Consider the following 72,089-nt stretch of genomic DNA (forward strand, 5'->3'; position numbering starts at 1 on the left):
TGCCCGAGTCCCACAATGGTCTCCAAGGCTCAGGGGACATGCAGCACCCCTGCCCCCAACACCGTTCCTCCCCGGGGCAGGCGCCAACTGTGGGCCCCAGGGCACTTGTGGCCAGGCTTCTGTTAGATGCGGCAGGTATTTTGTGCCTCCAGGTCGCAGGGACCATCCTCAGCACACCGGAGGTCCGTCGCAGTAGTATGTCCCCTCCGATGGTCCGGGGGTCCCGGCTCGACACTCCGTGTATCCTTGCGTGTGGGGCCCGCCCTTTACCCTGCCATCCCCCCCGGCACCTCGAAGCCTGGTGCTGCCGTGGGGAGGTTTTGCCATTGCGCCGGGGGAATTGACTCTGGGTGGGTAGGATCAGCACCCTACCCCGATGTGATCCGCATGGTGCCCCCTGCAGTGCTGCGTGGTGTGGTCCGGTGGTCGTTGCCGAGCTCTGCGAGGCTGTCTCCCGCCCGGGAGGGCCTCACCTCACCCCAGGAATACGGTTATGTGGGGGTCTGCAAGCTGCCTCTGCGATGCTCTCACCTGCCTTCTGTCGGTCCAGTTCCTTGCTCGGATGGTTGCTGGGTCCCCCATAGTAATCACTGACAGGATCTGAGGACTGCTGCAGGTGGGCCACTTCTCCGACTGTAGCCCGGTCCCCGGAGCCTTTGGGCCTCCCCGGGCGCCGCAATTTTGGGATCCGGGTTGCCGATTGCGCCTTGAGCTCCTACAGCCTCATCCATGCCTCTCGGCCTCTCCGACGGGGTGGGCAGACACCCCACGTCATCGTCTGGACTGTGCTGGGGTTTGGCTCATTGTTTGGCAAGCTTAGGGCATATTTATGGCTGGGAGACTCGGGCTGCCTTGCGGAGCACTAGAGAAATTCTGCCACCATCCGGCCCTGCTTGGCCACGCCCCCTTGTACTAGTTTCTCTTGGCCTACATCTTTTTTTTTTTAGAAATGCTGAATATATGTTTATAACACACAACAAATATTTGAGTAATGATGTAGGTTTTGTGCTTTGTAAAAGTGGCAATTGTTTGCATTTTTAGAAAATTACTGATGCATGAGCACACTGAGTAACAGAGCAATGCATTAAAAATAATCCAGCCCCATTCATACTCATTTCAGATGCTCCTTCTCTCTCTCTCTCTCTCTCTCTCTCTCTTTCTTTCTCTTTCTCTCTCTTTCTCTCTCTCTCTCTCTCTCCCTCTTCCCAGGCAATTTCTATGCACTTTTTTTAGATGTTACAACATTGATGTTGTCCCACAAGAGTACTTTTCAGAGGTGCCTCTATATAGAGTTTTATCATATAGTGTACATCACACACACTTTGCTACTGCTTTTGATGCTCCTGATGGGATTGTAAAAAGTCCCAGGCAGTGCTGGATTTCTTTTGAGGAGCCACCTCCTCTTTAGATTCTCCTGACGCAATCTCCTGAACTTCCTGATCCTCCTGCTGGACCACTTCTTCTCCGTTTCCAGGATGAGTTGCCATTTTTTCCTTAAAACACAGCAACAAATGACTCTCCTGAATGCAGCCATGAGCTCTTGATCAAATGTGCTGATACTAAAAAAATTATCCAAGACTACCTAAAAAGTTAACAAACTTATATCTGCTATTTCTAGAACCAAATTTCTAAGGACAATTTAGGACAACAAAATGTGGTTTTGTGTTGACATGTATAGTCTCTGTGTTTCTGATACATTATTCAGCCTATTAAGGGTATTGTCTACAAGCAAGCTCTTAGAAATTAAAGAGTATTTTTAACTGCGGGAAAGGAATTTATAAAACATTACATAACTACATTCTGTTATTGTACTATCATAACAGCAGCCTTAAGTTGCATCTGAGAATTTTCTACACCACTGAAAACATGACCCTTTTTGTTTCTGCTACAGCAACTTCTACTTACTACTGTGTGTTACATTGTTTTTTCCCCACTGTTTCATGATGATTCTTCATACAGATTACTGTTGAAAGCATAGACGTATGAAAGCTGAAAACAGTTAAAACATTGTATTAAAGTTTTGGAGAAACAATATTTTTGCATGTTGTGGTTGCATAATGTTGAAAATGAAATCCTAATAAATTTTTCTCTGTTTATGTATTTCCACAGTGTTTGCAGGTCTGGATATATTACATGTGTCAGATTACCAATCTAGTGATGTAATTCAAGTCACTACTCATGTACTCATCCCATCACCCAGAAACTACTCACGCAATGAACCAAGTAGTACCCATATACTCATCCAATCACGCACATGCTACCAATGCATTTATCCAAACATCCAGGTACTACTGATGCACTCATACAATCACCTAGCCCTACCCATACACTCACCCAAACATCCAGATACTACTCATGCACTTGTACAATCATCCAGGCACTACACTTGCACTCATGAATTCTCCCAGGCACTACACTTGCACTCATCCACTCACCCATGCACTGTACTTACACACATCCACTCACCCAGATACCACACTTGCAGTCAGGCACTCATCTATTCATCCAGGCATTGCACTTGAACTCATCCATTCACCCAGGCACTATACTTGCACTTATCCATTCACCCAGGCACTGCACTGGAACTCATTCATTCATCCAGGCACTGCACTTGCACTCATCCATTTACTCAGGCATTGCACTTAAACTCATGCACTCACCCAGGCTCTGCACTTTCAATCATTCCTTCATCTAGGCAATAAATTTGCACTCATTCAATCACCCGGACAGTACCCACGCAGTCATGCAATCACCCAAGCACTGCACTTGCACTCATCCATTTCCCAGGTACTACATTTTCACTCATCCATTATTCGAGACACTACACTTGCAGTCATCCAGTCACCCAGGCGGTACCCATGGAGTCATCCATTCACTCAGGTACTACCCATGCAGTCATGCAATCACCCAGGCACTACAGTTACTTTCATGCCTTCATCTAGGTACTACACGTGTACTCATCTACTCACCCAGGCACTGCAATTGTACTCATGAATTCACCAAGGCACTAAACTTGCAGTCATCCAATCACTCAGGCAGTACCCATGGAGTCATCCATTCACCCATGCACTACACTTCTACTCATTCAATCATTCAGGCACTGCACTTGCACTCATACAATCACCCAGGCACTACCCATGCACTTATCCATTCACTCAGACAATACCCATATAGTCATGCAATCACCAGGCACTGCCCTTGCACTCATTCAGTCATTCATTCAGACACTGCACTTGTACTCGTCCATTCACCCAGGATCTACACTTGCAGTCATCCAATCACCCAGGCGGTGTCCATGGAGTCATACATTCACTCAACCACTACCCATGCATTCATGCAATCACCCAGGCACTGCACTTGCACTCATTTTTTCATCCAGGCACATGACTTGCACTCATCTAATCACACAGGCACTACACTTGCACATTCACCCATGCACTGACCTTGCTCTCATCCAATCATTCAGGCATTGAAAGTGCAGTCAAATGATCTTCCAGCCACTACCCATGCACTCATTCATTCACACAGGCACTGTCCATGCAGCCATTCAATCACCCAGCCACTGCACATGCATTCATCCATTCACCCAGGTACTATGCTTGCTCTTATCCATTCACCCAGGCACTAAACTTGTATTCATCCATACACCCAGGCACTGCACTTCCACTAATCCCATCTCGGAGACACTACACTTGCACTCATCAAGTCACCCAGGAACTATCTAGGCAATCAGCCAATCACTGAGGCAGGACCGATGAATGCCTCCAACAACATTCGGCATTAGTGATGCAATCCCACAGGCATAAACTCATAAATGAATTTTTTTTCTTTTTTTAACTGTGAAATTTGGTTCCAACACGAACTATTTTTTCTTTTATTTGAGTGTTAAATGTTTATATATTTTTTTAAATATTTGGATGCTGAGTAAAAGAACAACTTGGAGGGGGAAACCTTGAAAAATGCGCACTCATGAAAGGTGCAAAAACAAGACTGTTTATTAAAAAAAATTGCAATTATGATTTTTATCAGCATTTGGAAGTGCTGTGATAGACTGCTCTCCCACTCTCAATACTGTTCTACAGTCTATGCAGTAGGTTGCAACATGTTTCAATTCGGGAGCCATATCTTCAGCAGCAGTGGTGTAATTAGAAGGAACTTGCTGGGCTGGTCGTTTTGGTGGACATGATGCAGAAGATGCTCCTCTTCTCTCTCTCTTAGTGCTCTCTTCAGGTGATTTCCAAGGCAAGTTTTTAGATGGTACAACATTGATGCTGTCCCGCAAGAGTACTTTTTATTGGCGCCTCTACAAAGACTTTTCTCACATAGTGTGCATTGCACACACTTTGTTACTGTTTTTGATTCTCCTGATGTGATTCTAAAAAAATCCCACAATGCTAGATTTCTTTTGAGGAGCTTCCTCATCTTCATATTCCCCTGAAGCAATGTCCTGAACTTCCTGCTCCTCCTGCTGGACTTCCTCTTCTCAGTCTCCAGGCTGGGTTGTCATTTTTTCCTTAAAACATACAAAAAAATTACTCTTCTTAATGCAGCCACAAGCTCTCTATGAAATGCGCTGAGAGAAAAATCAGGAAACGTGAATGTGTGTGTGCTTCCTGTCCTCATACATGAAAAGTGCAGTACCTAATCATAATCCTTTGTGATGTGGTCACATGCTATTTGCGACATCTGATGTCATCGTGAATACCAGAAATTATAAAGAAAAAAGTGTTCCTGTATAATTAGTGCACAAAAATAAGTGTATTGATATAGCAGTAAACCTCTGCTCCTCAAAACTTAATATAAAATGTCTAAATATGTATTAAACACTTTCTCAAAAACATGCTGTAGTGGCGACTACCGAATGCTATGCGGCATCGCAGACACCACAAATTCTGGAAAATAGATTAAACAGCATTTTGAAATTAAAAGTAATGTAAAACATAATCATTCTAGAAAACCTCTAGGATACATCAAAGTATAGGGTATTTTAATATGTGCAAATCATACATATTGAAAATGGCACAAGCGTCACAGATGACAATATCACTGCAATGGCAGGCGAAACCACAGAGGAAACCTGTTTAGAAGTTCGCTTTGTTTTGTGACATTGCCACAAAACTCTCAACAGCGTCCCAAATTTAAAAAAAAATAAGAACAGTTAGGGGAAAAAAACCTAGAGTCATATAAAAGAAATAAAATAGGGTCATTTAGAAATTTTAGAATATGAAAATATAAAAAATAAAAAAAATTGGAAGCATGCACATGTACACCCTCCAAGATCTAGTCACAGGTAGACCCTGTTGCCAATAATCTGCTACGAATAAAGAAAAAATGTGTACAGTAATCAAATATTATAATGAACAATACAGGTAAATAAATATATATATATATATTTTTTAATTCACTTGCTAAAAAAAAGGTACACGGACATTAAAGTTAGGAGATACAAGTTAAAAAAACTTAGAAATTCACTGAAAAACCCAAAGGGTACAAGGATGTCATAATTTGGTTTTAGAATTTAAAAAACTTTAGCAATTCACCAAAAAACAAAGGTTACAGGGATGTTATAGTTAGAATTTTGCATTTAGAAAAACATAGAAGTTCACTGAAAAAAAACATAGAAGTTCACAAAGGTGAAGTTAGACGAAAGTCTAAGTTTATGACTTTTGGTATTCACAAAAGGCTTTTTCCTTCTCATAAATGCCCTTTGTGAATACTGAAAGTCATAAAGTTCGACTCCCTGTTCCTAGCTGGCTTACCTCTAAAACTAAGAGAGGTTAGAGGGGCTAGTCCAAAATTAGGAGGTAATCATATATCCTGCTTATTATTTGCAGATAACCTGGTGATTATGGACCAGACGGAGATAGGTCTCCAGAGAAAATTAAACATGTTTAATGAATACTGCTTAAATAAAAAATTAGTAGTGAACATGGAGAAGACCAAAAAGTTATGTTTCGGGAGGAGCAAAACTAAGTTCCCTTGGTATCTGGGTACAGAATTACTCGAGGGTAGCAGAATACAGATATCTGGGAATGTGGTTCAGTGTAACCTGAAATGGCATACCCGTCTGGAAGCCTTAAAAATGAGGGCATCGGCTTCTGTGAAGGGACTAAAAAGATTCAACAGTGTATATGAAGAAATGTCAGATAGGCCGGTTATAAAGGCCTACCTAGCAATGGTCCCTCCACAATTCCTGTATGGGGCAGAGGCACTTTACTTAAGTGGGAAAAAATGTTGGGATAAAGAGGAGTGAAATATCCTAAAAAGCTTGTTCTCGCTGCCAAAATCATCTGTGGTACAAGCAGCGGGACTAGAGCTGGGAATTACCTCTTAGGCTGTACCTGCTTGCATGGCCCTTTTACGCTTCTGGCAGCGCCTAGGGTCAGGTGAGCCCCCAAATATTTCCCAGTGGTAAAAAGGTGAAATTGCCATTAGTGAGCTGTCCTGGGTGAAAGAAACAAGAGCCTCATTAAGCGAAGCATATGGAGTGCTCGGATTAAAGCTATGCCTGCAACTAGGACACTCAATAATAGGCAAGAAAGAACTACGGTCATTGGGATCTGGGACGTCCCGCTTATATGATCGAGAGTATCTCTCGCGAAAAACATCGGGGTCCCATATGACCCTGGCTTGGCAACCGACCAGCAGAATCCCTATTTAGATAGGCTACCGAGCTACCGTTTAAGACGTGAGGTACTAAAAGTGCGTATTGGGATAAACCCCTGAAATGCGAATAATGGGGTTTAAAATTCTATGATAAATAGTAATGGTAACTGCACTTGCATGTTAGGTACCCCCTGCGATATCGTACTTTTTTTATTAGATTGCATGAAGATTTTAGATATACGAAAGGAGATTTTATGCCTGATATTACAAAATATAGGATTATGAATAGGACCCAAGCGGCTAACCTCCTAGTGGGAATGAGAAACCTAGATATAGCCTGTGCTATGGGGAAATTCATGAGTAAAGTCAAGGTGTTCCTCAAGTGTACAGAGTAACTATTGCATGTTGTTCTCTTAGGATAATAAGAGATTGTGCTTTTAAAGGTTAACGGTACAAAAGGGGGTGGTGATGGACGGAGCATCTGAATCAATCAAACACTCACACCAAGTCAAAAGATCTGGGTTTAATCCATCACCGTTCTTTAGCCCACTCTGCCACCCCAGTTTAGACATGGCTATATACAAATCAGTCTGACCCTGTGCCTCATGGGAACAGTACAGCCAGAACTGCCAGTGTCTAACCCAGGGTGGTGTGGAGTGCAAAAAAATGATGGGTTTAGGCCCAGATCCTTGTACTGAGGTGAATGTATGACATTATTCTACATTCTGTCCATCAACTGTGTTTTTTTAAAGGTGAACAGTACTGTACGTCATTTATGGGAAGGATTTGATGCATATGTGTAAATTACTTGATTTAATCAATTGTAGGCGGATATTTGATTCTTATTTTGAAGGAAATGTGTTATTTTATGCGTAATGTATTTATGCTACCTTTTCTATGATATTGTCTTGCTTTTGTTTTTATTAGATTGACAAAATGTAAAGTGTACACTTTTATGGTTGTAACAAACCAAATACAGGTTTTATAGACTGAAAAAAAAAAGTTTGACTTTCGGTATTCACAAAAGGCATTTACGTGTAGTAAATGCCCTTTTTGAATAACGAAAGTCATACAGTGAGACTGTTATAGTTAGGAATTTGCATTTAAAAAAACCTTACATATTCACTGAAAAAATGAAAGGTTACCAGGACGTTATAGTTAGGAAATGGAATTAAAAACACCTTAGCAATTCACTACAAAAGAAAAAGGTTACAGGTACATTATAGTTCGGCTCAGTGATGTCCTTTGAGATGTCATGAGTGATGTCATCAGCGATGTCACTGATGATGTCATGAGCCATGTAATATGTGAGGTTGTAAGCAGTGCATTGCATTTGAGCAAGTTATAGTTAGCACACTAACTATAATGCCCGAATTTCACTGGTTTTGGTATGAGTAAATTCTGAGTCTAACTATGATGTCCCAGTAACCTTTGTATTTTTCAGGGAATATATTAATAACTTGGGTCTATGGGATTGAATGACTGTTTACAATGCACTTAACTAAACTGTGTCATACTTATTCCTTCATTTCCTTACACAACAGATTGATGATGAAGTGCTCCTTATAACCCTGATTAATGTTGTTGTTGTGTAGTGTAGTGTTTGTCTTTGTCACACCTTTCCCCAAATCCCCTTTCCAATTCCATTATCAAACCCCTAATCCTTATCCATCAGTCTGTGCCCTTTATGGTTTGTGTAACTTAATTACACTACAAATTGATCACACAGTTGGTGGGGCGGATGTGGTAAAAGCGACACCATCTCACTGCGGAATCTTCTATTACCTGGGCAATATCCCACGCCGGCCCCATTTACCCACCCCCACATAAAAGTGATCCATATTTTAGATATGGAAGAACGTCATTAATTAACATCATCATTCAGGTCTTGTGTTGTGTTGCGTAAACATTTAACCTTGTCCACTCCTAACTCCGAGTCCACTTCTACTGACTTGAGGATTCTGAAAGTTTAGTTTTATTTAAATTCTATCTTCCCTTTGCGTAGAAGAAGTTTTTTTTATAATATCAGGTCTTTCTTTGATGTGTGTCTCATGGTGGTAGTTGGGTTTCAATCTTTCTAAAGTTATGATATAAATACTATAACCCAAGAAGTTTTTGTTATAATATCAGGTCTTTCTTTGATGTGTGTCCCACTAACCCACTAACTCTCATTTTTCTACATAGTTGCTTGAAATGGATAATCCTTTGATCAATCCTACAGTTGGAGTACACCTAGGTGGGCGTGGGATCTCACTTGTGAGTCCTTCCCTGTTAGTGTGCTAGTCTGCTACTACTACCACCACCATAAGATGGCACCTTGGGAAGCCCTGCAGTAAGAAGACTAAGAGAGGTAGCAGCCCTCGCTTCATCTATTCAGGTAAGAGAACTATGGAGTGAAGTGAACTAGTTTAGTTACTAACTAACTTTTAGTGAATATGTTGTTGATCTATATTGTTGTAGGCAATATAGGCAATGGGAATCCCCCCTAGTGGTTAATATAGTTATAGAGGGTAGTAGGACAAGGGTACAACTTACTGGCATACACTTTTTAATCAGATTTTCAAAAAACAGTGTGTGCTAAAAAGCAGCAGTACAAAGTAACCCCCTCAAAAAAAGTTTTGAGACATAAATAAAGTTAAATAATTATTTACCTTTATTATTTTATAACAAACAACCCACCCTTTCCACACAAACAGGCCCACCCCTGACCCCCAAACAAATCCCCCTGTTCCCAACTAATGCCCGAAGAAAACTTGACTGTCCAAAGTACAAACCGAGGTCCCAACTCCCTTTCCCACCCTCTCCATCCATAACAAACGTCCCTCCTGCAAAACAATAAATTTAAAAAGGGCTTAGCGGAGGGCGTCCTCTACGCGGATACAGCAGCGGTTCAGGTTCTACTCGATCTGGGCCATTGGGTCTCCTCCTCCACCTACCTCCATGTCTTCAAAAAGTGCACTGACCCCAGCACTAGTGGTCCGTGCAGCTAGAAAAAACATGACATACATTTAGAAGCCAGAAAGGCCTTCCCTTATTATTATTTTTAACAAAATACAACTGCAGTACATTGCTACAGTATGGTTAGCAGTATCTTCTATCAAAAATATCACTTTGGGCATTTTGTTGATCGACAATTTTAGAAAAATCAGGTAGTTAAGCCAACCAAACCCTTTTTGTAATGGAGGGGCAGAGCTATGATGACTCTGCAACATTAAAGCACAATGAAAGGGTGGAATAATTGTCAATGGAGAACACATGGTGTTGTGTAGTGGGACCTCATACTTTCCTGCCATGCAGTACTGTCATGGAAACTACTGGCATACTGTATAAATGAATGATAGCACACCATCGGGGGTCCACAATGAACATTGCCACTCTCTCGTTTTAACCATTTGAGCATGAGCAGAAAAAAGAAAGCCTTCTCAAAAAACATGCATGTTGAGTACTAGCTTAATTGGGCCTGCAGTCTTCTCAGTAGAAAGCAGAGTACCAAATATCTGTTCTCTTAGACTTACAGTATCACAAGATATGTAGTGGAGAAGGAAACCTTACTAACAATGCAGAAGAAAAGTGCAGACTATTTCAGACAGGAGAAAGTCAGTTACAAAAACAAGAAATGTAGAATAAAAGGATAATGCAGGGATAATAAGAATTTAACAAACATTCAATTGAGGTGTTGAAAAGAAGGAGATAGTATAAAAAAATAAGCAAGACAAAATTAAAATATTCTAAGAGTGGGCAGAGGTACAAGTTGGGAAATAATAATAATAATAATAATAATAATAATAATAATAATAATAATAATAATAATAATAATAATAATAATAATGATAATGATAATAATAATAACTGGGCTTACTGGGATCAGCAGAACCATTTACCCCTGCACTGGTGGTGGCATACCCAGTTCCCTGACCTGCCTCAGAAGAGCCTCAGAAGAGCTATCCCTCTTCTTGCCCTTGGTGCCAATGTAAGAAATAAAGAAGATAAACAAATAGATTAGTGGTAGTACAGTTAATTTCCCCCAAAATGTTTTCACAGGCAAATGCAGTAACACCATACTTACTAAATCAGAACGCCTATAGTATTAGTATCGAGTATCGAGTTGAACATCTTTTAGCCCTATTCCAATTCTCCTAAAACTAAACTGCATTTGGAACTAATGCATTGTACCAAATGATCTTTGATTCTCATTCTCATTTCTCAACCCTCTTGATGGGCCAATTCAGTCTCCCTTTTTTCAGTGCATAGATGCATACTACACATCACTGTGGGATATCTTAGGACTGAATGAGCTACATAAAGAAAGTTACAGAAAATGCTAACTCACTGATATCACTATGTTAGTGAAGTGACAAAGGAGTCTGCATGGCTTCTTGAATAATCAGTCAAATCGAGCGCCGACGAGTACGATTAGGTAGCGCCAAGCACCTGCCTAGCTGAAACTGGATCACATAATATTTGTAATGGAAACTTAACTGACCTCTGAGTGTGAGCAACATGCTATTTGAAAAAGAATATATTTGCATTGTAGCACACAAACACAACAAATAATTACTCACAAGCCCTGCAATCTCCATCCCTAGCAGGTCTAGCAGTTCCTGCTCGCAATCAGAAATGTCAGCCAAGCAGTGCGTCAACTGCTGTTAGATTCACTAGACTTGAGTGTTGTGGAGCACACACCGACACACCCTTCCCAAAAGCAGTCAATGCTTCTGCAGTGCCTGCTGCCAGCATGGAGGGAGGTGGCGCTGCAGATAAAAAGAAAGTGCTGCCACCTCTGCCTCAGACAAAATGGCAATGGAATGTAACACTTTGTAACGCTGATAACCTCAAGGTATGTGATTAGCAGCTGCACTAGCACCAACATTCCCTCTCTTGCTCATCTCGCCATGCTCTGTCATGGTGCTGGGTCGGGGAAAAAGAGAAGAAGTAGGAAAAGAAAAGAAGAAAGGAAAAACTAAGGAAGTAAAGAGAAAACCCCAAAAAGTACAAACAATTCTAAAAAGTCACAAAAACCTCAAAAAAGGACAAAAACGAAAAATACCCAAAGATATACACTGAAACAATAAAGGAAAATGAGGGGTGGATAAGTTGAATAGGGGGGGATTGAAAATATTGCGGGGAACTGAAAACATGCCCAGTAGTACAATGCACAAAATGGAAAACAAAAAGGCTGCACCGGTGCAAACCATGTGGTGCTGTCTGTGCACAGTTTCTACCACAGAAGTGTGCCTTGCGTTACTGGAATGTACAAATGTAGTGCAAACTGGTTTTGCTGAGCAACTACACCTAGAATTGGACTTCATCAGAATCTAGTGGAGCTTTTGGGCCGCTCCACGGAATTCCGCAAGCTGTGTCGAGGCCTACTGTCTACCTGATTAGTCATGTGCGCTCAAGAAAAATACATCCCATAAGGTGTGATCATTAGTGGGGGCTGTGTGCTTTCAGATAAATGGTCATTGAGATTGATAAATTAAATAAGATGGCAAAGATTAGGCTAGGTCAGTGTTACAGGGGATGGGTTTGAAAGAAGGCGAGATTGTGATCTATCAACTGAGGTGCGAGACATTTGCAGAATTACTATAGGAGAGATTAAGGTAGACAGGCATGAGACTAAGAGAAGGCTACCCTCAGAAAAAGAATACATGCAGAGGGTGGAAGGTGAGGAGAGTGCCACTCTGTAGAAAGAAAGACAAAAATAATTTTAGGACTATAGTGAAAAAGGCTTTCTGAGATAGCTAGCAATCTGAGGATGTAACCTGTATAAAGGAACAACATTATATGTAGTGCTCCATGTCTGGGCCAGTCTTCTTAAAGAAGCCAGTCCAAGTATACAAATCTTTAAAACATTGAGAGCCTGAACCTGCACTAAGAAAATAGCACTAAATACTACAGGACAAGAACAGCAATAGCCAAAAGCCGCTCACGCTCTCTTAGTTCATTGTTTCTGTACTTGTGTGGTATGATTTTTGCTCCAAACTACTCCTAAGTAATCAATCAGAAGTAATTGTGTAATTTCTGTAATTATGCATCACAGCAAAATTAAGTTTTCTCCCAGGCCCACTTTTAAACATAGTCTAGTGTACTCCAAGCTTGATATACGGTATGTACATTGCACAGGCAGTTGGCAAAGATGCCTTCTTTAGGAAAAGTCTCAAATATGGGCACCCCAGTTGTATCTAGAGTGTGTCTCAAATATGGAAACCCCAGTTGTATCTCCAGTGTTTCAGAATCCATATAAGGTAATCCTAGGTTCTGATCTATGTTCCCTGTAAGGTGCACACTTGCACACTTGCGGGCCTGTGCATTCTACTGTTTGCAGGTGTTCAGAGCCGATGATGGAGCGCGCATCAAGAGAAAGACTTCCCAAGCATTTTAAATTATTGAAGCTGAATGAAGCTTTCTTTTGGTGCACGCTTTCACAGGACCAGTACACCTGCTCTTCCATAGCTGCTCTGATGGGGCCTCTGGAAGGGGAAAGTATGACTTCAGATTCAGGCGGCTGTTACCAATGCGGTCAATTGTCATGAAGTGCATTCTTATGCAGATGCACTTTAATCTTTACCAGGCCTTTCAAACTTGGGGCATATTATCAAGCCTGTGCGCTAAAATTATCGCCGCTTTATCGGCCGAAAACGGCCGATAAAGTGGCGATAATGGGCTTGATAATATGCTCTATGGAATTCCAATCGAAGCACATGTTAGATGTGAAGACATCTAACATGGGCTTCGATTGGAATTCCACAGAGCATATTATCAAGCCCATTATCGCCGCTTTATCGGCCGTTTTCGGCCGATAAAGCGGCGATAATTTTAGCGCACAGGCTTGATAATATGCCCCTCGATACCTTGTAGCTTCTGTGGCCTTATGGCCTGGGCTGCTAACTTTGGAGCTGATTAACCAAGGTGGGGAGACTCGTCGCTCAACATCCTGTGATTCTGGGCAGATCACTTAATCTTCCCAGGTTTACAAAAACAATGTAACCTGTGCTCATGTAGAATGTTCCAGTCCCTCACCCTAAATAAAAACAGCAGAAAATGCACAATGCTGTAAAATCAAAGTGTAAAGACATATAGATGCAAGTTTACTGGCTGATTTGTACAAAGTAAATCCTGCTAAAACATAGCTTTCCTGCTTAATCAGTGTGATCTTAAGCAAATATTTTATATTGTACAAAACTAAATTTTCTTCATTTTGTATATGAAAGCACTTTGAAATAGCAGTTGTACAAAAACCTGTTGTGCATGATTTATTAGACTACAATCTGGGCCACCTACTGAGTTTACATCGCAACAGTCTTGCCTAATAGTTCACTAGGGGTTCATGTTTAAAAACGATGGGCCACATTTACAATATTTTGAGGCACGGCAGCGCAGCAAGCCTTTGTGCTGCGCCACCATATGTCAGAACAAAAGGGCAGGAATACACTGTATTTACAAGACACAGCACATTCCTGTCCTTTTCCCCCTGCGCTGGCACACAATGGGCTGGCATGCGCCAATGCAGGCACAGTTGTGCAACGGTCCAAGGATGTCTGCGGTGTATGGGCGATTGTTTTTGTGCAGGAAGGAAATCCTTCCTGCACAAAAACAATCACAAAAGGTGTTTTTATATTTCTATATGCACTGCAGAATGCAGCACATATAGAAAAAGGAAATATGAGAAGCAACGGTATTTCTCCTTGTTACACCTCCCTTATGCCTTCCCTGGGGAGGCATAGGAATGTTATTTCATTTGTGCAAATTGTCCTCACCTCATCCCAAAGCTTGAAACCGGTCCTTCTTGGAAATAGGACCATGCAACCTAGCACTACCGAATGTGTTTTAGCTCATCTACAGATTGAACCGACCATCTACATGAACTACTATACCCCCCCCCCCCTAACTAATAATCATACCTAACTGAGTGGGCATGGAGACATGGGATGGTCTCCTTGAGAGAATTAGACTAAACCCTTCACAAAAAAACACTGGATTAACCACTTACCTTGGCTCCTGCACAATGTGCAGATTGGCAAAAAGCACTTCAACACCTTGTTAGGACTAAGAAGCGCTATATAAATGTATTTGCAATACAATACTCAATAAATGATTTGTTAACTTTCTGTAGTGTCCACTCCTGGTACTTCCATTCCCTATTGACTTATTAATGCATGTCAGCTGAAGGGATGAGAGTCAGATGAGGTGTCAGCCCTGAGGTGTCATCTTGGGTTAAAGGGTGAGTTGTCACACTTATGACAAATACCACTGATTCTGGTAGTACACTGGCTTCGTTAGTGAGCTGACACATTTCTTTGATGCACATGGCCTTGATTGCAGTGCACAGAGACCATTCACTGCCGCTCACAGGGGAAAACAATTATAGGGAACATTGGTTCTGATGGGTGTTCTTAAGGACTATGTTGAGAGAGAAAACATACTAACATAACACATACCATACATACTCACACTAGTTGCCTACATTGTACAATTGGCCTAGGGATGCATTTCCTAAAACCATGAATATTTTCTGAAGCCGGCTTCTAGGATTGATAGAGCAGGAAAATTTAGCTTAAACATGGCTAATAATAGAGCTGATAATTTGCTTAGACATTTATGTGAAAAATACATAGCAGAATGACACATGGGGAAAAGTGTCTATATTAAACTTAGAAAAGCAAATGTGCAGCATGTTTAAAAATGAAACTTAGAGCTTTGGTGCAAAATGCAGTATGCTTACATTTCTATTGTAATTTCATTGCAAGAGCCAGACTTGGCCTTATTCTCTTTCTATTTTTCTATTTTCTCTCTTTAATAAATACATGCTTTTTAGAAATACTGAACCATGCACAAATGTATTCGATAGTTAATAAACTTGTTTTTGCTGTAGAATGTGCTGACTTTATTAAGTGTATTTCTTCTTTATTAGGCTATATGTTATCATCGTATTCAGGTTTTCTAGTTATCGCGTACTCACTATGCTGAAGGGAGCATAGTATATTAAAACAATAATTCATACATAAAGACATGAATCTCAAGATTTCACAAGAACATTGACAATAAAATGTTTGTCTTTTGAGTAGTTCATTGTTACGCAGTTTAACATCGAATAGCTAATAGCTGAGACGCTGCTGAAGTTCTCATGGGTACTGAAGACAAATGCTAAAACTAAAACAATGTTTACAACTAACTTATACTTTAAGATAGTACCTTGTCGACTTGTGAGTTTAGTGTGGGAACTAAGGAAGAAGCTGCAGACCATCAGAAGATTTCTTCTCACTGGCTCAAGAAGATCTAACATCGAAATGGATTGATACATGTGTTTTTGTGTTTTATAATAATATGTGATGCCTAGTTCATTTACCACTCAGATACCCCCAGGTGCCACACTCTCAAAGACTCTTAGGACTTCTTTCTTGAGGACTCTAGCTGCAAGCTACTGCTGAAAGCTTTCAATTTTTTGCCACATTGACAAATGTCCTTTTCTAAATTCACCTTTCTTTCTCAATGGTTTTACGGTTGTAGCTACTGCTGCACCGGTTACTTGAATACAGAGACTTGACTGAGTCTTCCTTAATTGTCCTTCATGGGGAGTTCGACTTCTTAAAAGCTCCACAGAACTTGCTTTTTTCAAGAACTCTTTATGGGTTCTTTTTCTTCTTTGTGGGTTCTACCTAAATTCTGAACTTGATTTAATATAGAATAGGAACTAATTCCTTTATGGCGCACACTTGTCATTTATTGTATTTTATTTGAATCTAACCATGATTTTCTTAATATTTCTGGTAATAGATTTATCTGATTTACTAATTGAATAAAAAGACAAAAACAAATATACTAATCTCTTCATGAGAAATAGAAGTTTTTGAACCGATCCGATTACTTTTTCCATCTAGTCACTGCAACAGTAGGAAAAGTGCTGAATTGTGGAGAGGTAAAATTTACTATTCCAACTCCAGTCAGTGCAACAGTAGGGAAAGTGTCGGATTTTGCAGGGGTCCAATTTATTATTCCCAGTCCAGTCAGTGTAACATTAGGGAAAGTGTTGAATTGTGGAGGTATAAAATGTACTATTCCCACTCTGGTCAGTGCAACAGTAGAAACAAGCTAATTTTCTACCACAGATTAAAATAATTTCAAAAACATAGTAAACAAATATAAAAATGTAAAAAGATACATATTAAAAATTAAATAAAATAAATACATATTACAATGTAAAAAAATATAAATACCTACACATATTATTATAATTAAAAACAAAAATATTTTTCATTAACCCCTTGCATGCTGCCGCGATTCCGCGCCTGTGCGGCAAAATCGCGAGTGGGCGGGTTTATGACGGCCCCCAGCCGTCATCAGCACACGAGTGCCGTAGTGCATGATGGATGGGGGCCATCATCAGCATGCAAAGGGTTAAATAAATATATTTTTTACATTATTTATTAACAAAAAGAAATGTATTAAATATTATTTTAATTACTTTCTACCCTATATCCATACAAATCTCACAACCTGCACCTAAACCTTAACTTTAAAAAACAAAATATTACCTATCAGCATAAATATTTATATATAAACTAATTATCATAAATTTCAAAATAATTGATACTTAATTATAATTAAGGCTCCCGGTTTTCCAATTAAACAGATTGTTGCATATGAATAGAGATGGAAAAATATTTTTCCTTTGTCTGTATTTATAAATATAAACAGAAAAATGGTAGTAAATATGTTAACTGCGAGAATTTTTGTAACTACAATAATGTTGCATGTTTGCATTTGTGAATTGGTCAACCAGGTTTCTGCTGCATCAGACTCTAGCTTTTTTCTAGGATTCTCTTGTGAAATGGATCTAAAAAAGAGAGAAACACTTTTTCTGGAAATGTGGTCTTTTTCTGACATTTATCTCTTGCAAAGTGAAGCCTCGGGACGGGGAAAAAACAGTTCCAAGCATGTAAAAATTAATAATTAAATCAAGGCACAGCGGTCGCAAAGTGGCCAGATTGGGTTTTTTCACACTTGAACACATTAGCACCTCTTTACAGATTTTACCAGTTAAGCGCTACTTTTGTTTTCTTGTCATCCTTTGAACAGCATTGAAGTGCACCATTCCTGGAATTGCCATTACCAAGGCAGATGGTAAGGGGCCATCGTGCCCCATTTTGTTGTAGTATCTTGGCTAGGAGCTATGGGTTTGGGGAGGAGATGCACACCTGAAAACAATGGAGGTAAAAGAAATGCACACAGCTTATCACTTTTCAGACACCTAAAAGACTCATGCTCTTCAGTCCTTGTATATAGGAGATAGCCATGCACTGTAAGAATGTTAGATGTGCTGGTCTGTCCCAGTATTTACACAAATAACAATGTACAGACCTTTATTTTGCCTTCTTGTTTTTATAGTGCTATAACACTACTCTTCCCAATGCAGGGTGTCAGAGCGCTTTGTATCACACGTACACATTATATATTGAAAATAAATCATATATGTGTAATCAAAGTGTAGGATGTGTTAAATAACACAGTGAGGGTTACAAGGTGTAGGAGCCACATGTCGTTCATTGCTCACTGTGCTATATTAGAATGAGAACAATTTATGAACTGCAAGTAACAAAAGGACCTCTTTGTTAAAAGCAGTAACCCATTTACCCAACTACATAAATCTACATTTAAATCTATCTAAACCTATAACAACCAAGTGCCCATTGTCTATTTAAATGAATGTGAAAAAATACTAGCTGCAGTGTCGTTTTTTGCTTGCGACAAAAATAATTGTGGATAAATACAGATAAAATTACCTAAAAATAACAATTGATAAATACAGACGGAAATGTTTAAAAAATAAATACCATACAACCGGGAGCCCTAATTATAATTAATTTACTTCCCACCCAAAACCCCTACAAACCATACACCTCACACTTAAAATGTCAGTAAAGAAATGTAATTGCACAATTAACATAATTAATTATCATTTAAATAATTATTAATAATTAAAAACTCAATAATAATTACTTATAAGTAGTTTACTTGCCACCCTGTACCCCTATAAATGCCACAACCCGCACCTAAAAGTGAAACATAAATAAAAAAAAGTACACAATTAATATAATTATTTATTCATTAAATAAGTAATATAAATTAACAGCTAATTATTCTTTCATTACAATTAATTTACTTCCCCCATACCCCTACAAAGCCCAGAACCCACATCTAAAATTCAAAGTTTTTACAATTAATTACACAATTAAAATAATTAATAATCAATTCCATAATTATTATAAATTAACAACTAATTAATAATTAATTAGAATTAATATACTTCCCACCCTATACACCTATAAATCCAATAACCCACACCTAAAATTACAATAAAATGTTTACACAATTAACATAATTAATTATCAATTACATATATAATATCAATTGACAGCAAATTATTATTAATTCAAATTAAATTACTTCCCACTCTTTAACCCTACAAACCTCATAACACACACCGAAAATGTAAATTAAACAAAAATTTAATTGCAGAGTTAGAATAATTAAATATCAATTCGATAAATAATAATAATTAAAAAACAAATTATTAATGTATTATAATTAACAATTTCACACACTGTACCCCTACAAACCCACATACTGTACAATACTAAAAATCACAAAAATTAATGTAATAACTACTAACAAATGAAATTAATAAAATGAAAATGATTTTTATATAGCACACATAGCTGCCCTGAGGCGTCCAAGCGCTGAGATTACAGCTGAGGATGTGGTTGCTTAAGAAGATATATCGACCGACTACTGTTTATTAAACAGGAACGTTTTCAACTGCTTGCGGAATGAGGTGAGATTGGGGTTGGACCTTAGATGTTGGGGGAGAGCATTCCACATCTTGGCCCCATTATAGGAGAAGGAGCGGCCTCCCGCTCTAGTTCTCTTTATTTTGGGAACTGTAGCCAGAGTGGCAAGGGTTGAGCGCAACTGTCTAGCTGGATGGTAAGGAGTAATGAGGGATTGATTGATTGCTGGGCCCATAGACCAGAAATCCTGGTGAGAAATGCAGAGGGATTTAAAGCTGACTCTTTCCCTAACGGGGAGCCAGTGTAGCCTTATTAGCCCGGACTTCACAGATGATCTACAAGGGATTTGCAGAAGGGTCCGGGCAGCGCAGTTTTGTATTATTTGTAATTTGCGCAGAGTGAAATCAGGGGCTCCCAGATACAGGGCCTTCCCGAAATCCAGACGGGATTGAATCAGGCCCTGTATCACAGTCTTTCTTGCTTCAAAAGGGAGCAGAGGGAGTATCTTTCTGATGACTCTGAGAATGCCAAAACAGATGGCAGATAATCTAGCTGCCTGATGGTCAAATGACAGAGACCTGTCCAGCCAGATGCCAAGGCTCTTGATGGTATCCTTGGTTGCCGGAGCAGGGCCTAAACAGGGTGGCCAAAATGCGTCGATGGAAGCTGGTGCAAGCCGACCCAATAGCATGAGCTCGGTCTTGTCTCCATTGAGTTTGAGACAAGACTTGGTCATCGAGCTCTTGACCCTCTCCAGACAGCCTGCAAGATCCACCCCTGCTAAGGAGCCCCCTTCTTGAGCCAAAGAGACAAACAGCTGAGTATCGTCCGCGTAGGCAATGATCTTGATCCCATATGGGCGGACGATCTCAGCCAGCGGCCTCATATAGATGTTGAATAACGTCGGGCTCAACGAGGATCCCTGCGGAACTCCGCAACCCAGAGGCTTACTGGTAGAGGTGGCATTGCCCTCATAAACCTGGAAGGTTCTGTCGCTCAAATATGAGCTGAACCACTCCAGGGTTCTGCCAGATATTCCAGTATCCAGCAGACGCTGCAAAAAGGATACCGTGGTTAACGGTATCAAATGCAGCGCTCAGATCGAGGAGGATAACTGCCACCGATCCTCCCCGATCCAAGATTTTCCTGGATTCCTCCGTGACCGCCAGTAGTGCGGTCTCGATCTTGGGTCGGAAGCCTGTCTGAGAGGAGTCGAGCAACTGGTTGTTTTCAAGGAAAGTTGTTAGTAGACCGTTTATATACTTCTCAAGGATTTTGGCCGCCCAAGGAAGCAGGGAAATCGGACGAAAGTTGCTGAAATTCTTAGTGTCCAAGTTGGGGTTTTTCCCTTTGTAAACAACAAGGGTTCCCTGTATGAAAAATAACAATCAACCCCTAGGTCAGGGAATAAATCAGTGGAGAACGTCACTGGTAGGGGATCGATGACCGTTTAGTACTTGATGTGTATTTAATGGCCATGCGCATTAACACGTCTGATTCCTCTGTTGTTAGCTTGTAACTTCTCCGCGGTATGGCGAGATGAAGTTCAAACGTGTTGATATAATTTATGCAGCTTTCCAAATTCCTTTGATCCTTAAGTTGCAGTTGCGTGGAGGCGAACGTCTGACTCGGACGTAGTCCCGGAATACCGGGACTACGTCCGAGTCAGACGTTCGCCTCCACGCAACTGCAACTTAAGGATCAAAGGAATTTGGAAAGCTGCATAAATTATATCAACACGTTTGAACTTCATCTCGCCATACCGCGGAGAAGTTACAAGCTAACAACAGAGGAATCAGACGTGTTAATGCGCATGGCCATTAAATACACATCAAGTACTAAACGGTCACGTTCATCATTTTGCAAAAAGCCCGAATCAATTCTGAAAATCATGTGTTCCGGTTCAAAATATTAGATGGACCCGCTCTAGCGTCAAATTCATTACTTATATGTGAATTTCATTCTTACCTGTGAAAGTTGTAAATTGTCTTGAGAAAGGCGCTGGCCGCCGAAACGCGTCGACACACAACTTATTCTTCTATGTCCAAGAATTTTTATGTTATGATTGATGTATATTCAACTTTTTATGAAATGTATATTTTTAGCTAATGTTTTTGTGATTGTAATAAACTTATGTATCTAATTGGAAGCTGTTCACTCTCAGTGTTGGTCCTTTTCGTATTGTGTTTTTAAATTTAGAATTACTGCCTAGGTAGTTTTCTCCACCAAGTTGGGGTTTTTGACAAGGGCCCTCACCATGGCCCGTTTCCAAGCCACTGGGACAATACTAGTAGAAATTGAGGTGTTAAGTACTTCTAACAGAGTAGGAAGAATGGTCTGAGCAACAGAGACTAGGATATCGGGAGGTGCAGGATCACTGGGGAAGCCCGATTTCACCTGTCGCATAAGGGAGGTGAGTCGGTCCGCGTTCATCAGGGGAAAATCCGCCAAAGCGAAGGGACAGTTGGATTTAACTTCTTGTGAAGGACATAGAGGTAACTCCTTCGAACTGATCTGCTCTGTAGGTGGAAAGGAGGAGTATATAAGATCGATTTTATGGAAGAAGAATTCTTCCAGATCCTCACAGCGAAGCAGAGGATTATGATCAATTAATGGCGGCGTTGGAAGGTTAATGAGTCTTTTTACAATTTGATAGAACTCCTTGGAGCTGGAGCCAGCTTCTGCAATTTTTTGGGTATAATGTAAGGATTGAGCGATCTTTATGTCTTTTTTATAGGCTCTGATAGCCTCTCTATAGATAGTTTTATCTGGCTCAGCATATCCCAGCCGCCATTTCCTTTCCAGTCTTTTGCAATAACACTTTTTCTCCCGGAGCTCGTCCGAGTACCAGGGAGCAGAAATCCTAGATCATTTTAAAACAGTTTTCTTAATGGGAAGTGTGGCATTTAGAGAGTTTTTTATCCATTCATTGGACGTCTCATTGGCTAGCGCTGGATTCTGACCAATCGATGGAATTGAGCTTTGTAGCTCATGGGTCCACCGTTCCAACGGGATTTTTGACCAATTGCGTGTTTCTCGCACTGTCGGTGTGAGAGCCGAAAACTTATCAGTCTTCCATACTAAGGGAATTAGTGCATGATCTGTCCAGGGAAGTCCTATTGGGAGACCTACCTTCAAGTTAGGACAGTTACTGAACACCGGATCTAACAGGTGACCTTTGGTATGTGTAGGGGATAGGACAAGCTGAGGCAACTGTAAAGCGGAGAAATCTCCAATTAATTTTTTGGCGATGTAATCAGTCGCATCGTCGAAATGGATGTTAAGGTCGCCTAAGAGCGTATAGTTAGAGGGGGAAAATGCAAATAACAAATTTACCAACTATATTAAAAAACATAAACAATAATTTTTAAAAATAATACATGATATACCTTTAAAATAAATAGTAAAATACATAACAATAATTAAAAAACAAAATTGTAAAAACTATATTTTTGTAAACGATATTAATGACTTCAATATTTTAAAAAGCAATATTACTTTCCTTAAAATCGATATTTTTTACAACAATTTTTTAACAGGTTATATTGACATATCACGGTATTTTGAACAGGATATTTGGTAGGGTGATATATTAATTTGGAAATTTTGTCTGAGAACTAATCTTAACTTGTGTATCGAATCTAGGAAAATACTCCATGCCTGTGAAAGCAAAACATTAGTGAAAACTCCATAAGCCATGAGAGGAGAGATGAATTATAAGTCAGTGTAATATGAAACTATTTAAAATGTTTTACTTTTTATACTAATCTCTATATCATATCACCATAATAATTTTTTTCTGACATTACAGAGTGGTGCCATGTTATGACATTCATAACATCACATCATGTCTGGAGAAGTTGTCTAAAGTAGACATAAGACTTTGGTACCTGGAGTTGGAGCCATAGGTCTCGGATTTCTAGACAAAGAAATGAAGAGACTCACAGTGTAAATTATAAGGGGAAATTGTGACATTGTTTATTGCTGTTTCATTGTTGAGTATATCAATATATCAAACAAGTTTGATTTTGGAAAATGTGTTAACTTTGTATAAAGTCCATGGAGTTCCTAAGCTCCTCTGTCTTTTGATTCAACAAAGCAACTGACTCTGAATTAGAGACGCAGGCAGTGCACACCACCACCACACATAAGATTGGTGAGAGGGAGATCTCTGTCATCAATGAGTAAAACAGCCGGGGGCCTCATTTATGAGGCCTTGCGTCAGTTTTGCGCTGCTGATGCGTCACTTTTTGTGACGCATCGGCGGCGTAAAACATGCGCCTTGTTGCGCCATATTTAAAAAGTGACGCATCTAGGTAGATGTGTCACTTTTTAAACCCCTCCGCCACATTATACCTGCGTCAGGTATAATGTATGCAGAGGGGGCGTTCCCCCGCAAAAAGCCTCGTAATAGTGACGCAGTGAAATCTATGAGATTTCACTGCATCACTTTTAGGACGCTGTTGCGTCAAAATCTTGCGCCTGCCTCACAGCAGGCATAAGACTGACGCAAGCTCTTTCACATGGGGCTTTCCCCATGTGAAAGGACGCGTTGCTGGAGTTGCATCACTTTTGTGACACACTCCAGCAATGCGTCACTTTTGCGCTTACAGATACGTCAGAAATACTGACGTATCTGTAACTCCTTGCGACATGATGCATCATACATTAAATATGACGCATCATTGGTGTCGCAAGGAGTGCGCAGTGAAAAGTGACGCATCGCTGTTTTCACGCAGCGATGTGTCACTTTTCATAAATAAGGCCCCCGATGCGTCACTTTTTGTGACGCATCGGCGGCGTAAAACATGCGCCTTGTTGCGCCATATTTAAAAAGTGACGCATCTAGGTAGATGCGTCACTTTTTAAACCCCTCCGCCACATTATACCTGCGTCAGGTATAATGTATGCAGAGGGGGCGTTCCCCCGCAAAAAGCCTCGTAATAGTGACGCAGTGAAATCTATGAGATTTCACTGCATCACTTTTCGGACGCTGTTGCGTCAAAATCTTGCGCCTGCCTCACAGCAGGCGTAAGACTGATGCAAGCTCTTTCACATGGAGCTTTCCCCATGTGAAAGGACGCGTTGCTGGAGTTGCGTCACTTTTGTGACACACTCCAGCAATGCGTCACTTTTGCGCTTACAGATACGTCAGAAATACTGACGTATCTGTAACTCCTTGCGACATGATGCATCATACATTAAATATGACGCATCATTGGTGTCGCAAGGAGTGCGCAGTGAAAAGTGACGCATCGCTGTTTTCACGCAGCGATGTGTCACTTTTCATAAATAAGGCCCCCGATGCGTCACTTTTTGTGACGCATCGGCGGCGTAAAACATGCGCCTTGTTGCGCCATATTTAAAAAGTGACGCATCTAGGTAGATGCGTCACTTTTTAAACCCCTGCGCCACATTATACCTGCGTCAGGTATAATGTATGCAGAGGGGGCGTTCCCCCGCAAAAAGCCTCGTAATAGTGACGCAGTGAAATCTATGAGATTTCACTGCATCACTTTTAGGACGCTGTTGCGTCAAAATCTTGCGCCTGCCTCACAGCAGGCGTAAGACTGATGCAAGCTCTTTCACATGGGGCTTTCCCCATGTGAAAGGACGCATTGCTGGAGTTGCGTCACTTTTGTGACACACTCCAGCAATGCGTCACTTTTGCGCTTACAGATAAGTCAGAAATACTGACGTATCTGTAACTCCTTGCGACATGATGCATCATACATTAAATATGACGCATCATTGGTGTCGCAGGGAGTGCGCAGTGAAAAGTGACGCATCGCTGTTTTCACGCAGCGATGCGTCACTTTTCATAAATAAGGCCCCAGGTGTTTTGCTTGTGTACTAGGAACTGATGATTTTGGAATGAATGCCAAACTAAATAGCATTGTATGTTCCTCACTGCAGCCTTTGTCTGAAGGGCGCACAGTTCATCCTAGCTGATCATCCTCATTGATAACACATTCATCTGCTTGGTAATATCAAATTAGGGTGTAAAGTCACCTCAATTGTCTAAGGGAACTGTTTTCCCTCTGTTAACATGAAAAAGGGAGCTTCCAGAATTACAGCTTCATCAATCCAAGAGACCTTTCAAGAGAGATGTGGTTCCTGATAATTCTTATGGAGCAAAATAATCACTGTGTAAATCATTGCTGTTTTGTGGTCATGTGCTGCCTCAACCCTAGCTGGAAGTAGAGCGTTTTGTGACTTAGATGGCTATGCACCTCTGGTTCTTTGGATCTCTCGCTCCATTCTAATCTTTGAGTAGTCCTTTCTTCATAAAGATCAAACAGCCTTACTTTAAAACAGTCTCTCAGGGATCTTTATTCACATCTGTTTATTTACTGTAGCCCAGAATGATCCATCATAATTCCATGAAACCCTGAAGTCTCCACCCTCTTCTCCTTGACCAATACAATTACATTTTGTATCCTCATATTTTATTATTATATATTTAATTAAGATAAAACACTGAAGGAGTAAGCTCACACAAACTGACTTCATTTAAAAGAATGCTCTTGGGTTAGAGCACCCGCCAATATCTCTGCACAGCATAATCTTTAAACAATGTTTATCTTGAAAAGCTGTCTTAATTCCTAACATATTTACTTTTTTACACTGTTTCATTTGAATCCGGGGCTCAGCTGAGCCATTTGTACTGTATGCTCACCAAACATTGGGGTTTTTAGTACATAATGCTTTAATGCCTGAATTGTTGGAGAGTACACAATTTACAGTTCTTACAAATTTGGACATCCCCAACACCTCCAATTCAATTTTATTTGAATATGATTTTGGAACTCCGTGGAGATCCACATATTACAATAATACAAATTAAACATAATAAAATAACACCACATGTTATCAACCTATTTAACAGTGATATGCCATTCGTCTAATACAATTCTAAGAAACATTTAAAAAAGTTAAAAATTCTGTTACAGAAAATTTCATTCGGGGGACAGATGATTGCATTAATCAAAGATTTAGCATTTAAAATACCAAATTGGATACATACGGGCTTTACCCACTGCCGATGCTGCGTCATTAGAGCTGGGCAAACTATCAAGACATGTAGGGAGTCTTGGACTGAGCTGTTACAAAAGTTACATATATTGGTAGTGCCGTACCATTTAGCTAGCAGCTTATTCAATGGAAGTATGTCATGCCTAAGGAGTAGCCAGAAGCGGCGCAAGCCATGGGGCATATTCCAAGTGACGTAGGGTTGTAATTGTTTTACCATACAAGAATCAACAGCTTGGTTTGTCCCCCTTTTTTGTAAGGTCAGGGTACACCTCCAAAGAAATTAGGAGCATTAGTGAAGAAAATGAATGGTTTGATTCTAAGGTGCTCAAAGGAAAATTACAGATCCTAAATAGCCGAAATAGTTTATGGGGCTAATAAGGGGGTAACTGTTAGGGACAGGGCCTAGCCTAGCCTTCTCGTGCCTCAGCGGGCCCGCCCTTGTCCCGGGCTTCTCCCGGGCGCTACCCGCGCGCTACCGCGCAGCGGTCTGCTACACTCAATATATAAGTTACAAGGTGATAGGGGCGTGGCCTCCAGGGAGAGCGTCACCAGGTGGGATAGGTGATTGAGGCTGCTGGGACTCTTGGGAGTTGGAGTCCAGCAGTGCCTACGCTCGCAGCCCTGATTTGCCTACAGCCCAGGAAAAGGTGATAGCAGTGACCAGCTGTGAAGCGGGACCCGCGGAGCGGGTCCGGCGAAGAGTAGCGCCTTTCAGAGCGCTTCCAACGAACAGTGCCGCGCTTCCACAGTCCACCGGCACCAGGCACAGTCACAGGTCAGCAGGTCTAAAGGATGAGAAATCCGCAGGTTAGGCAGATCCGGGGCCTTTTCTCCAAACAGCAGCAGGGGGCGTGGCCTCCAGGGAGAGCGTCACCAGGTGGGATAAGTTATGATTGATGTATATTCAACTTTTTATGAAATGTATATTTTTAGCTAATGTTTTTGTGATTGTAATAAACTTATGTATCTAATTGGAAGCTGTTCACTCTCAGTGTTGGTCCTTTTCGTATTGTGTTTTTAAATTTAGAATTACTGCCTAGGTAGTTTTCTCCACCAAGTTGGGGTTTTTGACAAGGGCCCTCACCATGGCCCGTTTCCAAGCCACTGGGACAATACTAGTAGAAATTGAGGTGTTAAGTACTTCTAACAGAGTAGGAAGAATGGTCTGAGCAACAGAGACTAGGATATCGGGAGGTGCAGGATCACTGGGGAAGCCCGATTTCACCTGTCGCATAAGGGAGGTGAGTCGGTCCGCGTTCATCAGGGGAAAATCCGCCAAAGCGAAGGGACAGTTGGATTTAACTTCTTGTGAAGGACATAGAGGTAACTCCTTCGAACTGATCTGCTCTGTAGGTGGAAAGGAGGAGTATATAAGATCGATTTTATGGAAGAAGAATTCTTCCAGATCCTCACAGCGAAGCAGAGGATTATGATCAATTAATGGCGGCGTTGGAAGGTTAATGAGTCTTTTTACAATTTGATAGAACTCCTTGGAGCTGGAGCCAGCTTCTGCAATTTTTTGGGTATAATGTAAGGATTGAGCGATCTTTATGTCTTTTTTATAGGCTCTGATAGCCTCTCTATAGATAGTTTTATCTGGCTCAGCATATCCCAGCCGCCATTTCCTTTCCAGTCTTTTGCAATAACACTTTTTCTCCCGGAGCTCGTCCGAGTACCAGGGAGCAGAAATCCTAGATCGTTTTAAAACAGTTTTCTTAATGGGAAGTGTGGCATTTAGAGAGTTTTTTATCCATTCATTGGACGTCTCATTGGCTAGCGCTGGATTCTGACCAATCGATGGAATTGAGCTTTGTAGCTCATGGGTCCACCGTTCCAACGGGATTTTTGACCAATTGCGTGTTTCTCGCACTGTCGGTGTGAGAGCCGAAAACTTATCAGTCTTCCATACTAAGGGAATTAGTGCATGATCTGTCCAGGGAAGTCCTATTGGGAGACCTACCTTCAAGTTAGGACAGTTACTGAACACCGGATCTAACAGGTGACCTTTGGTATGTGTAGGGGATAGGACAAGCTGAGGCAACTGTAAAGCGGAGAAATCTCCAATTAATTTTTTGGCGATGTAATCAGTCGCATCGTCGAAATGGATGTTAAGGTCGCCTAAGAGCGTATAGTTAGAGGGGGAAAATGCAAATAACAAATTTACCAACTATATTAAAAAACATAAACAATAATTTTTAAAAATAATACATGATATACCTTTAAAATAAATAGTAAAATACATAACAATAATTAAAAAACAAAATTGTAAAAACTATATTTTTGTTAACGATATTAATGACTTCAATATTTTAAAAAGCAATATTACTTTCCTTAAAATCGATATTTTTTACAACAATTTTTTAACAGGTTATATTGACATATCACGGTATTTTGAACAGGATATTTGGTAGGGTGATATATTAATTTGGAAATTTTGTCTGAGAACTAATCTTAACTTGTGTATCGAATCTAGGAAAATACTCCATGCCTGTGAAAGCAAAACATTAGTGAAAACTCCATAAGCCATGAGAGGAGAGATGAATTATAAGTCAGTGTAATATGAAACTATTTAAAATGTTTTACTTTTTATACTAATCTCTATATCATATCACCATAATAATTTTTTTCTGACATTACAGAGTGGTGCCATGTTATGACATTCATAACATCACATCATGTCTGGAGAAGTTGTCTAAAGTAGACATAAGACTTTGGTACCTGGAGTTGGAGCCATAGGTCTCGGATTTCTAGACAAAGAAATGAAGAGACTCACAGTGTAAATTATAAGGGGAAATTGTGACATTGTTTATTGCTGTTTCATTGTTGAGTATATCAATATATCAAACAAGTTTGATTTTGGAAAATGTGTTAACTTTGTATAAAGTCCATGGAGTTCCTAAGCTCCTCTGTCTTTTGATTCAACAAAGCAACTGACTCTGAATTAGAGACGCAGGCAGTGCACACCACCACCACACATAAGATTGGTGAGAGGGAGATCTCTGTCATCAATGAGTAAAACAGCCGGGGGCCTCATTTATGAGGCCTTGCGTCAGTTTTGCGCTGCTGATGCGTCACTTTTTGTGACGCATCGGCGGCGTAAAACATGCGCCTTGTTGCGCCATATTTAAAAAGTGACGCATCTAGGTAGATGTGTCACTTTTTAAACCCCTCCGCCACATTATACCTGCGTCAGGTATAATGTATGCAGAGGGGGCGTTCCCCCGCAAAAAGCCTCGTAATAGTGACGCAGTGAAATCTATGAGATTTCACTGCATCACTTTTAGGACGCTGTTGCGTCAAAATCTTGCGCCTGCCTCACAGCAGGCATAAGACTGACGCAAGCTCTTTCACATGGGGATTTTCCCCATGTGAAAGGACGCGTTGCTGGAGTTGCGTCACTTTTGTGACACACTCCAGCAATGCGTCACTTTTGCGCTTACAGATACGTCAGAAATACTGACGTATCTGTAACTCCTTGCGACATGATGCATCATACATTAAATATGATGCATCATTGGTGTCGCAAGGAGTGCGCAGTGAAAAGTGACGCATCGCTGTTTTCACGCAGCGATGTGTCACTTTTCATAAATAAGGCCCCCGATGCGTCACTTTTTGTGACGCATCGGCGGCGTAAAACATGCGCCTTGTTGCGCCATATTTAAAAAGTGACGCATCTAGGTAGATGCGTCACTTTTTAAACCCCTCCGCCACATTATACCTGCGTCAGGTATAATGTATGCAGAGGGGGCGTTCCCCCGCAAAAAGCCTCGTAATAGTGACGCAGTGAAATCTATGAGATTTCACTGCATCACTTTTAGGACGCTGTTGCGTCAAAATCTTGTGCCTGCCTCACAGCAGGCGTAAGACTGACGCAAGCTCTTTCACATGGAGCTTTCCCCATGTGAAAGGACGCGTTGCTGGAGTTGCGTCACTTTTGTGACACACTCCAGCAATGCGTCACTTTTGCGCTTACAGATACGTCAGAAATACTGACGTATCTGTAACTCCTTGCGACATGATGCATCATACATTAAATATGACGCATCATTGGTGTCGCAAGGAGTGCGCAGTGAAAAGTGACGCATCGCTGTTTTCACGCAGCGATGTGTCACTTTTCATAAATAAGGCCCCCGATGCGTCACTTTTTGTGACGCATCGGCGGCGTAAAACATGCGCCTTGTTGCGCCATATTTAAAAAGTGACGCATCTAGGTAGATGCGTCACTTTTTAAACCCCTGCGCCACATTATACCTGCGTCAGGTATAATGTATGCAGAGGGGGCGTTCCCCCGCAAAAAGCCTCGTAATAGTGACGCAGTGAAATCTATGAGATTTCACTGCATCACTTTTAGGACGCTGTTGCGTCAAAATCTTGCGCCTGCCTCACAGCAGGCGTAAGACTGACGCAAGCTCTTTCACATGGGGCTTTCCCCATGTGAAAGGACGCATTGCTGGAGTTGCGTCACTTTTGTGACACACTCCAGCAATGCGTCACTTTTGCGCTTACAGATAAGTCAGAAATACTGACGTATCTGTAACTCCTTGCGACATGATGCATCATACATTAAATATGACGCATCATTGGTGTCGCAGGGAGTGCGCAGTGAAAAGTGACGCATCGCTGTTTTCACGCAGCGATGCGTCACTTTTCATAAATAAGGCCCCAGGTGTTTTGCTTGTGTACTAGGAACTGATGATTTTGGAATGAATGCCAAACTAAATAGCATTGTATGTTCCTCACTGCAGCCTTTGTCTGAAGGGCGCACAGATCATCCTAGCTGATCATCCTCATTGATAACACATTCCTCTGCTTGGTAATATCAAATTAGGGTGTAAAGTCACCATAATTGTCTAAGGGAACTGTTTTCCCTCTGTTAACATGAAAAAGGGAGCTTCCAGAATTACAGCTTCATCAATCCAAGAGACCTTTCAAGAGAGATGTGGTCCCTGATTATTCTTATGGAGCAAAAGAATCAATGTGTAAAACATTGCTGTTTTGTGGTCTTGTGCTGCCCCAACCCTAGCTGGAGGTAGAGCGTTTCGTGACTTAGATAGCTATGCACCTCTGGTTCTTTGGATCTCTCACTCCATTCTAATCTTTGAGTAGTCCTTTCTTCATAAAGATAAAACAGCCTTACTTTAAAACCATCTCTCAGGGATCTTTATTCACATCTGTTTTTTCTACTGTAGCCCAGAATGATCCATCATAATTCCATGAAACCCTGAAGTCTCCACTCTCTTCTCCTTGACCAGGGCAATTACATTTTGTATCCTCATATTTTAATATTATATATTTATTCAAGATAAAACACTGACGGAGTAAGCTCACACAAAATGACTTCATTCAACAGAATGCTCTTGGGTTAGAGCACCCGCCAATATCTGTGCACAGCATAATCTTTAAACAATGTTTATCTTGAAAAGCTGTCTTAATTCCTAAAATATTTACTTTTTTACCACTGTTTCATTTGAATCCGGGGCTCAGCTGAGCCATTTGTACTGTATGCTTACCAAACATTGGGTTTTTTATACATAATGCTTCAATGCCTGAATTGTTGGCGAGTACACAATTTACAGTTCTTACAAATTTGGACATCCCCAACACCACCAAAGAAATTAGGTTAACTGACTATAATGTTTGGCCCCAGAGCCTCTATGTGTTCCTTAAACCTTGGAAACCAGACATTCTTAGCAGGGGGTGGAGATGTAAACTGTATTAATTTATGAGGAACTTCCTATAGACTGTGTATGGTGAAAAAATTACTCCTCTACATTGCAGTTGGTTTGAGAAACTGGTGCAGAAGATCAGTTTATACTTTCTGTAGCTGCATGACATCAGGGGCCAGATTTGCCAACATTTCACATAACGTAGGGCACTGCTGTGCGTGAAAGAGATGGATCAGAAATGTGCCATATTTACGAAGATATGGCACATTTCTGCTACCTCCTTGCTCTAGCTCACTTTATGCTGCCTAGCACCAATGCAAACACCTGTTTTACAGGCAAGATTATTTTTGTGCAAGAAAAGACACTTTCCTGCACAAAAACAATCCTTAAATCAATTTTCCTTTTTCTATGTGTGATGCGGAATACAGCACACATAAAAAATAGAAGCAAAAAGGAGAAATAAAGGTATTTCCTCTTAATACGGCTTAGTCTGAGTGGCATACCATTTTGACTCATTTCCAGGTTTGCAACTCTTTGTAAATATGGGAATGTGCCAAACTCCATGGGTGAATGCATGGAAACACCCATACTCCACCCATGGCACGCCTCTCTGCCTTCCGTTACTTTGAATTCACTAAACCATGCATAGACATGTAAGGTGGCTCTGTGTGGCTTAGTAAATCCCACTAGAGGACTTGTGTTGCCTTGCAATGACTAGCGTCACGCAAGAGGAATGAAAGCCCTTGGCAAATCTAGCGCTCAATTGTACCCCTTCAAAATCCGACACTTTCCCTACTGTTGCACTGACTGGAATTGGAATAGTAAATGTTACCACTCCGCAATTTGACACTTTTCCTACCGTTGCTCAGACTGGAGTGGAAATAGTACATTTTACTCCTCCGCAATCCAACATTTTCCCTACTGTTGCAGGGACTGGAGTAGAAATAGTACATTTTACCCCTCTGCAATCCAACACTTTCCTTACTGTTGCACTGACTGGAGTGGGAATAGTACATTTTACCCCTGTGTGATATAACAGTTTTTCTACTGTTGCATGGCCTGAATTCGAAGTAGTAGATTTTATACATCCTTAGTACACCACTTTGCCTACTTTTAAAGATAGGAGAACATGGCGGCAGCTAGTTGATCAGGCATTTGCTACCGGGAGGCAGACGCGTTCCTTCCTTAATGAGGTGAAGCTGAGACCCATCTTACCTGAGTCTGAGCCATTCTGAGTGGTTTGCCTTTTTCCCTGCTTGGCTCTGCTGCGTTTCTTTTCCTTTTCGTGGGGCATGTGTTGTGGAGCCTCGGCCCCCGCGGTTTCTCCCCACTCGTCTCGGTGCTGAAGAGGGGCCACAGGGCAGCGGCTCGCGGGCTCCTCTGTGTCAGCACAGGCTGCACCAGTCAAGTTTTCGCCACCCTGGAGCAGGCTGACACTGGAGGGGAGCTTTACAGGGAGCCGAATCCAGGCGGTGGCTTTCCTTTGTGGTCTCCCTTACATTTACAGCAGCAGAAGCAGGTACAGGGGGTCCAGGCAAGATACTCTACCACTCCTTACCGCTCTCTTTACTCTTGGCTTTCTCAAGCTTCCCTAACACCATGAACCATTGCAAGGTTGCCTCAGTGCCACAAGGTCAATATTATGAAAATGGTGCACTGTCCATGTTTGTACCATGCTACACCTTTGGACAGGTTGCCAGACACAAACTGAGACAGTGCGCCCTATTACAATGAATGCACTGCGCCAGGGAAGTTGTGACCTTGCACTACCATGGGGTAGTTCATACAGTGAAATACAGACCAGCTGCTTCAGAGCCTCTCCATGTTTCACAATGCAGGCTCTCTAGCCTGTTCAATGTGTGACTAAAAGAAGTTATTGTACATTGGCATACGTTACCTACAACTGTATCTTCATGAACTACAAATAGAAATTAAAGTGAATATTGGAAATGTCTATCTTGGGAATACTTTGCATACGTTTAAGGTTAGAGGGATCTCTAGAATGTTGGATCATTCTGCTAAGTAGACAGTGAATAGAGAAAGGTAAGAGGAAATGGCATTCCAAGGCATGGCAGATTGAATACAGAAGTTTCTGTCTGTATACATGTCTTACTTTACTTACGAGAGCCAGAAACACTTACTTTAAGGCCCACATTTAGAAACCCTTTGTAGTGGGTGTGATTTACTTTTTTACCCCATACCTGATGCCAAGTATTGTGGTGAGATTTACAATCTAACACAAATCATGATTTCTTTTGGGTTGGAACCGAAAGTAACGCAAAACTAAGCAATGCATTGCATTACATTACCTTGCGTCAAAGAGACATAACATGGGTGATGAATGAGGGTTACCATGTAACAACCAATGGGTTTTGATTCTTATCCCTATCTACAAAGAACTGTAGGCAGGGATTTGCGCCAAATTTGTGTCTCAAGGTAGGCGTAACAAGGAGAAATGTTTTCACTTCTCGTATTTTCCACTTTGCATGTGTTTAGCATTGTGCAACACACATACAAAGCCTAGTTTTTGTACAGGATGGGATCCCTTCTAGCACAAAACATACACTTCCCACAATGCAGAAACGCTTGCACAATGATGCAAGCATGTCTGCGGTTAATGCATAGCAGCCAGAAGTGCACCGTCTGAGGGAGAGAGCAGAACAGCTTAGTAGATATGGTGGTGTTCTGCTCACTTCAATTCGCCCAATGCAGAACAGCAAATTTACTTGCTGCACTGTGTTGTGTGACTTTTATGTAAATCTGGGTCTTAGTGTATTGAAAGAAGAGAGGAACATTTCTTTAATTTTTCTGGAGAGCTTGTCTTCTACATAACTTGGCACACATCTCCTAGATCGACTATGTGTCATTTTTACAATCTAAAATTGGCTCTGTACTTAACATGGAGCTGATAGGGTGCACATAGAAATGGCTGGATGAGCTCTATACATTAACCACTAGATTATAAGTGGAGTTTGATTCAACACAAATTGACATCAAAGCTTATAGGGAACCTCTGCATATAGGAATTGAGGTAGATGATTGCAAAATTCACCGCACCTTGATAAAGAGATGAAGTGCTTCATTTGGAAAAGACTAAGTGACGTGACGGAAAGTTTTCCTCTAAAGCATGTGGCTGGTGCTAATGATTGCTGGGTTTGCCAAACACCAAGGCTGTCTAGTTTTGCTTCCACATGTATTTTTCATTCCACACCATACACTCCCTTTTTTTCAGTTCTAAGAGATTATATTACTTTTTGAAGAACTATAAATCATCATGGTAAACAACGACAACAGTGTAAAATCTGTGAGAGTAGAAGTTTATTGGCATGCAAGATGTTACACAAATATCATGCCCTTCTAAAGCTAAAAGTAAAGAAGTTGGGAAGTATCAAAAAGTTTGTCAAAATGTCGTGTCACAGTTGGTCATGACATGTTTAGGATTCAAGGAAGATCAAACAAGAAAAATAATGTATCACAGTTGGTCATGACATGGCTATAATCCTAGGAAATAAAAAACAATAAATACAGTTGTGTATCGAACATTCCAAAAACTACAAAGAAAAAATATTGAAAAGAAATGTACAAGAGAGTTGATTAGGGGCAGATGCCAGAGAAAATATAGAAAAAGAGAGGAGCGAAGAAAAGATTACCAAGGAAGAAAAGGAAGACAATTGTGGCACATGCTATCTTGTATATGGAGGTAAAAGCAAAAAAGCTACTTCAGAGTATACAGGTTGTATACACTGGTAGGGATGAAAGGGAAGAGGTAGGCACGCAAAACATCTGCACATGCTTGTTTTTCTGAAGATATGTATGAAGAGTATCCCATAATGCCCCTGGAGAAGAAATAGTATGTGCCTTTTGGAAGTACTCATTGTCAGCATAACTATTCCCACCATGTTTGCTATGATAATTTGGGACACCTATTTCTGTCAGAGAAAATCAGTTGAATGCCTATGGCTATCATCAGATCAATCAGGATACAATTCTGTTGGATCAACATCTTTTGCTCGACCCAGTATTTCCATATAGAATCATGATTATATAGAGAAGTAAATGGTTATTAAACCATAAGGATGCCATATCAGAATTTGGAAGTGACTTTCAGAGTTTTTTGTCAGTTGAGTGTAGTGTATCAATTGTGTCATATAAAGTAAATGTAAAGTGTTCCAAATTGAGCCTGAAACAACAATGATATAGCTCTTTCAATAGGTAACCAAATTGGTGAAAATGTATTCAGAGTTTTAAACCACCAAGAGCCTTTTATGGTTATGAAAGCTAATTGGTACATGCGATAGTCTGGAAATTTAACACTACCTTCTGTTTTACCAAGTTTAAGTTTGATTAACAATATTCTGGGTTTCTTCTATTTCCAGAGGAAATCCATTAAAAGATTGTCTAGATTTTTATAAAACCTGGAATGGAATTTGAAAGGAAGAATATCCATCGGGAGGGTGATGATGGGGGTTACTGTCATTTTCATTGTTTCATCTACCCCACCAAGATATGCACTTTGGAGACTATTAGGTAAGAAGTTTCTAACTCTATTGATTGTTTTGGTTTAATTCAGTGTTAAGGTGTCGGTCAAATCATGTCCAAATCAGACTCCTATGTATTTTAATTATTTGATTTGCCATTTGAAGGCCAAACCTTGGATAGAAGGGGAAAAGAAGTGTATATTTACAGAAAAATCCTGTTTTCTCTTTATGATGAGAGTAACCTCAAACTTTCTAATAGGCATCAATTGTTTTTAGTGTGTGGTCAATGGAGCGATCAGCCTGATCAGTGAATATCAGTACATCATCAGCATACACTGCCACCTTTTGTGTCCTGGATGGGATTGGTGTCAGTACAACGCGATGTATTACAACGCGTTCCGTTACAACGCGTTTTTTACATCGCAAATACCATTACAATGCATGCCATTACAACGCATGGCATTACATAGCAGATACTTTTACAACGCATGGCATTACATCGTAAGTATAGGTAAGTATATCTTTTTTAAAAAAAATGTAATAAAGTTAATTAAATTAATTTAAAATAATAAAAATAAGATAACATTTTTAAAACAGTAATTAATTTAATTATAGTAATTTAATTAATATTAAAATTGATATTAATTTAATATATTTAAAATAATATAATTAATGATATATAAAAAATTTATAAATAGAAAATAATATAATGTAATTAATAACAATAAATATAATTATAATTTAATTAAGTTATAAATAATACATAATATAAATATATTTAATAAAATTAAAAGAATTTAATTAATTAAACATTTTTAAATAATATAATTTAATTATAATCGTTTATTAATACAATTAAATTAATAATTGTAAATATAGTTATTATTTTAATTAAATTAAATAAAATTAATTTAATTAATTTAATTTATATAAAGTCGTAATACCCCTGTACCCCAAAAAACAAACCCAGCCCTAAAACCTAAAAACACCCCTGTACCCCAAAACCCAAACACTGCCCTAAAACCTAAAAACACCCCTGTACCCCAAAACCCAAACCCTGCCCTAAAACCTAAAAACACCCCTGTACCCCAAAACCCAAACCCTGCCCTAAAACCTAAAAACACCCCTGTACCCCAAAACCCAAACCCTGCCCTAAAACCTAAAAACACCCCTGTACCCCAAAACCCAAACCCTGCCCTAAAACCTAAAAACACCCCTGTACCCCAAAACCCAAACCCTGCCCTAAAACCTAAAAACACCCCTGTACCCCAAAACCCAAACCCTGCCCTAAAACCTAAAAACACCCCTGTACCCCAAAACCCAAACCCTGCCCTAAAACCTAAAAACACCCCTGTACCCCAAAACCCAAACCCTGCCCTAAAACCTAAAAACACCCCTGTACCCCAAAACCCAAACCCAGCCCTAAAACCTAAAAACACCCCTGTACCCCAAAACCCAAACCCTGCCCTAAAACCTAAAAACACCCCTGTACCCCAAAACCCAAACCCTGCCCTAAAACCTAAAAACACCCCTGTACCCCAAAACCCAAACACTGCCCTAAAACCTAAAAACACCCCTGTACCCCAAAACCCAAACACTGCCCTAAAACCTAAAAACACCCCTGTACCCCAAAACCCAAACACTGCCCTAAAACCTAAAAATACCCAAACACCCCAAAACATATACATCAGTACCCCAAAACATATACTCCTATACTCATACTTATTTTAAAAAATACTTAAATTAATATATTTAATTTATAATATTTAAAAACGAAATAAATATTTTTAAATAATTAATAATAATTAAATCAATTATAAAATATTAAATAAAATAAAAAAAAAAAATTAAATACTTACCAATACTTACGATGTAATGCCATGCGTTGTAATAGCATCTGCTATGTAATGCCATGCGTTGTAATGGCATGCATTGTAATGGTATTTGCGATGTAAAAATCGCGTTGTAACGGAACGCGTTGTAAAAGATGCGTTGTAGCGGTAACACACCCCTGGATGAGAAATGAATGCCCACGATCTTGTTGTTAATGCAAAGCATATGCAGAAGAGGTTCAATAGCCAATTCAACCAGGAGTGGGATAAGGGACAACCTTGCCGAGTACCTTGAGTCAGTGGAAAGGAATGAGATAGACATCTGTTAAATCTGATCAAGGCTTTTGGATTAAAATACAGTGCAAACACCAATTTCTGGAGAGTAGCTCTGAGAAAAGGCCAGGATACCTTCTCAAAGGCTTTCTCTGTGTCCAGAGAAATGGTGGCAACCAGATAATGTATTACCTTAGCCTTTTCCATAGCATGACACAATATTCTGAAACTATCATTTGCTAACTGCCTTTAATGAAGCTCGATTCTGATGGGAGAATCAGTTAACTAAGGACTTTCTCCAATCTTGATACAAGCACCTTTGCATATATTTTGCAGTTGACACGTGTAAGAGATATGGGGTGTTAGTTTTTACATCTAGGAAATCTTTCCATTGTTTCAGATTCACCCCTATTGTGGCATTAGATTCCGAACCCCTAATTATACCTGCATTCGAGAAGTGCTGTAATAAGTTGTACATGGATGTTATTATGGATTCTGTAAATGCCTTAAAAAACCTACAAGTGAAATGTGTAATCCCTTAATAGCTAGCAGTATTCTGTGACATGGGTCTATTAAATGTGTGTCTTGCCTCTTCTCTTAGTGATGGAAGAGGGAGTATGGCTTGAAAGTTTACACGCCCCCAGGGTGATTGCATGTGTGTTGTATATGCCTTGTTGAGAGACATCTTAAGGATTTCAGGGGCCCTGGGCTAAACGTATTTTGTGGGCCTCTGTTTGTTATAGCTGTGAGTTTATGGTCCAATTTCATCTCCATCACGCACAGCTTGATCAGGTCACTGACAATGCACAGGCACACTGGTCCAAATTCTAAATGTATATACATCTAATGTTCAGGGACAGTATGTGTGTTTTCAATATTATAATTCAGCAGCAGTTCCCAACATTATTGCTAGTAATCTTTGTCACCCTCTGCCATTTCTTATATGCGATGTCCTGTTTTAATCCCCCCAGGCAGTGTGCATGATTTCTACACCTTCCGACAGTCCATAATCAACCTGCACTACCAGGATAGCGCCCACAGAAATGCACTGCTTGTTGTCCAATACTAAATGAACACACCACACAGCTCAACTCCACAATCATGCAACTCACAACACAGGAAATGCACCCATCACAAGCTCACATACAACATGCACACCCACCAGGCACAACAGCACAACTTTCTATGAGAACCTGGGCCCGCCATGTACATTAGCCCTCAACGGCATGGCACTTCAGCCACACAATAGCAGGATATGGGAAGAGGTGGGGACCAGACATGTGCGAAGGAGGCAAGTGACAGACGAATATGATTGTACACAATGCCAAGTGTGGTATGGTTGTGCTGGACAGACTGCAGTATGCAGACCACACACATATCCATGTCCACATACCCCACTGGTGTATGGAGTGTAGTTGACAGTGGACGCAACCATGTCACCCCAGCCAATGGGGAAGATCGCGGAAATGTAGCTTGTTATGTCCCCCCCCGGAAGCGTGAGCGGAGTGGGCTGGTCTGGCATATGCCAGGGCAGCATAGGGGTGTAAATAAAAGGCCCATAACTCTGGTCGTGGCCCTTTTCCAGAATGCCCAAAGTCTCTGCCAGGGCGGTGCCTCTCACCCTGCCATGAGGTAGATGCCATTGCCATGAGCGGAGTTGCCTGCGATCCTGTGCGCTTGCTACACCCCTGGATGCTGGTCCCCGAACCAGTCCTGCCCGCCCCAGTGCACCCAGGCCTCAATGCCCACCTGCCGACACCTGCAGGAGTCGTAGAGGGCCCACAACGTGCTGGTGCAGTCTCCAAGCCCGAGGGCCGTGACCTTGGCAGCCTCCTCAGACAATCAAGGATTCCGCAGCACAGGCCTGCAGTACTCCTTACTCATTGATATACTCCACCGGCATGCACAGCGGCAAGTAGGTCACACATTTGGAACTGAGTCTTGATTACACTATGGCTGAGCACATTAATAATGGATGAGTTCATGTCACTATACTCCCTCCCTGCGATGTGGTGACACCAAGTCTGTGCATAGCATCGCAACCACACATGCATGTGGGCCCACGCGGACTACTTCCCTTGGCCTATGCTGCACACAAATAGGTCAAACATTTGGAACTGAGTCTTTATATCCTGATAGGCGAGTTCATATATTCATGGGACGTTTGATGTCACTATACTCACTTCGATGTGGTGCCACCAGGTCGTAGTAGTACATCACAACCGCAAGATTCTGTGGGCCCACGCAGACTACTGCCCTCGGCCTATGCTGCGCTCGAGTAGGTCACAGATTTGGAACTGAACATTGATTTTTCAAAGACAGAGTACATATCATTGCACGCAGGAAGAGGCGTAAGTGGATGATGCGTTGCATTTGGGAGAAAAAAAGATCATCGTTACGGAAGTGACCGAACACTATTGATGACTGCCCTGGTGTCACTAACTCTGTGCATCGCGAGCCAACGACACGTGGCTGCGGACCACTGCTGGCCACTGCCTCCTGCCTACACTGTGGTCCAGTAGGTCACAGAGTCTTGATTGAGCAATGGAAGAGTTCATATCAGTGTACCGGCATCATCGCAGACTGCATCCCCTCTCAGCCCCAGTGCCACTAAGTCTGTTTCCCGACATTCATGGCCACTCTCTGGTCATACATTGGTGGCGTCTGAGTCTATGGACTTTGCAGGTAGTTTTCATCCTCATGTAGCTAATACCGAATTGGTGGTGACCTCTGCATCATCCCTTGAGGTTACCTTCCACTGTCCCTGCAACCGTCCGCCACATTCACCTTCAACATCGACGAGGACCCACTCAGTCTGCGTGGCCCTACCTCAGTGGACCGAAAGTCACCGTCCCATGGTGGTGTGCCTGTGCCGGACGCTGTGCATCCGGGGCCACTAACTCTGTGCAACTCAAGTCAGGGACCCTGTTTGATTCAATATTTGATTGCCTCTGAGAAAATGTCCCTTGAGTCATCAACGCCATGTGTCTGTAGCCCTGCGCTGTCTGCCGGCTCCGGCCTGAACTGTGGTCCACCAGGGCTCACACATCCAATCGAGTCCTGACCGGCCCGGACGTGCATCACCGCAGGAGGCACACGCCACCATCGCTAGGACCACCTCCAACTGTCATCTGCCAGAGTCGAAACAGTGGTACTGGCAGACTAACGGAGTTGCTCACACCTGTCGTGGATGCCATCATCTGCCTGATACCCTGCTCAGCACTCCAGGTGCCACTAAGTCAGTGCACCGCAACCCATGAGCCGTTATTGATTGAGTGTTGTGCTGTGGAGAGGCTGCACAGCCATGTCACCTCAGGCAGTGTGGGAGACCTGGGACTGTCGCGTTCTAATGTAGGACCCCGATCAATACTGTGACCTTATGCCCCTATACGGCTATAATCCATTTATTCCCCTATAATGACATAAACGTTCAAGTGTGATATTTCAGAAACTCGTCTCTGGCCTCACACAATCAGAGCCACATTTCAGAATCGCTTCCTCTGCAGCTCATTAGAGCAAATGACACAGCAGAAGCCACTATCTAAGATTCCCAGATTACACTCCGAGTTCTTCAACAAGATAAAACTCAGCAACCTGGGAAAGCCCCACTTGCTATGTTTTGATTAGTAATAGAACTCTAACGAGCACTGAGAGACGATCACTTCCTAGTGACATCTTTATTGACGTCTTATGTCCAAAAACTTACGTCAAACAAGGCACCTTTCAGGTATAAATATTACCAACGTTGCCTTAAGCAAACGCTGAAGCTGATGCTATCGCTGCCTCAACGACATCGGCGAACAATGGTGTGGTGAACATAGGAGCAGAACAGCTGTCCCTTACAGAGCCCAGCAGATGCAAGCTGCCCACGGATGCTGTCCCTCCTCCTCCTCGACGCGCTGAGAGAGACGCTGTCTTTTCTCCTGCCGAGAAAATCCAGCTCTGGCATTTCCAGCCTACTCTTGCGAGTGACTGGGATATCGAGTCCTGGAAGGAGATACAAGACCTCCAACATTCTATTCCAGAGGTATGGTGTTGACTAAACCCTTAGAGAGAATTCTTGAAGCAAACCTTGGCAAAACCAACTTAACTTAAACTGCTACTTACTCCCTTCCAAGTATTAGGCTTAGGTCAGGTACACTGGGGTAGGCGTAGTTAGAAGCACCAGTTGAGTAAGTTAGCCTAATGTATATATGAATGTATATATGTTTTACTCATTTTAAACCATTGTATGGCTAAGAAACCATATCAATGCTCTTAGAGTATTATTTCGCAATCCTCATTTTACTGTACGCACTTTATATAATAACAAGTCTTGCAATTGTGGCAATTCATTTCTCTTGTACGAGAAGAAAGACTGCTCAATAAATAATACCTTTTATTGAAAACGCCTGTCTCTCTATTCTCTGCATATTGGTGAAAGTAATCTGCACAAAACTGACTGAGTAAAATAACTGTCTATTGTTTCACACGACTCTAGAGATTGACTCTTATTCTAAGGAGCAAAGTTGTCATGTTTATGCAGTTGTTGGAAAACGGAATCCCTTCTTGTCTGTACCAGGGAAGCTGATCACTTCCTATTCAGTCAAGAAAGTTTCCAGTGACCTCTGAGCTAGTTGGTAACAAACCCAATTAAGTTTAGCATAGTCAGTGGAGACCTGGAAGATCTGCACTTCTACGTCTATACTACTGTTTATGTTATTCCAATGCGCAGGGCCTATTGGGAAAATAGGAACTACACTACATGGCGCTTAACGTTTGGTAAGGCGATAAAACTAACGCAAGACGTTAGAGTAACTCAGTTGTGCATTTTTCACACAGACCCCTTTCTCCCGTAAATACTCCAATAGACGTCTGGAGTGGGTGAAAGGTTAAAATCCGCCCGACCTTAGTAGGAAGAGATTCCTATGTAAAGCTCTGGTTTATTCAACATTGAAGGATGCTGTGTTCCAAAATATTGTGCACCTAATCTTTGTCTCCTTGGAGACCTGCTCTGCAAACCCTTTCTGACAATAGAATGTCAGACACTGAAAACGGAACCGTTGATGCCGCAGTAAATGCGACTCAGCAGGGTCCCGACGGTACTACTGAACCGGGTGCAAAAATCATCCCGGCACATTTAAGAAAATCTATAACGTCAAAACTTATAGAAAATGGACTGACCACACAAGGTGGCACAGTCGTCTTCGTGATAGAGGCACACGAATATCGGCAGACAGAGGTATTCTATTCATGGATAAAATTTCCAGCGGCAAACACCGCAACACACGAGTTCCACTACTACATAGTAGGGGACCCACCGGAAGAGTACGCTCCTTTCGAGGAGATTGAAATCCCATTAAAATACCAAGAGCATTTGCTCTGGTTTAAAGGCGCCCTAAAACACAATGATCATATTACCAGGCTCGGTCCACTAAGTAGACCAGGAGCAACGTGGCCGGTTCTAGCCAGCTACACACCACATCCGGACATTGCAAAAATGTCTAGAGAAGAGCTGTTAATACAGCTACAAACCTTAATTAAAATACATAGACAATTAGTCCAATATGTAATGTGGACTGCAACAATCCAAACAGCTGTTAACGTTCCACAGCTGACCCCTCATCAGGTGAACACAAATAAAATTACACCACAGAACATACAATCATGTCTTGGTAAAACACCCATGAAACGAGAACAAATTCCTTTCTGGTTAGCGCAGAAAATTACTCAAATAGAGGCAGTATTTCCGAATACTACTCCTATTGAGAAACACAGGATCTTGACCATCTGCCTTCCAATGGGGGTCGCACCACACATGGAGGACTGTGACAGTTGGGGTACAGTCTTTGCTTCCATTTACACAAAAACACATGGTGTTCCGTCAATGGCGGTAACATCAGATGTGCTAAAACAGATTCAGAATGAATACGGTCCAGAACCTGCTTTAACTCTTGGTATGAAATTACTGAAAGACTTCAAGCAGGTCTTGGCTATATTACTAGCCAATATAAAAGGAGAAGCAGCATCTGTGGCGATCCGCCAGAAGTTGAAGGAAACAGATATAACAGATCAACCAATTGAGCATGCCAGAATCATAGAAAAATGTTATGAAGAATTAGGTAGAGACAGCTTGGGTGGGAAACCCGTAAAGCCCCAACTGCACGAAAATCCTGAAAAATTATTTATTAAAAATAATTCAAACACTCCTAAAAAGAGCTGGGATGGAAATAAACAATCCACTCCCAAGGAAAAAGTTTTCCAGTCCAGAGGAAGGTCTCCTCGACGGAGGGAAAGAACTCCGACTCGAGAACACCAGTCTCCCCAGAGGAAGCCCTCTGAGAAAAGATACAACCTTAGAAATAGGGATAATTTGAAGAAGCCTGATAGATATCAAAGTATTGATACACGTCCCTCTCGATCTTTTTCGCAGAAATCGGAAAGAAGAGGATGGTCAGACCCAGGAGAGCACACCAAGTCCAAAGACAAGGAACCTGCTCAAAGTAAAAAGTTACAATTTCCAAGAAAGAAGGTAGCAGTATTAGAGTAATCGAACATACCGAGAATACTGAGGACACAGTTGAAAAACGGGGAGTGGGCACAGACAATGTTAGACAGTGCAGCAGAAATCAGTATAGCTCGCAAGATCCTGATGAGTCATCTGGAGACAGTGGACACGAATGAATACATTCAAGTAGAAACTGCCGATACCAGAGTTAGCAAGCCCCATAAGATATACGAAATAACACTGCGTATAGAGGGTGATAAGACTAGAAAAATAAGGGGTCTCTTTTGGGATAACCTCTGAAAAGGCTATGAAATCCTGTTAGCTGAAAAAGATTGGCCCCCTGAGTTTGTCAGGGAGTGCCCTCGTGGCGAAGAAATGATTATGCCTGCCTTCTCGAATCACATTCCGATTCACAAAAAATATACTTATGCAAGGAAATGGGCAGTAGCCCAGGCACCAGCATTATATAAAAATTATGTAGGATGGGATGAGGACTCTCCTCCTCACAAAATCCAGTTAAAAAGTCAACCGACTGCACAAAGGCAGTATCCCATTAAGCAAGAAGCTAAAAAACAAGTCAGGGAGATTTTAGATCAACTTGAATACCAGGGGGTGATTGAAACATGCACCTCTCAAATGAACAATCCTTTGTTTCCTGTCTCCAAACCAGACAATTCATATCGTCTAGTTTTGGACTACAGACACCTTAACGCATGTTGCAAAACATTTGCAGTACAAAATTCGCATAGTGCTGCACTAATGAATAACATAGTTAGGAAAAATATAAAACGACATTAGACATATCTAATGGTTTCTTTTGTCAAAACATTGCACCAGAAAGCAGATACTTGACCGCTTTCTCAGTAATAGGGTCACAGAAAAATATCTGTAGGCTCCCACAGGGATTCAAGAAAAGCCCAGGACTATTCTCAGCCAGAGTAACAGAGTTACTACAAATGTATGATGATGAGGCATTATCTTACGTAGATGATATCTATCTCACAGACGACGACTTGGAGACTCACTTGAAAAGAGTGAACACCATTATACTTGGGTTCGCGGCAGAGGGTTACAAATTCAACTTTAAAAAGTCTCAAATTGCCCATCTGACAGTATTATTTTTAGGATACGAATTATCAAGTGAAGGGAAAAGCCTAGCGGGCAACGTCTTAGAGAAGTGCGCTGTACTCCAAGCTCCAAAAACGCTGAAGAACTTACAATCGATTCTAGGCTTCCTGAAATTCGGTAGAACTTACATTTTAAATTATGCGGGGAGGGTTAAACCTCTCTACGAACTAATTAAACCTGATTTTAAACCAATCAATTGGACTCAAAAACACACAGAAATTTTGAGATCACTGCAAACAGACATGTTAGCAAAAACAAAATTAGAAACACGTGACAACACACGCAACCTTGTAATCCGAGTCATCCCAGGAAGATGCGGATTCACGTACCTGACCTCTAATGAGGGAGAAAAGGTACCAATTTCAATTAAATATCAATTGTACACACAAGCAGAAAAAATATTCAGTCTCACAGAAAATACTGTGAAAGCAGTGCAAACTGCAATAACTAATGAACGAGAACTAGCACACATCAAAAGGATTAATATCCTCACAGCGGAATCCGCCTTCGAGGCGCTATTCAGCCCAACAAACCTGCCTACAGTGTCACTGGATCCAAAATGGATACAGTGTATAGATTCTCTTGATGCGGAAGATGTGAAATACTATTTCGCCCCGCAATTCGAAAAACTGAATGATTTGACTTATGAAGAAGAATATCCTCTGCCAATCGAACTTCTGCCTCTCCAACAGTACGCCTGTATAATCTATACAGATAGATTCGTACAGCATTTCAACGTAGAGAACAAATCCTACGATGAAGCCTGTGCGATTGTTAAAGGTCGTTGGCTGTGCGGTAAATTCAGACCGAAAATAACAAAAACTGAATCAGTGAGAAACTGTTTGGTTCAGAGAGCTGAAATCAGATCTTTAAAGATGGCGCTTGAAAATGCAGAACGTGAATTCCCGACACTAATCGTGTGCATTTCGCATTTCTGCGTCAAATGTTACAATAACAAATTACAGAGCTGGATTCAAAATGATTACAAAGATGACACAGGTGCCACAATCAAGCATAAAATGCTTTGGAAACAGGTAGCTATTTTTCAGAAAGAACTACAAAAGACTCACGTGATACACTCTCTGAGTCATCAACGTGATGGCGTTCACGTTGCAGGCAATTCATTGGCTAATACAGCCACAGCGGAAGCAACTAAACCGGCTTCCGTAGCCACAAAAAAGCGGGGAAACCATGCTGGCAGTAAAAACGTCCGTAAAAGGCGACTGTGCAGCACTACCCGTGAACTATCCACTCAATTATGCATACGTAATCGATGCAAACTCCGTTCCTTTTGCTCGAATCCCTGGAGTGGGGGATAGGGTAATTCCAAACATGAACCGGAGAAAGTTATTAATAGCAGACGCACACATGGGTGAAGGTCCAAGGCACAATGAAATGAGGGAATCTCTGACTGAATTACAGTCAGTATACTGGTGGCCGGGAATGAGCCTGCACCACTATAAATATGTAAAGAACTGCCCGGACTGCGACAGAGATCGCAGCAATGAGTCAAGCGCATTAATACCATGGTAGGCATAATGCTGTTTATATGCCATCCTGCGTCCTATTAATTATTAAGACTAAAATTCACTTAAAAAATATTGCCCCAGCGCTCGGCTGACGCCAGAACGGTTATAAAAGATCTGCGAGTCTTTATCGGCAATTACGCAATTGCCATGTTCCATTCTGACCAGGGTCCTTCTTTCAGCTCTCGAGCTTATAAGGAGGCCATGGCCAGAATGGGCGTTGGATTGCGGTATTCTTGTCCATCACACCCCGAAGGGAACAGTGTGGTAGAAAGAAAAAAACGGGACATAAAGCAATCTATAACAGCGAAGGTATTAGGTTCGGGTGATGGGTGGGTCAAACATTTAATAAGTGTCCAGTTAAGGCTTAACAATTTGCCAAGAAATTCTCTAAAAGGTTTCAGCCCATACGAACTATTGTTGGGAACTAGAATGCGAATTCAGGACTTAGATAGTCAGGTATCAGTGGTAAAAGATAAGAAAACAGACTTTGACATCAAAGATCGTTTGGCTGTTTTACAGGACTTGAATGAAACAAGAAAATCCTTAAGCAACATAAAGTTAAAGCAACAGCCAGCTACCACTGACGAGGCACCACCAGCCCCAGCAAGGCCTGTCTGGATTCCGAAGATTGGGGATCTAGTCAGAGAAAAAATAGCGGTGAAGAAGGAATTTGGGCCTTCTTACAGAAAAGCAGTACCTGTCTTAGCAATCAACAGAACAAGATCAGTAGTACTACCGCCCCTTGCTGGAAAAAAGGAGAACAGAGTTGTATCAATCGACCTGGTAAAACCACAAGCATGTGGCCTATAATCAACAGTAGGCCCAGTGGACTCCCAAGAAACAACAGAATACCCAAACTTGCAACAATCCAAGAGGTTCAAACTGAAAGACTAATCACATTCAATAAGCCTGCAGTGCACAGAGAGGGACTATGCAATAATGCCATGGAACTCGTGCCTCTTGAGACACAGATTAAAACAGTTCGTCAAGAAACACCAGTCTACAATGATGTGGCATCAGAATGTGCTACCGAAAGACAAATTGAGAAAACAATTCCAACAATTGACAGAACTGCATCTGGCTACTTCATCAATTTTGATAACTTTTCTGAAGATCTAAGCAACCCCGAAGTAATGCCAGAAACAAAGACTTTTAAAGAAAAAGCAATGGAACTCTTTCATCAACTAAAGGAAATTTATCTTATTTCACCATGGTTAGAGTTCTGGTTCGGACTAGGAGTATTCTTCCTCTTGATTTGGCTCATCATGGTACTTTGTTTGGGGAAATTCATTGAGGGAAAATACAGTACAATGGACACAGCAAGCCAGAACATCAACTTAGTCCTCAAACCACACAAATTATCCCTCGTGAAGAAAAGAGAACTGTCAACAGTAAATGTCACAGCCATTCCAATACCCGGCGGGGTAGTATGGGACAAAACTGACTATAAAATAAATGGTCCGGTCGAAATCCTGAAGTATCCTCATCAATTCAAGGTTTCCTTAAGTGACTTTGTAAAACCTAGTACATTCTCTGTGATTGGGACTTTGAAAGTATTAATAATATGATGTCTGATTTAGTAATGTCAGCAAGATTTACAGATCATGATTATTTACAAGGTTCGTCTAGTTATGAACAGATGTTCTGCTACACACACTATGGTGATCATTACTTGCATAAATCTGCACAACCTAGAAACGTTTTTAAGTATAACCAATGGGAACATTGTGCTACACCACCTAAAAGCAGTTCTAAAACATTCTATGAGAAATTCAAGTACTTCTCAGGGAAGTGTGGCTCACTGGTTAGAGGAGGCAGACCTGGAAGCAGAGGTCAGCCCGGGACCAGGGTTCAATTCCTGGCTCGGCGGGGTCTTGATTCCTAAAATGTCCATGGACTCGACAATTCTCGCTCCGGTGCCTACTCGATTCACGGGTTCACACTCTGCGACTCTGGGCAATAGCTTGCTTAATCTCCACAACGGCCCCTCGCGGCAGGATGCCTGGCTTTCACCTTGCGGATACCCTGCCGGGGTTATCTCACAGGGGAATACCAGGACGGGTTCCCTAAGCAAGCGCTTAGAAACCGCTCGGTGATTTGCGCTATATAAATTCCTGTACATTTACATTTACATTTTACCACCAGTGATGCAGAAACGTTTAATTATGAACTATTAGATAAAACAGGGTTGAAAACAATGCTGACAAATACTAAATTGATATATTCAGAAGCATTTTATGAAAAAAATGATGACATTTGATTTTGATTATTGGAGAAATAACATTGAAACAAAAACCATCTGGGGGTACAAAAGAGTGGCAGGTACAAGGCCTAGAAGCATTATTTCGAGCCTGCATGATCCCAGAACAAATGCTGTTTTTAAATGACACAATTCACCAAACAACCTGTCTTGGCCTAGCTAAGATTAAAGACCATAACAAATCGTCTATTCCAAAGCCAATACCTGATAATGCAACTACAGATATTGAAATAGACGTATCTAAAATTTTACATCTAAACAGAATACATCCTGATTGGAAAAAGTGGTAATCTGGCCTACTGACACGAATAACTGTCAAGATAGATTCCTGAATAAAACACAGGGGTTAAAAATATCCAGACCCGACCCTAGATACTCCCAGAGACAACATCCAGGGATAGTAACAACATACAGTGTCGGGAAGCTCTGTCTTGAATGGCTAGAATCATCCACACTGGCTGAAATTAAGCAACACTTATCTTTACTTAAAGATGGTGCTGATTTGCGCAATTTCATTCTGGGACCACGCAAACAGCGTCAAAACTTTTCACAGCGACCTGTATATATGCGGCTTACAATGAGGCATGGAAAATTATGCATATTGAAACTGCAGAGAAAATACGAGAAATTGAACGTATTCATTTGGAAAAATCACTTTCTGTAGTGGACAATGGGTTAATGACTCTGTCCTCCAGAATATATTCACTGGACAGTATTGTATCATCTGCCATAGATATAATAGACAAAGACTTGCTAATGTTACAGCATGGCCAGTCGCAATTGGGTTCTATTGTACAGTTAGGCTGGACGCTGCAAAATCTTCGTTCAGGCTATGTGCCTTGGCGTTTAATCAACACAACGTCATTGTTTTCCATATTTAACCTTACTGATAAACAAATCAGCTTGGCACAGAAAGGAGCAGACTATACAATCTTGAGCATCGAAAAACTTGAGAGATTACCATTGACAATGTCAGAAAGTCCTGTCATTGAATGGATAATACACGGGATTATCACAATTCCGATGATAACTTTCCGATTTAAAAATTGCCTTGAATACATACCTACTGTCCAGTATGAACGATTGGGTAAAGGATACATTAAATCAGCATGGAAATTAACATACACACACACATGCTATAGTGACAGCAACAAAAATGTATTTCTTAGTGATGAAAACTGTAAACATTCACTAATCGGTATACTTTTGTGCCAGGGTATTAATTTACACGGAGCCTGTGAAGGAAATTCTAACAACCTTTCATGCCACCAACATGTCATACCTGCAACGCAGATAGAGCCTTTCTTTAAGCAACTCTCGAACGGGAGTTACATTCTAAGAACGGATCACAGCTGTTGTGGCCTTTTGTCAGGAAAAGCCTATCTCGTAAGCGTAACTTCCATGGTCAAATGCTGTATGCAAGCATTGTTTCCAAACGGCCCTGGAGACACTGAGACTCCCATATGGCCTCGTCTGAATTTCTCTTCTATACGAATTGATACTTTAAGCAGAATGAAGTCTGTGCTTTTGCAGACAACAGTGCCCATCACGTCATCAAAAGAGACGTATGAACTCCTAGTTGCAAGGACAACATCAGAGATTCATGACCTTTTATCAACAAATTGCCCCGTGCATTTCACAGAAATGCTTAGCCAAATTCTTAACATGTCTAGTGCCATAGGCATCCCAGGCATATTTAAGACGATTTTTACGGGACTGCTAACACCATTCAAAGCAATTCTGGGAATCATTCCCAATTTTGTCCATTCAGTCTTTGGCGGCATACCCCTTATTTTGGGACTTGTAGCAGGAATTTTATTTTTGACCCTCCTGCTCCGATATGGCAAGCCAAAACTCAGACATGACTCCGGCAGGAATGGAAGAAACGATCCTAGCAATACGCTACCGGGACAGAATAACTAGAGTCCTTGGATTGGCCAGGCTGAGAGATCTGAACATGACCTGGTTTCTTTCATTCAGACCTATATGGCAGACCTGCATCTTACCTGTGCTTCGATGTATGCTATGCGGAGATGAATGCGTGTTGGACACCTGTCTTGCACTTCAATCAGCAGTACCAATGGATATCGATACTTTGCTAAGTCCTGTAACGGCTCACGCATTGTGTTGTCCCCAGCGGCTACCAATCCTGATGACGGCATTCGTTGAGACTCCTGTGCTACGACTAGGTAGTGAGAGTGGAGCGAGAAACAAGAGCAACATCACCCAGGTACGACCTTCTGTGAGCATTGCTGATCCAGACTTTGATGATAGCAATCATTCTCACACCTGCCAAGTTACAGCACTATCGAACTTGGTCGAACTGTCACCTGATTTTGTAGACCAATTTTTTGAGAGCCTGTCTGATATGATGTTCTCCCCTGAACAGAAACAATAACTTTTGAAAAGCATTCCGACACACAGTGTTCCCATGAACTCTGAATTCGGCCTTCAGTTTTGATCAACAAAAACTGCTAAAAGCGTTGGAAGACTATTCCCCCGTTCACCATGAAAGAATTTTTTGGATTGGACTATTTTTCAAAATATTTACCTTTTTCTGGCACGAAATTCTTTGCTTAAAGTAGACCTATTCATAAAGAACAGAAGCTTCTATTTTAGGTAATTCTAGAGACATAATAACTCAGCCTCTAGCACATTTTACAGCAATGCATTTATATGTGATGAAATTATCTTGCCTTTCTTTTCTGTATTAAGAGATATTTCATGTGTAAATTTTTCGCAATATCATTCACTGATTACATATGCTATAATTTTGAATGATTTCTATGCTTAAAAACGTACAGTACCAAAATTACCACGTATTTCAAATACGCCATTTCAAATGCATATATGTATTTTGGGGTGGGTAATGTTACACATGCATCTTTTGCTATAGTTTTTAGTAAATTGATGGACATAAATTCGTGGAGTGGGTGTTGCGTTCTAATCTAGGACCCCGATCAATACTGTGACCTTATGCCCCTATACAGCTATAATCCATTTATTCACCTATAATGGCATAAACGTTCAAGTGTGATATTTCAGAAACTCGTCTCTGGCCTCACACGATCAGAGCCACATTTCAGAATCGCTTCCTCTGCAGCTCATTAGAGCAAATGACACAGCAGAAGCCACTATCTAAGATTCCTAGATTACACTCCGAGTTCTTCAACAAGATAAAACTCAGCAACCTGGGAAAGCCCCGCTTGCTATGTTTTGATTAGTAATAGAACTCTAATGAGCACTGAGAGACGATCACTTCCTAGTGACATCTTTATTGATGTCTTATGTCCAAAAACTTACGTCAAACAAGGCACCTTTCAGGTATAAATATTACCAACGTTGCCTTAAGCAAACGCTGAAGCTGATGCTATCGCTGCCTCAACGACATCGGCGAACAATGGTGTGGTGAACATAGGAGCAGAACAGCTGTCCCTTACAGAGCCCGGCAGATGCAAGCTGCCCACGGACGCTGCCCCTCCTCCTCCTCGACGCGCTGAGAGAGACGCTGTCTTTTCTCCTGCCGAGAAAATCCAGCTCCGGCGTTTCCAGCCTACTCTTGCGAGTGACTGGGATATCGAGTCCTGGAAGGAGATACAAGACCTCCAACATTCTATTCCAGAGGTATGGTGTTGACTAAACCCTTAGAGAGAATTCTTGAAGCAAACCTTGGCAAAACCAACTTAACTTAAACTGCTACTTACTCCCTTCCAAGTATAAGGCTTAGGTCAGGTACACTGGGGTAGGCGTAGTTAGAAGCACCAGTTGAGTACGTTAGCCTAATGTATATATGAATGTATATATGTTTTATTAATTTTAAACCATTGTATGGCTAAGAAACCATATCAATGCTCTTACAGTATTATTTCGCAATCCTCATTTTACTGTACGCACTTTATATAATAACAAGTCTTGCAATTGTGGCAATTCATTTCTCTTGTACTAGAAGAAAGACTACTAATACCTTTTATTGAAAACACCCGTCTCTCTATTCTCTGCATATTGGTGAATGTAATCTGCACAAAACTGACTGAGTAAAATAACTGTCTATTGTTTCACACGACTCTAGAGATTGACTCTTATTCTAAGGAGCAAAGTTGTCATGTTTATGCGGTTGTTGGAAAACTGAATCCCTTCTTGTCTGTACCAGGGAAGCTGATCACTTCCTATTCAGTCAAGAAAGTTTCCAGTGACCTCTGAGCTAGTTGGTAACAAACCCAATTATGTTTAGCATAGTCAGTGGAGACCTGGAAGATCCGCACTTCTATGTCTATACTACTGTTTATGTTATTCCAATGCGCAGGGCCTATTGGGAAAATAGGAACTACAATACAGGACGTTTATGTGGAAGATGATGCAGGTCTAATACACCCCACTGCGTCTGCATCTGGAATCCTAGTAATTTTCATCACATGAGCGTGCTCAGCTCTAGTGCCCCAACCTCAGTGTACTGCAACTCACGGACACTTCTGTTTTTATGTTCGGTGACCTCTGTATGTACTCTGGCTCCCTCCATGTTGCTCAGCAATTGACTGCAGTTGTCTCTGTTTCCGTTGCACTGGTGTCCACTGTTCAGGTTGTTGCCAGCTCCAAGCACTCCGTGCGGGCTGGCTTACATTATCCCCAAACACATCCAGCACAGGCATCACTGTACATGTGGCCTTCCAATAAAGGGGCCGGGCGCACGTGCCCGTAACCAGTTCAACATAATATATGCATGAAGGCCCTTGGGCTGCCACATTACATTGTGCTGTGTACAGCGAACGCAGATATGTCACCACAGGCAACGGGTTAGAGCTTGGAGATGTAGTTTTGTCGTCACCCACTCAATTCGTAAGGGGAGTGGACTGAGCCGTCGTACGCAGAGCCAACATGGGTGTGTGACTGATGTTTGTGTGCCCCTGGTCATGGTTCTGTACTGGGAATGTGCATCTGCATGTGTCTATGGCAGTGTGGGTCTCCTTTGTAGGGTGTATGTGGTCCCTGATTGATAATGGACAACCATGTATGTGTTCTAGGTCATCTTTCATGGGTTCGGCCCCACCCGCACGTGTTCGGCCACCTCCTTTTGGCGTTCTGACACCTGGCATTGGGGTGCATGTGTGGTTCGGTGAAGTGTTGGGAGCCAGCCGTGCTTGCGGGTGCTTCCTGATGTGTGGTCTGTTGCAGGGTCTGTGTTTTCCTCTGATCAGCTTGGCTGCCCTGATCCTGGTGGTGATTTGCGGGGGATGTCCGTGGGCTGTTGTAGGGCATCAGTGTTGACGGTGTGGTGGTCCTATGATGTGTGGTCTTCTGTGCTCTGCTGGAGGTGTTTTGTGTTCCTCTGCAACGTGAAGGGGAGATGCATGTTGACATTGTGGTGACATGTATGTTGGCACATTGTTCTTGTTTACATGCAGACTGTATGGCAATGTACATTGTGACTGTTTGGGAGGTGCAGGATTTAGATGCGGGACCGTGTATATTTGGACTACATGACGGAAGTGAGGTTGTATGCGTACATTTCCATTTCTTTTTTTTCAAAGTCTTTATTTCGATTTTTAGAAAAATCATAAAAGACATCACCATAAAAGATTTATAACAATGTTAAAAAGCAATATTTAAAAGTGAGCAGCAGTATTTATTTAAAACAAGATAAAAACAATTAAGACATTTGAAACAGGAGACAAGGTTTAAAAAAATATATATTTAAGACAGCAGCTTTCCTACAGAAGGGATAAGGCGGGCATTTACAGGGGAGAGCTATTAAGAGTGTTTCATCGTGTTGGCTCTAATCATCCAAGCCCATCCCAAATACTTTGCCACGGCTACCACTATAGCTGTGTCCATCCTAAGAACCCTTAAGGCTGCCATAGCTACCCTGAACCCCAGGTTTTTACAGATGGGGCTCAACCACTTTAGTCTTGGGTTTCTATAGGACGGGCATACAAAAAGGAAGTGTGCAGTTGTCTCCATCACTTCAGGGCAGAACGGGCAATGGCCTCCACATCCGCGTTTCCATGTAGCCATATAAAATCCCAGGGGAAGGGTACCCACCCTGAACTGATGGTATAACTTTCTATCCAGGGTGCTTGTGATTAAATCCCAATATGGCTCGAAGGTCGGGGTCGTTTTGAGCTCTAAGAATCCTGATGTTAAGGTGTTGTTTCTCTGGGACAATCTCCGCTGCTCTATGTGGTTCCAATAGGCTTCTTTTAAGGACTTCTTTGAGGGGAAGACCTCAGAGGATGGGGATTGCCATAAGGACCTCATGCCCATAGCTACTAAGGATAGTTTGAGCTCTTTAAACCACGGAATCTGGTCAGAGGTAGTCATAGACTTGACTTCACTCAAAGCCTGTGCATACTGTGAAAGCTCAGGAGTCGTCCAAAGACGGCGCCAGTAGGCTATAGGGCGAAATTGAGCCTGATCCCTAATATTCCTGCTGCCTGTATCAAGAAACACGGGGTCAGGGGTGTGGATTTGGGAAGCCCCAGGAGCGCTCGGAGGAAGTTGTTGTGTGCCACAGCTAGAGGTGAAAGTCACTGAAGCCCCATAATTCTGCTCCATATAGAATTGAAGCCCCCACACTAATATTATGAATTTGTAATGCGGGGGAAATAGGATTGGATTTAGATTGTTTGTGCTCTCTGAGCAGGATGCCCGCCAATTGTGAGTGCTTTAAATTCATCGTATATATGTGAGGTTTCCAGGAAAAGTTCTTCCCTATTGTTAGGCCTAAGTACGAAAATGTATCTATTTGCTCTAGGGGGGCTTGGTCCAAACTAACCCTCCCCCTAACGGTTTTGTTCTTATGGAAGACCATGAATTTAGTTTTGGATACATTGATTACTAAGCCCTGGTCACGACAAAAAGCCTCAAAACAATTTAGGGCGTCTTGCAATCCCCTTTGAGTTCTCAACAAAAACAAAGTGTCGTCTGCGAACATCAGAAGGGGAATATGCAACTCTGCAATTCTTGGTGCATCTGTTGGTTGTTTATCAAAATATTGAGTTACTATGTTGATAAACAAAGAGAATAGAGTGGGGGCCAGGACACACCCCTGCCTGACTCCTGTTCCGACCTTAAACTTGCTCGTCACATTGCCCTGCTTCCCCCATTGTACCTGAGCATAGTTAGCATGGTGGAGCCTAACAATGATGTTCAATAATGCTGGTGAGAGTCCCAGCAAATGAAGGGCCTGCCATAATTTGGCCCGGGGGACCAGGTCAAAGGCTGTTTTTAAGTCAATGAAGGCAGCATAGAGCGACCCTCCTCGCAGGGTTACAACCTTCCAATGAATAGCCGCAAACCTGATGGCCTGATCGACTGTACAAGTGTGGGAGCAAAAAGCGGCTTGCAAGGGTGTCAGAATGGTGTTTTCCTCAATCCAAGATTGGAGTCTGCCCAAGACCAGTCTTGCCACCACTTTCTGGATACTGTTGATCAGGCTAATGGGCCTATAATTGTTGGGGAGGGGGCAATCCCCTTTTTTGAATATTGGGATTATCTCCGCTCCCGCCCATGTTTTTGGCAGGGGTGCACCACTAGCCACAGCATTGGCCAAAAACAGTATGTAGGAAGCCCAAGTATCTGGATCCGATATAAAAAGGTCTGCCGGGACGCAGTCTGGACCCGGAGCTTTCCCACGGGGGATACGTTTCAGGACTTTTAGGACTTCAGTTTTTGTAAATGTGACATTAAGTTCTAGAGTCGATTCCATTAGAACAGTGGAATCACTGGGGGGGCCTTTAAATTGAGTTTCGAAGTAAGAGACCCATACCTCGGGGGGAACATTGTTTTCAGGAGCAGCAGAAGTATTGCCCTTACCCCATTTAAGAGTGTTCCAAAATCTCATCATGTCCCTGTCTTTACCGGCCTCCAGCAAGTCCAGACAGTATTTGTCTTCCCAAGCAGTTCGGGCTAGCTGTTGGTGCTCTCTGTATAAGCATCTGGCCAGTCTGATGGCGGGTCCGTCAAGTGACTTAATTGCTCTGGCCAGGGTCTTATACGCCTTCCTGCAAGTGCCATTGTACCAGGAAGTTCTTCGGGGGTGGGGTCCCTTGCTCTGCTTCTGGGGTTTGGTGAAATATAACTATAGATCCCCAAATAAAGTGTTTTGTACCCCAGTGATCGCACTGTTAATATGCTCCTGTGAATCGCATGCATGGAGAGAGGAAAGAGCGTTACCGACCAGAAGTTTCATTAAGTTACTGGTCTCTTCATTATTATTAATATGCTGCCATCGAACTTTTCTCATGTTGTTAGAGAGAACGAGTTCCCCTGTACTAGTTTTGATGGGGCAGTGAGAGGTTGTGGAAATGGGCTGGAGTTTAAGATTCAAGACTAAGGGGTCATGATCGCTTTCGCACCTTGTAAGGACCTCCATGTCTATCAGCGTAGGCCAAAGGGGCATACTTAGGATGATGTAATCAATGCGACTACTTCTAAAGCCTGAACTAAAAGTATTTCTGTCCGTTCTGTCTGATGTTGCCCTCCCATTTACAGCCCTGAGGCTTTTAGCTAAGCAAAGACCCTTGAGGTGCAAAGCAGCATCCGTTCATTTCTTTATTGAGGGGATTAAGAGCTGGGGGATATCCCACTTGATGTCCTCCTCCCATCCTAAGTCGGCATCATCACTGTCCAAGGGCTCGAATGTGCAATTAAAGTCTCCTGTTATAATAACATTGCTTAAAATGCCCAGAGTTCCTAAAAAGTTTTCTAAATCTACTGTTGCTGGTGAAATTTTGCCACCTGGAACCCCTCTAGCGTAGACATTGATCAGAAGGAGATCTAACATTCCCTTCCTTTTAAGCTTTAAGACCAAAATGTCTGGGCTCTCAAAAGTAATTTCCTGGACAGTCCAGTCCCTGTCCTGTCTAACCCATACGGTCAAGCCTCCTGATGGCCTACCCCTTTTCACAGGGATTGCTTGCTTTGAGTAGTTGAGAAACCCTGGGAAGAAAATGGGCATTAATGCCAAGGTCTCTTGGAAGAGCCAAATATCACAGGTCTCAATAAACTCTGCCCAGTCGGCAGAACCAAGTCTTGAAGAGAGACCTGCAATGTTCCAGGAGGCCATGGTAAAATTGTGCTGATTTGGTGAGGCTTTAAGTGGTGAAGTTAAACAACCCACCCCTTGGGTGTGGTTTCTCTCAACTATCCCACCCTGTGGACTAGTGCAGTTGTCGGGAGCTAAAGGAGCTAGGAGGGGGTCGATCGAGTGCGAGGAGGTGGATTCCTTAGTTAAAACATCCTGGTTTGAATTAAATTGAACCTGAGAATCTTCCCCATTACACAGTTTGGGATTCCCTGGAGCATCTTCGCCACAATCAGTGAGGACACTAGGGGCTGGATACAGGGGAGAGGGCATAGGCCAAAGATCTTTTTTAGGACAGCCCTCCTCATATGGGGGCCTCATTTGAAAGGGTTGGTTTATATCCAGTCAATCAAGCTCCTCTAGTGTCGATAGGGGGTCGAACCTATTCCTCAGGTGGATTGTCTCTTGATTATCAGAGAAAGGGGCTGCAGTTGTAAGGAAAGGACCTGGCCCACCAAATGAGCTAACATTATTCCTCGGATGCCCAATATCGCCACTATAGATCAATTTGCCCTTTGAATAGAAATAACCCAAGGGTAGAATGTTAATGGGGCTCGCTTGGTTGTTAGGCCCCCACCTGAGTATGTGTTCAACCAATCTACGGTCCCTAAAGTTTATGACCACACAGTCCCCAGGGATATCCTTGCGCCTATTCACCAGCCAACTGACCCTTCGCACAAACAAGATTTCCCCCTGGTCATTCCCCTGGAGCGGTCTATTCCTGTTCAGCCATAACGTAACTTTATTTTTTAGTTCCACAAAAGATTCAGGACGGTCCGGCGTCAACTCGGGTACCCCTGCTAGTATAACGGCATAGGGGGATGCCTCTTGGGGCAAATTGATACAGGGAAGTTTGTAGTTACTCTCCTTTTGGGGCAATCCCTCTAAATGGGTACATGGACTGGAGCACTGGGGGGGACTGCATGGGGTTTAATCCCTGGGGGATAACAGTTGTCTGCGCAATGTTCACCTCAACAGGGCTAGGGAGACTTCTGGGAGGAACACTAATTGTTTGGTTGGACTGGGAGTTTGGTGGCAGGGCTAGAACTATCGACGAAGCTGGTTTAGCAGCAGATGACGGATTGACTGGGGGTTGGGGCTGATTCACAGATGTAGTCTCGGTTCTCGAGATTTTTGCAGCAAGGGGAGGGTGTGTTGTGCTTTCCATATTCCCCCCCTCGTTTTCAAAAAGGTGACTACTTTATCTATCCGGCTCGAGATTGTTTACATCTGTGAATTTATAAGTTGTTCTAAATGTGATTGCATATCTGAAATTAATTGGGACGCCCATCTGGGGGGTGCCTTCTGTTGCGGTACCTGCTCTATATCGCCCCCTGTTTTCCAATTGTTATCATCACTCTGTACCAGCTGATTTTTTCCATACTTAGCCACCTTGCATTTAATTTTCCTCAGTGAAGCCCCCCTTGTTGCTTTGGATGATGTCTTCCCCTAGACTTTAGATGTGTGTGGGACATTTGTGCTTGACAGCTGTGCACAGGGGATCTCCTCAACCTGCGTAGTTGGGGAGTCGCAAATGGAATTGATTATGGTGTGGGCCTCGATCTCTTGAAGCATTGGAGTTGTGTCAATTTGTGGAGTGAGCGATAGGCGCCTTTCGGCGCGCTCAATTTCGCATGACACCACACCAATGGCTTTTTGCAGCATCTTATCTATTGCGGTGGGTTGGATAGACATGGGGGAGGAAGTGCCCTTTTGCTTTGCCTGAAGTCGAGGGCGAAGGGAGATGGTTTTGCCTATTTTGAAAGACCTAGTGTGCACGGTACTAGCCATTCTCCTAGGGAGTCTCAGGAATGGTGGCAGGAGGTTTTACATGACCGTGCTGTGATTACAGTCCAAATTAATGTACAATATTTAATTATTATTCAAAACTAGCCGGATCAATTCAATGGGCGATCTCCCAATTCAGCTCTACTACCAATGCAGTACGAATACAATGCAAATACTAGAGTCTTGAAGGGATGGCCCAGTCCAGTCACGGACCGGCACAGACAGGCCCACCGTTTGTCCCGGCTTGTCCTGCGCCGCGACCCGTGCCGTGGAAGGGGTGGAGTGGCTTTTAATTGTGGTGTCAGCGCGTCTTCCTAACTTGCACCAGGTAGTGAGGCAGCGATGCACCCTGGAGGCTGTAGTCTGAGCCCGGGTGTAGGAGGATCACTGAAATAATATCTACTACCAAAATATCGAGTTCCCATAATATCGATGACAAATTATCGAGGGACATAATATCGACTTTCTATCTTCACTAAGGTAAGTACAAAAATATCGACTTTAAAATATCGAGTGTTAAAAATATAGACTGTCAAAATATCGATTTTTTTATGTCTTTAAAATAAGTTAAAACTTTTATAATATTACATATATTTAATATAAACATTGTTAAAATTATTAAATAAATGTAACATTATTACATAATTAATGTAAATTTAAAAAAAAATAATAATAATACATATATATATAAATACATGTTATTAATAAAACATATAGAATATATTTACCGTAGCATAGCAAAAGGTTTAAATTTAATGTAACCACTCCAGTGGGTGCTACATTAAAGAGATCGTTGGATAGCGTAGGGGTAAAAATTACTATTCCCACTCCAGTGGGTACAAGAGTAGGGAAAGCGTTGGATAGCGTAGGGGTAAAAATTACTATTCCCACTCCAAAGAGTGCAACAGTAGGGAAAGCGCTGGATAGCGTAGGGGTAAAAATTACTATTCCCACTCCAGTGGGTGCAACAGTAGGGAAAGCGTTGGATAGCGTAGAGGTAAAAATTACTATTCCCACTCCAAAGAGTGCAACAGTAGGGAAAGCGCTGGATAGCGTAGGGGTAAAAATTACTATTCCCACTCCAGTGGGTGCTACAGTAGGGAAAGCGTTGGATAGCGTAGGGGTAAAAATTACTATTTCCACTCCAGTGGGTGCTACAGTATGGAAAGCGTTGGATAGCGTAGGAGTAAAAATTACTATTCCCACTCCAGTGGGTGCAACAGTAGGGAAAGCGTTGGATAGCGTAGAGGTAAAAATTACTATTCCCACTCCAAAGAGTGCAACAGTAGAGAAAGCGCTGGATAGCGTAGGGGTAATAATTACTATTCCCACTCCAGTGGGTGCTACAGTAGGGAAAGCGTTGGATAGCGTAGGGGTAAAAATTACTATTTCCACTCCAGTGGGTGCTACAGTATGGAAAGCGTTGGATAGCGTAGGAGTAAAAATTACTATTCCCACTCCAGTGGGTGCAACAGTAGGGAAATCGTTGGATAGCGTAGGGGTAAAAATTACTATTCCCACTCCAGTGGGTGCTACTTTACGGAAAGCGTTGGATAGCGTAGGGGTAAAAATTACTATTCCCACTCCAGTGGGTGCTACAGTAGGAAAAGCGTTGGATAGCGTAGGGGTAAAAATTACTATTCCCACTCCAGTGGGTGCAACAGTAGGGAAAGCGTTGGATAGCGTAGGGGTAAAAATTACTATTCCAACTCCAGTGGGTGCAACAGTAGGGAAAGCATTGGATAGCGTAGGGGTGAAAATTACTATTCCCAATTAATTATTTTAAATTAATTACCAATTCTATTTTATTTATTTACCAATTAATAATTAATTTAAAAATATAATTAATTTACATAATTATTTAATTAAAATTAAATTACTTCCCACCCTATTCCCCTATAAACACACAACCCGCCACAGAAAATAAATTACTAAAAATTAATTATGTATCAATTATTTATTTTTAATTAATTACCAATTATATTTTAATTATTTACCAATTATTATTTACTTAACAATTAGATTAAATTTACATAATTAATTAATTATAAATAAATTACTTCCCACCCTATTCCCCTATAAACACACAACCCGCTACAGAAAATAAATTACTAAAAATTAATTATTTATCAATTAATCATTTTTAATTAATTAACTATTATATTTTAATTAATTACCAATTATTATTTAAGTAACAATTACATTAAATTTACATAATTAATTATTTATAATTAAATTACTACCCACCCTATTCCCCTATAAACCCACAACCCGCTACAGATTTATATTACACAAATATTATTAAATATTAATAACTTACCTTATTTTCGATATTTTTGTTGTCTATATCTTATCTAGTCTATATTATGTCTAGTCTATATTTTTGATTCGATATTTTGGCTATTCTAGTCGATATTACTCGATATTTTTGTTGTCTATATTTTGTCTAGTCTATATTTTGTCCAGTCTATATTTTTTACTCGATATTTTGTCCAATCGATATTTTGGACTCGATATTATGTCTGTTTACCGTGTAGGCGTTGCGGTGCTTGATGATTTGGGGAACTGGCAGCCTTCTTCCTCTCGTCCTCTCCCCACCACTTGCACTCCTTGCAACACGGGTCAAATAAACAAAGTACGGCTCAGTGCAGCCTCTGTCAAAGCATTTCTGATTTAAAAAACACCCAAAAAACCTTTTCTGCAACAGGCTCGGACCAGGACATTTACATCAGATAGTCATTTATAACCTGCTCCCAGGGCCCATTATCGAGCGCGGTGGGGGGCTGGTTCTATATGTGTGCTAATGCCAGTCTTTTGCGCAGCAGATATCTTCTTGCACCCGATTCTCCCCAGCAGACTCCCCGATTCTAGTAAGGCCGGGGAAGGGAGGGGAGAACTCCACAACAGCTCCACCACTTACTTGCGATGTCTGGTACTGCGGTCCGGGTCCCCAGCACTAGCTCCACTCCGTGTGTTGCCTGAGGAGAAACCAGAATCTGTTTCAGGAGCTCCCGGCTGTCTCAATGCTCCGCTTCCGATTTCTCATTAAAGAGAAAGCATGTTGCCTCCACAGGTAAAGCCCTAAGCCGTTCAATTGGGGAAAGTCCGTGGACAGTTAATAAATCAAAAACACTGCAGCTCCGAGGGCACCAAGGGCATCAGAAATGGCAATTGCAGCTCCTCGCGGTGGCGTCTGACGTCAGAGGAAGTGAGGGGGAGGAATAATTTCACAGTTTCCAGCTCTGTCAGATGTAGTAGGCCTGTTTCTGCGTGTGTGCGGACCCACTTGTGTCCTCTGTTATGCAGAGTTGTGTTTGTGCATTGTACCACATTGTCGTCAATGTGGGTGTGCTTTTCTTGCTATATGTGTGCGCTGGAGTGTGCCATGGGGATCAGGGACCTGATCCAGGGTCATTGTTGGTGTGCAGTTTGCTATACATCATTGTGCATGTTTGCCATTGTGCCCATCTCCCCCGTCCCCAAGTCCCTGGTCGTTACTCACCCTGTTGATGTTGTGTCAGGTCCTACCGAGCTGTGTGTGCACTCTCGACTGCTTGCACCGTTGACTGTGGCCTCCGCTTCCTCCAGCTCCTCCTGTGTCACAGGACTCCCACCTCCTGTCGCTGATGTTGCCTTCCTGTTGGAAGCGGCTTTGTGCCTGTTTTAGATTTTCACATCATGCCACGCCTCTTTGCCTCCTCCATTGGCCTCCTTGACACTCCGAATGCATTCCCGGTAGTCTAATTGTGGGCCAGTTGATGGTAGTGTTCTGTCACCTATGTGACGCTGATCTGGTTTTGCTGTGGACTACACCCCGTCTTACTCTCCCTCTTCTCCCTGGCCTTCCCCGACCCTGTTGTTCCTTGCTGGGGGTCTGTGGGGGTTGTGGGGTTCGCGTCGGCCTCGGTCAAGGTGCATCCATGATGCTACACACTTTAGATTCTTTCTGGTGTGCTGTTTGTGTAGCTTTTATAGTGCATTTTCCCACCAGACTTGTGGGATTTGCAGGCCTGCCGCTGGTTTTCGCTGCTTTTTGTATCGCGATTGGCCTCATCGCAGCTTTTTTTGTGTTCCTGTTTTGCATTTTAGGGGCATGGTTTTGATTTTAATGCGGTCATTTTACTCGTTGTCTAGAGTCTATCGCATGGTACCGCATGTTGTGAATGCTTGGTTAACACAGCATAATTTTCCTGCGATGGACTGCGATGTTGAGAGTTGCGTTAAGTTACTTTTGCGATGATTATCACACGTTCTTGCGAATATGCCCCTTTATTTTCTGAATCGTACAGTTTCTTTTTCATCCCTGCTTTGTTGCTTTGTTACTGTCTTCCTCTACATTCTTCTTTCCCTCTTTTCTGCCTTTCTCTTTTTTCTTCTGAGTTAAAGTCCGATAATGGAAAGCAAGTGTACGCCACCACAACCACTGGCTCAAATTAAGCACTGAGATGTCTAAAATAGACGCTGAGATGGAGGTTCTGCATTGGGAATTAGAGTTGATTTTACCTCTTTCACTTTGTCGTTCGTTTAATTTGACTGCATGGGAAAAGGGGATAGGGGTGACCCTGGCAATTACCGCCCCATATCTCTTATTGATTCTGCGGTAAAAGTCCTAGGGAGAGTGGTTCTATGTAAACTTACTGACTGGCTAGAGGACACTAATACCCTCTCTCCCTTACAGTATGGTTTAAGAAAGGGGCGTAGTACCATAGACCAAAGTCTGAATCTGCAATTGCTTATAGGGAAATACACAATTGCGAAGCCAGGATCCCTGTACATTGCCTTTATGGATCTGTCCTCAGCATTTGATCGAGTTAACAGATCCAAGTTATGGGACCAGCTTCTCAAGATAGGAATAGACCCTAATATTGTGCATTTCCTAGCGGACCTCCATAGGGATTTAACAGCCAGGGTAAGATTTGACAGAAAAGGTAACTGCACGGGTAACATCAGAATCACCAACGGTGTAAGGCAGGGATGCATCTTAGCTCCCCTGCTCTTTACACTATACATAAATGATCTGGGTGGTGTTTTGGGAGAAGCGAATAAGGACATCCAGAGGGCAGGGAAGTATCTTTTACCCGCATTATTATATGCGGACGACGCTGCTCTCCTATCCAGAACTGCAGTGGGTCTCCAATGCCTGTTGAACTCATTTTATGATTTTATGATAAACCTTGATTTAAGTGTTAACTATGGAAAATCCCACGTCATGGTGGTGGCTCAGAAAGGGAAGGTCAGGAAAAATGTAATGACACTGCAATGCAATGGGCATAAATTAACAAGGGTCTCCAGATTTCCCTATTTGGGGGTTGTATTTGATGATTGTTCGACGTGGAACCCTCAACTACTGGAGAAAAGAAATGCCCTGGCACGTTCCATTTCTGCAGTGCTGGGCTTCTCACGTAAACTAGGGGTGAAACCTCTGGAGGCAGTTTTAAAGGTTTATGCCGCTAAGTGTATCACAATCGCCATGTACGGCGCAGATCTATGGGGTTTTAGGCCAGTTAAAATGCTTCAGGTAACGGAAGTTAACTTCCTTAAAACGATCCTCTCCCTGCCACGATCCACGGCCGGCTTCATAGTTCATCAGGAATGCGGCGTGGATTATCTGGATAATCGAATCGCCATGGCCCCCCTACTTAAATGGATCTCAGTTTGGCTTAACCCTCGCATGTGCCTACTCAGTGGGTCAACCGTCTATACTTACTTGCCGGTCGGCATCTGCATACATCCTCCATCTCCTCCAACACTCCTAGCAAATAATGTCAGCCAACAATCTCAGTTCTTGGTGATGGTCATTGTTGGCCGCAGATTTATTAATATCAATAATGATTATTGATAACAATATTAATAACATATTAAACATACTGGTTGTACAATCTTCATTTGCGAACTTTAACCATAAATCATGCACATCACATTATAGTTTATGACACCTTCCCCTGGTACAGGTGTCTGTCTCTCGTGCACCCATCAGTTCGTAAATGGCACTTGTGTACAACCAGTTCTTAATCAGTTTCTTGGTGTTCCGGTAGTTGGTTGGCCACACCCCCTTTTTGGGTGTCATGGAGGGGAGCTTCTTTGCCTGGAGTTAGGTCCCCAGCTCGCTACCATTTGCGCCCTGCCGTCCGGCCGGGTCTGGGCCGCGAGTGCCGTCTCCGTCTTTTCCTCCCCTCCTTTGTGCGGCCACGTCACCCTGCCGTGCGGCATTGAAAAGTGAGTGGCCCTCCTCCTACACACCGCCCACCGGTGTGTTTGGTTAGCCAACGATTGTAGGATTTCCGCCAACGCTTTCCCCACTGTCCAGCACTGCGACTCTGCTGTTCCTCAGGTGTGGGTGGGTGGGCTTCAAACGATGTCGTTGTCGCGCCGCTCTCCCAGCTCCTTCGAAGACGTTGTGCTTCTGGTTGGGGAGCGGCGGTGTTTAAATCCCCTTGAGCCCCCTACGGGCTTCAGGTGAACCCCCTTTGATTGGGGGGTTCAAAGGTAGCAAGGTTGGCCATTGGTCGCCCCCCATGGGCGCCAAGGTCACGAGGTCACTTCCTGTCGGGGTGGCTGGTGCGCACCCCGCTTCCGCTGGTCCTGGCCGCTTCGGGGCGCCCAGGACCAGTTCCATCTCCCCCTGTTGGCACCGCGTGGGTTATGGCGCCGGCCCTTGAGCCTCCCCCACCCTGCGGGTGGGTGCGGCGGCCTCTGCAATAACCCTCGCATGTGCCTACTCAGTGGGTCAACCGTCTATACTTACTTGCCGGTCGGCATCTGCATACATCCTCCATCTCCTCCAACACTCCTAGCAAATAATGTCAGCCAACAATCTCAGTTCTTGGTGATGGTCATTGTTGGCCGCAGATTTATTAATATCAATAATGATTATTGATAACAATATTAATAACATATTAAACATACTGGTTGTACAATCTTCATTTGCGAACTTTAACCATAAATCATGCACATCACATTATAGTTTATGACACCTTCCCCTGGTACAGGTGTCTGTCTCTCGTGCACCCATCAGTTCGTAAATGGCACTTGTGTACAACCAGTTCTTAATCAGTTTCTTGGTGTTCCGGTAGTTGGTTGGCCACACCCCCTTTTTGGGTGTCATGGAGGGGAGCTTCTTTGCCTGGAGTTAGGTCCCCAGCTCGCTACCATTTGCGCCCTGCCGTCCGGCCGGGTCTGGGCCGCGAGTGCCGTCTCCGTCTTTTCCTCCCCTCCTTTGTGCGGCCACGTCACCCTGCCGTGCGGCATTGAAAAGTGAGTGGCCCTCCTCCTACACACCGCCCACCGGTGTGTTTGGTTAGCCAACGATTGTAGGATTTCCGCCACGCCGCAGGGAGGCTCACGTCTTTCTGCGGCTCCCCCCTCTGCCCCTTGGTTCGTGGCCACCTACCTTCCCCCTTCTCTTGCTCCTTTTTTAACGACAACCCGCGAGCGTCATTGCGCCCCACAAGTTGCCCCAGAACACCTCCATTCCCTTGTCGGACAGATGCACCCCATCTTGTCCATATAGCTCTGGGCGGCCTGGGTGGATGAGGCCGTGCCGGATTGATTCCAGGCCGTTGGTTGAGCAAAACTTGTGCATGGCGATATTTAACTTGCGCCTCGCGTTATCCACCGCTTTGTTGGAGTCGGCACCCCTCCAGTGCCTCCTGCTGATCATCTCCGACCACACCACTGTCGTGGTCCCCAGCCATGCCGCCGCTTTGGCGATGTCCTTCTGGATGGCTTGGCCCACCGCCTTGCGGCCCAACCGCGTTAGGTCGTTCCCTCCTAGATGTATGATCAGTATGTCCGGCAACCACGCTGAGTCTGCCATGAGGCCGTCCAGGGTCGGTAGCAACTGCTCCCATCTCATGCCGGGCCGTCCGATCCAGCGGATGTATGTCGCCTTGGGTCTGCTTTCCTGGTGCCCGACTCGCCTCCACCAGGACTCCATTCTGGATATGAATGAGTGTCCTACGACCCATACCAGTTGCGGGCGTCCTCCTGCCGAGAGAAAATGCTCGATTAAGGTGGCTGTCTGCGCACCGGGTGTGGACGAGGGAGGGGCAGGAAACCCTGCCGTACGGCATCCCAAGGCGGCTGCTCCCCCCCCCCCCACTACCCCTCTCCCCTTTCTGTTCCATTCATTTTTTTTTTTTTTTTTTTTTATATGAGATGCGGGCGTATGTAAGACTTGTAGGCCTTGGACCGCCATCTGCCCACGGCCTGGATCCTGTCCTCTGGCATGCCATACTGCGATGCCGAGGTCGCCGCCCCGATCCTGAAGGAGTGCGGGGCAAATGATGTTGCGTGGAGCCCCGCCTTACTGAGGCCCTGGCGCATTACGGCCGTGAACTGGAACCTGCTCAAGTTCCTTCCATCCTGGTGCACAAAGAGGGGGCCATCCCCCGCCGGGCGAACCGCCATGTATTGAAACAGCCAGCACACTGCGCAGCGCCCCACCTCTGGAATACAATGTAGGCGTATCGTCGCCCCTTTTCGGGCCCTATCCGTTTTGGATTGCCTAAGCGTGAGCTCCACAGCTTTTACCATCGGCTTGATGTCCCTTGCCTGCAGGCAGCGCTGCGCCGGGCCTGACCTGTTGGGGGCCACTATTTCGCTTACACGAAATGCCCCAAAGAAAGCTGTGGTGAACGCGGCCCCGAAGAGTAGCCGCTCATACCTGTCTGCAATGATGCTGGATAGGGCGCTAAGTAACCGACCCAGCTTGTCATAATCAATGGGGCGTCTGGCGTCCTTCTTGGACCCCTCGATTTTCCGCCAGCCTTTCAGGGCTGCTTTCAGGTAGACAGTTGCCGTGGGGTCCTCGCCTGTGTGGAGCCTGGCAAAGTATGCAATGGCGGCCAGGTGCGCCTGTGCCCAAGACCTTGTTTTCTTAGCGTCGAATGCCCACTGTACGAATTTCTCCACCGCTGTGCGCACCCTTGCTTTGTCTTCCAGCGACTCTATGCCCCCTATTCTCATTACTGTGGCCGCGTATTTCTTGTATCTCCTGTGAGCCTCAAAGGTGAGTGAGTGCCCTATTAATCTGGACAAGTCAACCCCCCCAGGTCCCACAGGTATGATGGAAAGGGGGTCATCACCTCGTCCGCACCGGGTAGCAGTTGTTTGAACCGTGTCATCTGTGACCGGGATAGCGCATCGGCGACCGTGTTCTCTGCCCCCGGCACGTGTCGGGCCTTCAGCTCCAGGTTCCCCTCGAGCTGCAATTTAACCAACTCTCGCATTAGCCTCAACATGCCCGGGCATCTTGCTGCGCCTCTGTTAATGGCCTGCACTACCCCCAAGTTATCCGACCACAAGGTGAGCTTCAGGTTCCTTATCTCTTTTTTCCATACCGTCAGAGCCACTACTATTGGGAATAGTTCGAGGAACGTGATGTTTTTTGTGAGCCCCTGCGCATGCCACCTGTCTGGCCACTGGCTGGCACACCATCTGGTCCCCAGGACCGCCCCAAATCCCAGGCTCCCGGCTGCGTCTGTGTATAGGGATAGCTGATCCGCTGTTACCCAACCCTCCTTCCAGATCAGCACGCCATTGAAATCCTGCAGGAATTCGTCCCATACCTGTAGATCCTGCCTTACACCCGTGCTCAGCCGGATGTGGTGGTGCTTGTGTGTGACGCCAGCCGTTAGCGCGGTGAGGCGCCTTGAAAAGACCCTGGCGGGCGGGATGACCCTCGCCGCAAAGTTCAGCCTGCCTACCACCCCCTGGATATCCCTGAGGGTGGCTTTGCGCCGGCCCCGTAGTTTGGCTATTTCTACCCTGAACTCCTGCACTTTCTCCGGGGGGAGCCTGGCGGTCCCCGCCGTGGAGTCCAGCTCTATGCCCAAGAACGTCAGTCTAGTCGTTGGGCCTGTCGTCTTCTCCTTTGCTAAGGGGACTCCGAGTGTTTCGGTCAGGTCCTCGAACGCCGCCAATGTACTGGCGCACGTCGGGGCTCCCGCCGGTCCTGTGAACAGGAAATCATCCAGGTAGTGCAGCTTCCCGCCCCCCTGATGCCTGTCGTGCAGGGCCCATTCCAAAAAGGTAGCGAATTGTTCAAAATAAGCGCAAGATATGGCACATCCCATGGGCATGGCTTTGTCAACGTACACGCCCCCTTCCCATTGGAAGCCGAGCAGGTGGAAGCTGGTCGGATGTACCGGTAGTAAGCGAAAGGCGGATTCGATGTCCGCCTTGGCCATGAGGGCCCCCTTTCCTGCCGTTTTGACTAGTGCGATCGCGTCATCCACTGACGCGTAACCCACCGAGCATGCTTCCTGGTCGATGCCATCATTTACAGACCCCCCCTCAGGGTATGACAAGTGGTGTATCAGCCTGAATTGGCCCTTTTCCTTTTTTGGAACTACTCCTAGAGGGGAGATGACTATTCCTTCGCACAATTCCTGAGGGAGGGGGCCCTCGATTCTACCCAGGCTCTTCTCCTTTTCTATCTTCGCGCTCACCACCCGGGGATGCTGCCTCGCTGATTGTAAGTTATTCGCTCCTGTTAATGGCAGTGGGCCTTGAAACGGGATGATGAAGCCTTTTTCAAAACCCTCTACTAGCGTCCTGGCGTCTGTTTTGTTTGGGTACCTGTTTGCTAAACTGCACAGCTGTTGTGTATTAATGGGGGACCTAGCCAGCTGGCACTGTTGAACGTTTACTAGTGTCCTGCCCCCACTAGCCTTCGGGCTAATGCTTCTTGTGTTTCTCTTTCTTTTCGCTCTTTGTTTCCCGCTTGGAGCCTTTGCATGTCGCTGCAGCGTGTTTCCCCCCGCAGCTTGAGCATGCATGTTGGAATTTGCACGAGGAGCCCCATGAACAGTCCCCCGCATCGTATCTCCAGCATATGGCCTTGGTCGCGGGGGGGGAGCTGGACCGCCCAGAGGAATGCTTCTGGTAATTTTTGTTCTTCCCCTTGTGGGACGAACTCCGAAAGGACTGGTCGTATTTCCCCGTCCAGGCTCTCACTTCTTTGGCAGCGAGCATTTTATGAATAAAACCTGAAACGTCCTCCTCGTTCCACTCCATCTCTGGGTGCCTCTGCATCTTTAACCTGAAACCCTTATCATACTCCAACCATGCATCCCCGGGGAATTGCCTCTGCGCAGAATGTATGTTAGCCTCATACAGCCATAGGTCAGCTGCGCAA

The sequence above is a fragment of the Lissotriton vulgaris genome, chromosome 6 (genome assembly GCF_964263255.1).
Source record: "Lissotriton vulgaris chromosome 6, aLisVul1.2, whole genome shotgun sequence".
Lineage (NCBI taxonomy): Eukaryota > Metazoa > Chordata > Amphibia > Caudata > Salamandridae > Lissotriton > Lissotriton vulgaris.